We start from the raw sequence: 72,089 nt of genomic DNA on the forward strand, positions 1-72,089 counted from the left end.
AACGAGTTCTCTGGGTCAAACAACTTCTAGAGAAATGCAAATACATGTGCAGAAGAAAATCTATAAAAGATTTCTATTGCAAACTTGTTTATGTAAGAAAACCAACAAGAAAAAAAGAAACAAACTATCTATTAGCAGGGGAATAGATTTAAAAATGTATCATTTAGTCACAGGGTGAAATATTATACATATTTTCAAATGAGTGAACTAAAGATGCACATATCAACCTGTCAGAAAAACATAAGACATATAAGAAAAGGATATTACAAAATTATAGGTAGAGTTGTATAACATTTATGTAAATAAAAAAGCACAATTGAGCTCTATGTATATGTTCTAAATGGATGATTAAAAAGCATCAAGATATGGATGGGAAGGACACATACAATTTGCCTATGACATAGGAAGCAAGAGAATGATTGGGAAAGGTTAACAGAACATTTGTACTTGCACAGATAATTTACTGCTGATTATAAGAAATTATTAATTCAGACAAAATCTGAGGCTGATGATAAAAAAAAAAAAATGTCTGGAGGAAATTGACCAAAAAAAAAAAGTTTATAAAGCATCACACAGCTACCAAGATAACGAGGATGACAGGACAAAGATCTGAGATGAAAAAAATACAGCAGATGGTGGGAACTGACAGAACCAGACCACTCAGAGCCACTCTTGCTCTGGGAGCATTTCCCAAGGAGGAAGAAGTGTAAAGGGGCTGAGTTGCAATTCTGGTAATGCATGAAGCCAGTGAGGCAAAAGTCAGAATCCAGGTCCTGACTCGGTTAGGAGCACTGGTTAACACCTCCCTCAATGAGCTGCACTTGAGAAAGGAGGGTGAACTGGATGAGTTCTGGATAAACGTTCGAGCTACGTGTTATTTATATCATGTTAACTCTAAATTCTTAAAATTAAAAAAGTAGATCCAAATTGCTAGCATAAAAAACATCCAAGCCCTTTACTTTCTCTGGAGGAAGAGATAATCATCATCATGAAGATTGAATTATTTCTAAAAATAATTTTTCAAAAGTAATGTCCCCCCAAACTAAAGTTTCTCTGGGCACATGTGGAGACAAGTCATTGTAAGCAGGGAAAAAAACTAAAGAAAAGACAGTTAAAATAGTTAGTTTATCAGAATTATGAGATAGACTTTAAAAATACTAGACTTCTCTTGTTCAAGGAAATTGGAGTAAATCCTATCAGAAGGCAACAGGAAATAGTACCGTATCTTAAAAAAAAAAAAAAACTAAACAGAAATTTTAGAACTAAATAATAAACAATATAAGAATTCAACAGATGAGATAAATCAGGAGTTAGCAAATGATGACCTGTGGTTAAATGTAGCCAACAATTTGTTTTTGTATGGCACATGAGCCAAGAATGGTGTTTGCATATTAAATGGCTTACAAATTAAATGTTTATGTGGTAATCTACACAATACCCTTGATCTTGCTCCTTGACTAGCAAAGCCTAAAACATTTACTACCTGGCCCCTTAAGACAAAGTTTCCCAGCTCCTGGGAATGAATTATCTCCAGATATATCTCATTAAGTTTGAGCTTAGAATTAAAAAGATATTTTAAGGACAGAAATTTCAAAAGTACTCCAGAGTATGAACTCATCTGGAACAAAGCCAGGAAGACAAAAAGAGAATAAAGAATATAAGTAAGAAACACAAAGGATACCTTGGTGGGGGGGAATGACAAGCAAATAGCAAATATTTAATTGGAATTTCAGAAGGAGAGGCAAAGGAGACTAGGTAATATTTAAAATGATTATGGATAAAAATTTTCCACAGCTTATGAATGAGAGGAATATACAGATTCAAAAACCACAATAAACCCAAATCCAGATAGTTTTTAAAAAGTCATACCTAGACTCAGCATAGTAAAACTCCATTAAAAAACTTTATAAAACCAAAGATAAAAAAGAAGATCTACAAAGCAAGAAGAGAAAAAATTAATAATTTTCCCTTCAAAATAAATGTTAAGGCTTACAATTGACCTTGAAAAGCAAAAAAAGGTGATGGTATAGATTTAATTGTTTCCCCCAAATTTATATGTTGAAGCCTTAACCCTAGTGTAACTATATTTGGAGATGGGGCTGTTAAAGAGATAAATAACGTTAAAAGAGGTTGTAAGAATGGGGCCTTCATATAATAGGTCTGGTGACCTTATAAGAAAAGAAAGAGACACCAGAGAACTGCTTCCCATCTCTGAGCATTCATAGAAGGCCATCTGAAGACGCAGCAAGAAGACAATAGTCCATAACCCAAGAAAAGAGGTCTCACCAGAAACCAGTCATGGTGGTATCTTGACTTTGGACTTCTAGCCTTCAGAACTGTGAGAGAATAAATTTCAGTTGTATAAGCTACATAGTGTATGGTACATTGTCATGACAATCCTAGTAGACTAATCTAGTACCAAAAGGTAGAGAACTGCAGTCAATATATTGAGAAAAAATATTTTCCAGACTAGAATTCTATCATCAGCAAAACTGTTCTTCGAAGACAAACGTAAAAATATAAAAAATGTTTTCACTCAGAGATCCACATTACAGGGGATTTTAAAAAGTGATACAGCAAAGAAAATTAGCTAACCAACAATAATACACTCTCCTCTAAAAAGAAGAGCTGTGAATGAAAAGCACTTCTCAAGTCAGAGTCTATATATTTTCAGTCCCTTTTCATCCATATGGGAAGAAGTTGACTAGACACAAGCAATGTGAAATTTAAACAAATTATTCATACCAAGGTTGTTAAGTGTCTGGAATGGCTCCTGCAATTTCTATTTCCCTTCTTTGGTGACTTCCAAGGATGTGTTTTGAAAATGCAATTACCACAAATTGGAAGGATTCTGGACCCCTGAGTCATCAACTGGAAGGGGCTCAACTTATAACTTGATGTTTGGGGTCTCCCCAAATAATAATGCAATCATGAAGATCTTCATATTTACATGAGCAAAAATCTTAAATTGCATTGTGTTAAACATCGATGTTTGGATTGCTTGCCACACCATTAAATGTACACTAATTAGGTTCTCTATTAAGCAAAAAAGAATCCCAATGTGAGGAAAAGAAGGAAGATTGAAAAATGAGAGCAAAATAAATGAGCAGATTCCAGTGAGAAAGAAAGAAAAGAAACAATACAGATTATTTTAAAAAGACAAACATCAGTTCTTTGAAAATGTTTTAAAAATTTAAAAATTCCTGTAAAGACAAATCAAGAAAAAAAGTTGACAGCAATTATTAATGTTAAGAATGAAGATGTGACTATCACTGTAGATCTAGAGACATTAAAAAGGATAGTAAGAAGTTTATAAATACAGAAATTCCAAAGAATCCACAAATAATTAATAGAACTAATATATGAACTTAGCAAGATTGCAGGATACAAGGTTAATATACAAAAATTAACTTTATATCTATATATGGCAATAAACAATCACAAAATAAAGTTTAAAAATATTTACAGACAAGGGGTGTTAGAGAGGAGAAGGAAGTTGGGGGAAATTGGAAGGGGAGGTGAATCACGAGAGACTATGGACTCTGAAAAACAATCTGAGGGGTTTGAAGTGGCGGGGGGTGGGAGGTTGGGGTAACAGGTGGTGGGTATTATAGAGGGCACAGATTGCATGGAGCACTGGGTGTGGTGAAAAAATAATGAATACTGTTTTTCTGAAAATAAATAAATTGAAAGAATTAAAAAAATATATGTACAGTTAGCACAAAATGCAGCAGGTATTCAGAAAAATATTTAGCAAAGGATGTGCATATTAGCTACAAAATACAGCTTTGAGAAATTAAATCAGACCTACACAATGTGTTTACAGCATGTATTTACAAGGCATTGCTGTGTAAAATTTTAAAAGACATAAAATAAGTGGAGAGCTCGTAGATTAAGAAATTCAAAAATTTTAAGGTGTCCATATTCCCTTGTTTCACCTAGTAAGTCAATGCAGTGTTAATAAAAATTCAATTGGGATAATTTTAGAAACTGACAAGTTTGCTCTAAAATTCCTTTAAGGGGCACCTGGTTGGCTCAGTGGGTTAAGCCTCTGCCTTTGGCTCAGGTCGTGATCTCAGAGTCCTGGGATCAAGCCCCACATCAGGGTCTCTGCTCAGTGGGGAGCCTGCTTCCCCCCCCCGTCTGCCTGCCTCTCTGCCTACTTGTGATCTCTGTCAAATAAATAAATAAAATCTTTTAAAAAAATAATAATAATAAATTAAAATATAAAAATAAAATTCCTTTAAAAGTACAAAGGACCTATAAAATCATGAAATAAAGAAAAAAAGTTAAAACTTTACATTACCCAATTTCAAAAACTAGGATAAAATTAAATAATTAAATGTGATATTGACATAAAGATAGACAAATATACCAATGGAACAGAAAAGAGAGTCTGGAAACAAACATAAACATAGATGTTCGCTTGATTTCTTACCAAGGTCTCAGTTTAATTCAAGAGAGGGTGGTGCTAAAACAATTAGATATCTATATGGAAGAGAATGAGACTTGTACCCTAACTCATATAATAGATGACATTAATTCACAACATACCATGAACCAGAGACCAAGACGTGAAACTAAGTTTTTTAAAAAATTTTATTTTTTTTTACTATTTATTTATTTATTTATTTATTTTATTCCTTAACAATTTTATTTTATTTTTTTTTATTTTTTATTTTTTATAAACATATATTTTTATCCCCAGCGTACAGGTCTGTGAATCACCAGGTTTACACACTTCACAGCACTCACCAAAGCACTTACCCTCCCCAATGTCCATAATCCCACCCCCTTCTCCCAAACCCCCACCCCCCAGCAACCCTCAGTTTGTTTTGTGAGATTAAGAGTCACTTATGGTTTGTCTCCCTCCCAATCCCATCTTGTTTCATTTATTCTTCTCCTACCCACTTAAGCCCCCATGTTGCATCACCACTTCCTCATATCAGGGAGATCATATGATAGTTGTCTTTCTCTGCTTGACTTATTTCGCTAAGCATGATACGCTCTAGTTCCATCCATGTTGTCGCAAATGGCAAGATTTCATTTCTTTTGATGGCTGCATAGTATTCCATTGTGTATATATACCACATCTTCTTGATCCATTCATCTGTTGATGGACATCTAGGTTCTTTCCATAGTTTGGCTATTGTGGACATTGCTGCTATAAACATTCGGGTGCACGTGCCCCTTTGGATCTCAGATACAAACGTAAAAATTTTATTTTTTCAGTGTTCCAAAATTCATTGTTTATGCACCACACCCAGTGCTCCATGCAATACATGTCCTCCATAATACCCACCATTTTAAGCGTCATGAAGAAAAACATAATTAAATATTTCTGTGACTTTTGTCAATAATCCCTTAAGAAAGATACTAACCTTTAAATAATTAGATATCATGAAATTTAGCATTTTCTTCTGAACAAAAATAGTTTTAAAAAAGTAAAAAAGCAAATTACACACATGGAGAAAACAGTAAAATACATAATTCTACATAGAATTGATTTCCATAATATGTGAAGAACACTTTCAGTTCAGTGATAAAAAGATAATCCAATAAAAACACTTTACTAACACACATCACAATGGCTCTTAATTATATGAAAAATATTAATTATTAAGGTAACACAAATTAAAAGCACAATGGAATAATAATTCCCAGAATGACTTTAATAAATAGATAATATCAAGTGTTAGCGAGGATATCAAGCCAGTCAGATTTTCATGCACAGTTAATGAAACTATCACAACCAATACAGTAATTGATTTGACAGTTTCATAAAAAGTTAAATACTCGGGGTGCCTGGGTGGCTCAGTGGGTTAAGCCTCTGCCTTCGGCTCAGGTCTTGATCCCAGGGTGCTGGGATGGAGCCCCGCACTGGGCTCTCTGCTCAGCGGGGAGCCTGCTTCCTCCTCTCTCTCTGCCTGCCTCTCTGCCTACTTGTGATCTCTCTGTCCAATAAATAAATAAAAATCTTAAAAAAAAAAAAGTTAAATACTCAAAAGCCTATGATCCTGAAACTCCTCACTAAGGGAGTCAAAAAAGGAAATAGAAGATAGATCGAAAGTAAATATTCATAGTATAGCACATAGCATAAAATCAATGGGAAAAATATTTATATGATTTTATAAAGGTCTAATATATTAATTGGAGTAACAAAGAGTAGAAAAAATTAGAAAAAAAAATTGGCAAAGATATTGAAAGTGAATTTTCTAAGTCTGTTAAGAGATATTAAACCACAAATTCAAGAAGTACTTTTAACCTACAATGGAATACATAAAAAGAAGCTATATCATGCACATCATGAAAATAGTTTAAAATCACCCAACAAAATAATTTTAATTTTAAACAGGTCAAATGAGGCAAAGAGTTGATTTATAACAGAAGACAAATACATGAGTCTTTAGACTAATAAAATAATTTTCAAGGGGATTCTGTACCTAGCCAAATGTCCTTTCAAAGTATAGCTTTTAAAATAAGTCTCAAAAGGATCAAACAGATTTCAAATAGCTACTTTGCCTTCCAGAACAATGCCTGACATTCTTTCAAAGGAAAGCCAAAAACTGCAGCACTAATAAATGTAAAATTTACAATGTCTGGCATCTAATCAAAAATTGCTAGTTATAAAAGGAGCAAGGAAATTTGGCCTGAAATGAAGGAAAAAAATAGAAATAGGGTCCAGAAATAGCAAATAATGGAGTTTTCAGATAAGAACATTAGAAATGTGATCATAAACATGCTCAATATATGCAAAGATTGAAAGGAAAGCATGAATTTAAAAATGGAGTCTATAAGAGAAGAACTAAATAGAACATCTAAATATTAAGTGCAATTTTTGAAATGCACATTTTACTAGATGAAAATAACACCAGATTAGATACCTCAGAAGAAAAGACAAGTATGCCTAAAAACATAGCAACATAAATTATTTACAATGAAGACGGGGAGGGGGGAAAAGGACTGAAAAATAATTAAACAGGACCTCAGGAGTCTACAGAGACAAAACAGTCTAATGCTGGAACACTTAGAAGAATAAAGGTCACAGAAAATATGCTTGAAGAAAAAGTGCCTAAAAAGTTTCCAAAATGGATAGAAAGCCTAAATCAACAGGTCTAAGAAGCTTCATAAATTCCAACCAGAATAGTTACACACATACAGCACACATCAAGTGCATCATACATCATACATTGTTGAACATTAAATACAAAGAGATGATATTAAGAAAGGCGTAATATGCACAGAGAAATAAAGGAAGAACATAAACATATTTTGTGTCAGAATTATGAAAGCCATAATTTAATGGAATGCCATGTATAAAATGTTAAAAAGGAAAAAAAAATCATTTATCCCAGGAAAATTTCCTTCAAAAACGGTAACATAGATGAGAAAAAGCTTTCCAATGAGAAGGAAACTTGGATGTATGCCCCCCAAATAGAGAAATGGAAATGGTGAATAAGTCCATAAATACATCAGATGTTGGAAGTTCTTTAGAAGGTAATTTATGGTGTGTATGGATTACAATCTACAGCACGGATTAAAACACGTAAAAAGGAATAGCAATAAACATGAAGAATGGAAGGGCAGCATAAGGAAGTATATTGTCATAAGGTTCTTATATTAGACATGAAGAGCTATAATGCTTTTGAGGATAATCTGTGCTAAATTAAAAAGGTACATGTTCTAAACACTACACATACACTGAGACATATAAGTCAACAGTAGTGAAAATATGGAACCCTGAAATAGTTAATTAAAAGAAAGCATGAGGAAAAAAAAAAAATCAGTTGAAAATACACCAGAAACAAAACAAAACAAAACGATCCCACAACAACAACAACAACGACGACAAAAACAACCCAAAAAATAAGAGGTAAAATAATAGATTCCAGCTCAGGTATATTGAGTCTTATGGTCAATATCAACGGTAAAAACCTTCCAATTAAATGGCAGATATTGCCAGACTGGCTAAAATACAGTCAATTATATGCTGTGTATATGCAATTGGCTCTAAAAATAAAGGCTCAGCAAGGCTAAGAGTAAATGGATAGAAAAACTAATATGATCCAAATCCTAACCATAAGAAAATTGGAGTTAATATCAGATATCAGACAAAGTAGCTTACAGAAAAAAAATTATCATCAATAGTGTTATTTCATAATGACCAATGAATGAATGAAGTCATAAAATTCCTAAATGCCCATCTTAAAGCTCAAAAATAGAGTGTTAAGATGCACGTGGGAAAATCATGATAGAACTCATAGAATGAATAGACAAATCCACCATTATAGCTAGACATTCCAATAGTCATCTCTCAGTAACTTAGAGAAGTAGTCAGAAAATCAATAGGTATACAGAAAACTCTGTAGTATCTAACTGATATTTTCAAGGCCTGTCCAACAAGGGGGGATACACATATTTTCCAAATGCATTTGAAGCAATCAACAGATTAGACTGTCTATTAACCTCTAAAGAGTAGTAATTCATTTTAATTAATTTCAAAAACTTGAAATTATAAAGAGGATGTTTCTGACCACAGAAATAAATAAATTAGAAGTAAATTACAAAGAGAAACCTGGAAAAACATGAAATAATTGGAAATTAAAACAGCTATACAATGCTGTTCGATTAAGAAATAACACATTTGAACCAAATGAAAATAAAAGCATAATATATCAAAATTTGCATAAGTCACAATAAATAGTTAAGATTATATGGTATTGGCATAACAATAACACACTAATATTACAGAAGAGAGTCCAGGAATAAACTCACATACATAGTTGTTTGATATTTGAAAAAGGTGCCAAAGTAATTTGGGGTAAGAGATGGACTTTTCAATAAATTCTGCAGCAGCAGCTGGATATATATAAGGAAAAAAATGTGACTTTTATCTTACAGTTTTCACAAGAAATTAATCCCTAAATATTTCAAAGGTAAAATGTAAAAGATAAATCTCTAAAACTTGTAAAAGTACATGTAGGAGGGAAATTTTTGCAACTTTGGAGTAGGCCAAAGATTTTGTAGGTCACAAAAAGCATGACATAAAAAGAAATGTAGTGATAAATCATACTTCATTCAGAAGACACTATTATAAAAATGTTTACCTTACAATAATTTATTAAATTTTACTTTTTTTTTTAGATTTTATGTATTTATTTGACAGACAGAGATCAGAAGTAGGCAGAGAGGCAGGCAGGGGAGTGGGGAAGCAGGCTCTCCGCTGAGCAGAGAGCCCGACCGGGCTTGATTTTAGACCATGACCTGAGCTGAAGGCAGAGGCTTAACCCACTGAGCCACCCAGGTGCCCCAAGTTTTACTTATGTTTTATGTACTTTTCATAGATATTTTATTTCCCCAAACTAAGGTTGAATAAGGGATAATTTCTATTTTACTTCTAAAGTTTATTTAATATTTATCTGAAGCAATACTATAAAAAATCTTATTATAGGTCAATACTATCTCAATGCATTTGTGGTTACATTATCCCTGATTTTTCTGACATTCATGACATTTTCATAATCAAACATATATGAAGATTATGTGATATAATGAATTCCATGTGATATTAGTAAAAAATATATTTAATTGACCATATAATGGTGGGTTTATTTCTGGGCTGTTTTGTCAATTGATCTATGTCTCTGTTTTTGTGTTAGTACCATATTCTTTTGATTTCTACAGCTTTGTAGGGACTGTGATAATTCCAACTTTTTCTTTTTCAAAATTACTTTGGGTATTTGGAGTCTTCTGTGGTTCCATACAAATTTTAGAATTGTTTGTTCCAGTTATGTGAAAAATCCTTGTTGATATTTTGATAGGGATTGCATTAAACCTATAGATTACTTCAGATAGTATAGATATATTTAGCAATAGTATAGATATATTTAGCAATATTTGTTTCTCCAATTCATTTGTGTCATTTTCAGTTTCTTTCATCAATGTTTCATAGTTTTCAGGGTACAGGTCTTTCACCTCCTGGTTAAGTTTATACTTAGGTATTTCATTATTTTTGGTACAATTATAAATGGGATTGTTTTCTTAATTTCTTTTTCTGTTACTTCATTATTCCTGTATAAAAATAAAATGGATTTCTGTACTCTTGTATCCTGCAACCTCACTAAACTCATTTATCAATTCTACAAGTTTTTTTTTGCTGTTTTTCAGGTTTTCTACATATATTATCATGGCATCAGCAAATAGTGGAAGTTTAACTTCTTTCTTACAAATTTGAATGTGTTTTATTTCTTTCTGCTATCTGATGGCTGTTGCTAGGATTTCTGGTACTATACTGAATAAAAGTCTTGTTCTGACATTGGACAAAAAGCTCTCAGTTTTTCCCCATTGAGGATAATGTTAGCTGTGGGTTTCTCATATATGGCCTTTGTTATGTTGCAGTATATTCCTTCCAAACCTACTTTGTTGAGGGCTTTTGTCATGAGTGAATGTTGTACTTTATCAAATGCTTTTTATGCATCTATTGAATGATCATATGGTTTTATCCTTTCTCTTGAATATATGATGTATCATGCTTATTAGATTTGCAAATATTGTCACCCTTGCATCCCAGGAATACATGAAAAGATGCTCAATGTCACGGATCATCAGGGAAATACAAATCAAAACCACAATGAGGTATCACCTCACACCTGTCAGAATGGCTAAAATCCAAAACATAAGAAACAACAAGTGTTGACAAGGATATAGAACAAAAGAAAAGCTTGTGCACTGTTGATAGGAATGTAAACTTCTGGAAAGCAGTACGGAGGTTCCTCAAAAATAAAACTACCATATGATCCAGTAATTCCACTACTTGGTATCTATCCCCCCCCAAAAGAAACACTAATTCAAAATATATATGCACCCATATGTTTACTGTAGCATTATTTACAATAGCCAAATTATGGAAGCAATCTAAGTGTCCACTGATAGATGAATGGATAAGGAAAATGTGGTATATATATATATATATATATATATATATATATATATATATTATTCAGCCCTAGAAAGAATGAAATCTTGCCATTTGCAACAATATAGATGGAGGTAGAGAATATAATGCTAAGTGGAATAAGTCAGTCAAATAAAGACAAATATCATATAAGTTCATTTATATGTGGAATTTAAGAAACAAAACAAAGAAAAAAGGAGATAAACCCCCAAACAGACTTTTAACTAGAGAGAACAAACTGGGGATTCGCAGAGGGGAGGTAGGTGGGTGGATGGGTGAAATAGTGATGGGAATTAAGAGGACACTTAGGATAAAGACTGAGTAATTTATAGAATTATTGAATCATTATATTGTACACCTGAAACTAATATAACACTTTATATTAACTATGAAGAAATTAAAATTTAAAAATTAAAAATCAGAAAGAAATTTTAAAAAAAGAAATACTGTACCTTAAATTATTTTTATCCTAATACCAGACTCATAAAATAAGAGATGTGTATAAAATGTCTAAAAATGAAAACTATCAGTTAAATTTTTATGATGGTAGGAAATTACATGTTTTTTCTTTAAGAAGTATGTTAATTTTTTTACTATAGTTTATATAAGTAGTACATATTGGACACATTCAGAAAAAATAATGAGCATAATTATTATATTTCAGATATATTCAAGGTAGTGACCCATTCTTAAGAAAACCCGCCTTGTGCATTTCAGAAAAGGTCACCTTGAGTTCTAAAGTAATGACCTTTCTTCAGGAATGAGACAGACAAACAAGAAACTCTTTTTAAGACAGAGTTGGGCTAAGGAACCATTCTCACCAGCAGATTTGCATGTTGCTAACAGCCGATTAATTCAATGCTCACTGGTGGCGTAGTGTGGGTGTCATTAAACTATTTTTAATGCTTCATACAGATGGCTTTAAATCAACAGCTTTAAATATACTAGGACTCCTATTTATGTTTGAGTGGCAGGTTGTCACATACTTCTAATACTATTCTCATACTTTTTAATTTGTGTCAATTCATGAAACGCATAGATGAATAAAATCTACCTAAAAATTGTATTAAGATATTCACTAAGGATGGCAAGTTTAAACAAAACATCCACTAAAAACAAAAAACAAAACCAAGAGCTGTAGTGAAACCAAAATAAAGAGCCCATTTATTCAAATTAGAAGACTTTACTATAAAACATGGTTTGGGGTTACAAAATAATACCTAACAACCTGACTAACAATGCAATCACATTTAATGCAATACAAGGTTACTTAGGTACCAACTATTTAGCAGGTACTGTGAATTGTACATTTGGAGAGAGAAAATAAATGGCCCTTCCCTTCGAACACAGCTCTATCCTTGCAGTCTTTGTTGCTTGTGGTGGGTTTCTATTGGAAATACCAAATTTAGATCAAATACCTATGCGACTTTCCTGACATGAAATCCATTTCAGTCTAGTTTAGCTTCAGGAGCACAAGCATCTGAGCTGGAACTCATACAGAAAGGATTCCCAAATCACCTGTTCTTGCTTGAAATTAACAGACTTTTTGAGGAATAACCAGGGGCCAATGTCTGTTATCAAATCCAGTCTGTTGCATTTATGGACAAACCGTGTGACATCTGGGACAATAAGACTCCATAAATAGAAGAATGGGAAGGTAAAATATCAAATCAGAATATTTTGCACTGTTATTAAAAACAAATGGAAAGTTTACATTTCTAGGAGGATGGTGTAGACATATTTTTCTTATTCCTTCCACTAAATACAACTAAAACATAGATAAAGAAGATGCAAAAGATGGAGAGATGGAAGACTGGCTAGAAGCCTCAGAACCTGAAAAACAAAATGGTGATGAGTTTTCTGGTTTTCTTTTTGCCTTATGTATCCCAAAGTTGGGGCCTAAAGAGGCTGAAGAAGCTAGGAACCAGAATATGCCTACAGGTTCAGACCAAAACAAAACAAACAAATAACAACAACAACAAAAAAAAAAACAACAAAAGCCTATTTTCTATGTCCAAAGGGCCCAAACAAATATAGCACAAGATAGAAAACCTTGAAGCATTAACTGTTCTATTCCAGCCAAACAGCAGAGAACTAACTCTGGTCTCTCCCCCATTTATTCCTGAAAGCCTTAATGAGGAGTCTAGACTTCTACCCTTTCGCAACTATAATGAGGTCTACTCACCCTGGTCGCCACCAGAGCTGTATCAGACAAAAATGAGAAGAGAGTACTTTTACCCTGATGGGTGCTAATAAGCCACCAATTCCCAATGAGATGTCAGTGAAGACCACATGGGGAGCCTGGACTTTCGCCATTATACAACAGTCATGAGGGACCCCTAATTTCTCTCTTGGGGTGGTGTCAGAGGAGACCAAATGGGGAGCAAGGGCTTATGCCACCACTCAGCTATAAGACAAAGCCACCTGCCACATCACCTCTATGATTTATTTCAGAAGGAGGCCATGACAAAAATGAAATATTGGGACTTCATCAAGATCAAAGTTTTTGCACAGCAAAGGAAACAGTCAACAAAATCAAAAGACAACTGACAGAATGAGAGAGGATATTCACAAATGACATATCAGATAAAGGGCTAGTATCCAAAATCTATAAAGAACTTATCAAACTCAACACTCAAAGAACAAATAATCCAATCAAGAAATAGACAGAAGACATGAACAGACATTTCTGCAAAGACATCCAAATGGCCAACAGACACATGAAAAAGTGCTCAACATCACTTGCCATCAGGGAAATACAAATCAAAACCACAGTAAGATACCACCTCACACCAGTCAGAATGGCTAAAATTAACAAGTCAGGAAAGGACAGATGTTGGAGAGGATGTGGAGAAAAGGGGAACCCTCCTACACTGTTGGTAGGAATGCAAGCTGGTGCAGCCACTCTGGAAAACAGTATGGAGGTTCCTCAAAAAGTTGAAAGTAGAGCTGCCCTACAACCCAGCAATTGTACTATTGGGTATTTACCCTAAAGATACAAATGTAGTGATCCAAAGGGGCATGTGCACCCAAACACTTATAGCAGCAATGTCCACAACAGTCAAACTATGGAAAGAACCTAGATGTCCATCAACAGATGAATGGATAAAGAAGTATATATATATACATATACATACACACACACACACATACATATACGTACAATGGAATACCATGCAGCCATCAAAAGATATTAAATCTTGCCATTTGCAACAATGTGGATGGAAGTAGAGGTTATTATGCTGAGTGAAATAAGTCAACCAGAGAAAGGCAATTATCATATGATCTCTCTGATATGAAGAATTTGAGAGACAGGGCAGGGCATTGTGGGGGATAGGTAAGGAAAAAATGAAACAAAATGAGATTGGGAGGGAGATAAACCATAAGAGACTCTTAATCTCACAAAACAAACTGAGGGTTGCTGGGGGTTGGGGAGGTAGGGACAGGGTGGCTGGGTTATGGACATTGGGGAGGGTATCTGCTATGGTGAGTGCTGTGAAATGTGTAAGCCTGATGATTCACATACCTGTACCCCTGGGGCAAATAATACATTATATGTTAATAAAAATAAAAAATAAATTAAAAAAAATAAAAAGGAGGAGGTAACAATGGTACCAGTAACAAGTTACCTGTAGCCAAGGAGGTATCAGAGGAGGACTAGTAGGAATCAGTATTCCCACCCCCGCCCAGCTTTAATAAGAATCCCTGCTTGGGTGTTGACTGAGGACAAATGGGGAACACGATCTTTTCTTCACATTCAGCAGTAATGAGGCATAGTACCCCTCTGTTCTCAATGGAAGGCTACTATGAAAAACAGTGTGGAGGTTCCCCCAGGAAATTAAAAATAGAACTGCTGTATGATCCAGGAATCCTACTTCTGGGGGCATATCCAAAGAAAATGAAAACAATGCTGAAAAGATATCTGCACACCTATGTTTATTACAGCATTATTTATAATAGCCAAGATATAAAAATAACCTAAATGTCCATTGGCAGATGAACAGATAAAGAAGATGTGATTAATACATACATTGGAATCATGAATATATATATGCCTCCAATAGAATCTTATTATTGCATGAGAAAAAAGGAAATCCTTCCATTTGTGACAACATGGATGGATCTGGAAGGCATTATGTATACTAAGTGAGAAAAACAAAAAAACATAGGTACTATAGGATGAACATAGCTACTATAATATGTGGGATTGAAAAAGCCCAACTCCTCAAAAGAGTAGAATGTTGGTTACCAAAGCCTGGGCAGGGGGAGGAGCTGGGAAGACATTGCATGTAGAAGATGAATAAGTTCTGGAGAACTAATGTACAGCACAGTGAGTATAGTCACAAAAAAACAAGATGCAGCCCTCAAAAAAAATCTTCTCATTTGCAATGACATGGACGGGTCTAGAGGGTATTATGTTAAGTGAAATAAGTCAATCATCAAGGACACCTCTTACTGAATATCATGTCACCAAACTGCCATCTAATATTTGGTGCACAACACCTGCTTCATTAAATTTGTTGTTGATTTCAATAAAACAATTTTGGTGCAATTTTGGCACAATGATGGGTCAGTAGGCAGATTTCTGCGGGCAAAAGAATCAAAGGGAAAGTGAAAAAAATAAACAACTCTTTTAAAATACTTGGTTCTGAAGGTAAGAGCAAAAATAAAAATCAGAAGGCAAGGGCATATCTAATACTATGTTCTTTCTGCGATTTTGAAATGTGAGAAACCGGAATATGCATCTTCACTAGGAAAAAGAGCCAGAGAGTTGGTGAGAACTTGAAAATCCAGGAGAGAAGATGAAAGGTGGATATGGAAATGAACCATAAGGAAGTAACATAGATGCAGATGTTTGTAGGTGGAGAGGTAGGAGTGCATGCCAGATGGCCTCTATTTTTCACTTAAGTGGGAGGTTAACTGTGCTCGGCTAGGAGTGGAGAGCAAGAATGCAGGCTGGAAGAAAGCCTCAAGTTTGGAATACATGAAAAATAAGAGTAGGAACTGAACTACAAGCATAACCTCAGTTCTCATGGACATTGGTCTCCACTTGAGCCTCACCTTCGCTCACTGATGTATGCTTCTTCACTTTGAAACTAATAACCCCACCCAACCCCAAATGAGGCATGTCTCTTCTGAACCCATTTTCTTCTCACACTAACTAAAGACCAAAAGGGCTTTGTGTAAATGTCTAGAATGATTTTCCAAATCATACGTAATCAACACAGCTTATTCTTGAATTTATATGAACATGTTGTTTTTCTAAGGACACATTTCAGCATTATGTTTTGTTCAAGGACAAAATAAATGGAGGAATCTAGAGATGGATTTGCTCACTTACCTTGGTAAGTGCCCTCTATTGAACACAAAATATCTTATGAATCACAAGACAGCATGATCTATTTTTAGACAAATGCTTTTGTAAATTTCATATGCAATAGGAGAAGAGTATTTTAAATCCTCATTGAACTAAGCTATCTCATTACCTGGCTATACTGACCAATGAACGTTGCCATGGTGATGAGGCAATCAAGTTAGCAGTCCCTACTGTGAGAATTTTCTATTCCAGATATTTTATCAAGTTCCATCTTGCTCATCTCCAAATGCTTTCTAATCAGCAGGGATATAAAGAAAATGATTCTGTGATACAGAAATAGGCATCACAAAGGAAAAACGTTTTGTTTTTATTTTTGTTTTTGTTTTTTAATAAACCTAATGACAAGGTATGCTGACATAATTTACAAAGGAAGATTTTTTTTTTTTAAAGTTCTAATGCTTTAAGCTTCTCGACAACAAATTAAAAGTTTTCAAGCTGTATACCAATTTTGACGTTTTAAAACTTTATGCAGGGATACCTGGGTGGCTCAGTCATTAAGCGTCTGCCTTAGGCTCAGGTCATGATCCCAGGGTCCAGGAATCAGGCCCTGCATCAGGCTCCCGGCTCAGCGGGAAGCCTGCTTCTTCCTCTCCCACTCCCCTTGTTATGTGTTCCCTCTCTCCCTGTCTCTTTCCGACAAATAAATAAATAAAATCTTAAAAAAAAAAAGGTCACCTTAAAAAAAAAAACAACTTTATGCATATTCAGGTAAAAAAATCAGAGCTTAAAGAATCAGATGTTTTATTGTCTGCACAAATGGTCTCCAAGGTAAGTATAACTTGTTTTATCAACTCAATTGTTTCCTCTCCAAATTCATATGTTGAAACCCTCATTCCCAGTGTAATGGCATTTTGGTCATGGGACATGGGGAGATAATTAGGTTGAGATGAGGTCATGAGGGTGGGACCTCCATGATGGGACAGGTGTCCTTTGAAAAAGAGGAAAAGATACTAGATGATGTCTCTGGCCCCCTCCCTTTCTCTTTCTCTGCCCCTCTCTCCCTTCTTCCTGTGAGGACACAAGAAGTCTGCTTACCCTGCAAGCCAGAAATAGGGCCCTTACCAGGGAAGCGAATTAGCTAGCAGTTTAATCTTGGAGCATCCAGCTTCCAGAATTGTGGGAAATAAATTCCTATTGTTTAAGTTACCAAATCCATGGTATTTTGTTACAGCAGCCCAGATGAATAATACAGATTGTTTAAATGAGATTTTTGAGAACCAAATATACCTTACAACATGGTAGAGATCAGGTATTGACAAACACTAAGTAACTTCCATGTTCAGAAATAAAATCTAAGAGCAAGAGTTCAGAGCAGTTTCAATTTTATCTCAAAAAGGGAGTATAGAACTATAAAGCTGTGTTTGAAACTATAAAAATTTTTAAAATTTTATCACTTCTATATGTTTGCATTGTTATTTTCTTAGTCTAAGTGGAAATAAAAATTTTCAAATCCTAAGGCATAAAATTGTGTTTAGGAACAGAAAGAAGAGGAAGAGCCAAAAAAAAAACTGTATCTTTCTGCTTTTGAAACTTGCATTATGGGGGGAAAATGGAATAGAATGCTTATGACAGGATTTAATAAAAGTTGGAAATAAAAATGGCAATGGACTAACCATGCCTATAAGTGTCTTCTAAATCTCTCATTAAAATGGGGAGGGTATGTGATTTGAAAATTAAAAAAAAAAAAAAAAAAAAAAAAAAAATTCCTGTGAAGGCAGGTCAAGATGGCGGAGAAGTAGCAAGCTGAGACTGCTTCAGCTAGCCGGAGATCAGCTAGATAGCTTATCTAAAGATTGCAAACACCTGAAAATCCATCGGCAGATCGAAGAGAAGAAGAACAGCAATTCTGGAAACAGAAAATCAGCCACTTTCTGAAAGGTAGGACCAGCGGAGAAGTGAATCCAAAGCGACGGGAAGATAGACCCCGGGGGGAGGGGCCGGCTCCCGGCAAGCAGCGGAGCAACCGCGCACAAAATCAGGACTTTTAAAAGTCTGTTCCGCTGAGGGACATCGCTCCAGAGGCTAAACCGGGGCGAAGCCCACGCGGGGTCAGCGTGGCCTCAGGTCCCGCAGGGTCACAGAAGGATCGGGGGTGTCTGAGTGTCGCAGAGCTTGCGGGTATTGGAACGGGAAAGCCGGCTACAGAGACAGAGCCGACAGTAAGCTCACAGCTCGGTGTTACCTTGAAACGGTCGCAGGCTCGGTGAGCTCGGAGCGCGGCCGGAGGTCAGGCAGACGGGAGTAACTGGGCGCTGTTCTCTGAGGGCGCACTGAGGAGTGGGGCCCTGGGCTCTTGGCTCCTCCGGGCCGGAGACCAGGAGGCCGCCATTTGTATTCCCGTCCTCTGGAACTCTACGGAAAGCGCTCAGGGAACAAAAGCTCCTGAAAGCAAACCCGAGCAGATTATTCACCCCGGCCCCGGGTAAGGGCGGTGTAATTCCGCCTGGGGCAAAGACACTTGAGAATCACTACAACAGGCCCCTCCCCCAGAAGAACAACAAGAAATCCAGCCGAGACCAAGTTCACCTACCAAGGAGTGCGGTTTCAATACCAAGGAGAGCAGCAGAATTCCAGAGGAGGAGAAAGCCAAGCACGGAACTCATGGCTTTTTTCCTGTGATTTTTTTTAGTCTTGCAGTTAATTTAATTTTTTCTTTTTCATTTTTTTTTTTTTTTCTCGCCTTCGGGTAAAAATTTTTTTTTTTTAACTGTTACCTTTTTCTTTTTTAACGATTTTTTACTAGTTTATCTAATATATATATATATTTTTTTTTTACATTTTTCTTAGGTGTTTTCTTTTTTTAAAATTCTTTTCTTTTTTTTTTTTTTTTTTTTTTTTTTTCTTTTCTTTTTTCTCTCTTCCTTTTTGAACCTCTTTTTATCCCCTTTCTCCCCACTCACGATTTTGGATCTCTTCTAATTTGGTTAAAGCATATTTTCCTGGGGTTGTTGCCACCCTTTTAGTATTTTACTTGCCCCTTCATTTACTCTTATCTGGACAAAATGACAAGACGGAAAAATTCAACACAAAAAAAAGAACAAGAGGCAGTACCGAAGGCTAGGGACCTAATCAATACAGACATCGGTAATATGTCAGATCTAGAGTTCAGAATGACAATTCTCAAGGTTCTAGCCGGGCTCGAAAAAGGCATGGAAGATATTAGAGAAACCCTCTCGAGAGATATAAAAGCCCTTTCTGGAGAAATAAAAGAACTAAAATCTAACCAAGTTGAAATCAAAAAAGCTATTAATGAGGTGCAATCAAAAATGGAGGCTCTCACTGCTAGGATAAATGAGGCAGAAGACAGAATTAGTGATATAGAAGACCAAATGACAGAGAATAAAGAAGCTGATCAAAAGAGGGACAAACAGCTACTGGACCACGAGGGGAGAATTCGAGAGATAAGTGACACCATAAGACGAAACAACATTAGAATAATTGGGATTCCAGAAGAAGAAGAAAGTGAGAGGGGAGCAGAAGGTATACTGGAGAGAATTATTGGGGAGAATTTCCCCAATATGGCAAAGGGAACGAGCATCAAAATTCAGGAGGTTCAGAGAATGCCCCTCAAAATCAATAAGAATAGGCCCACACCTCGTCACCTAATAGTAAAATTTACAAGTCTCAATGACAAAGAGAAAATCCTGAAAGCAGCCCGGGAAAAGAAGTCTGTAACATACAATGGTAAAAATATTAGATTGGCAGCTGACTTATCCACAGAGACCTGGCAGGCCAGAAAGAGCTGGCATGATATTTTCAGAGCACTAAACGAGAAAAACATGCAGCCAAGAATACTATATCCAGCTAGGCTATCATTGAAAATAGAAGGAGAGATTAAAAGCTTCCAGGACAAACAACAACTGAAAGAATTTGCAAATACCAAACCAGCTCTACAGGAAATCTTGAAAGGGGTCCTCTAAGCAAAGAGAGAGCCTACAAGTGGTAGATCAGAAAGGAACAGAGACCATATACAGTAACAGTCACCTTACAGGCAATACAATGGCACTAAATTCATATCTCTCAATAGTTACCCTGAATGTGAATGGGCTAAATGCCCCTGTCAAAAGACACAGGGTATCAGAATGGATAAAAAAAACAAAACCCATCTATATGTTGCCTCCAAGAAACACATTTTAAGCCCGAAGACACCTCCAGATTTAAAGTGAGGGGGTGGAAAAGAATTTACCATGCTAATGGACATCAGAAGAAAGCAGGAGTGGCAATCCTTATATCAGATCAATTAGATTTTAAGCCAAAGACTATAATAAGAGATGAGGAAGGACACTATATCATACTCAAAGGGTCTGTCCAACAAGAAGATTTAACAATTTTAAATATCTATGCCCCCAATGTGGGAGCAGCCAACTATATAAACCAATTAATAACAAAATCAAAGAAACACATCAACAATAATACAATGATAGTAGGGGACTTTAACACTCCCCTCACTGAAATGGACAGGTCATCCAAGCAAAAGATCAGCAAGGATATAAAGGCCTTAAATGACACACTGGACCAGATGGACATCACAGATATATTCAGAATATTTCATCCCAAAGCAACAGAATACACATTCTTCTCTAGTGCACATGGAACATTCTCCAGAATAGATCACATCCTCGGTCCTAAATCAGGACTCAACCGGTATCAAAAGATTGGGATCATTCCCTGCATATTTTCAGACCACAATGCTCTAAAGCTAGAACTCAACCACAAAAGGAAGTTTGGAAAGAACCCAAATACATGGAGCCTAAACAGTATCCTTCTAAAGAATGAATGGGTCAACCGGGAAATTAAAGAAGAATTGAAAAAAATCATGGAAACAAATGATAATGAAAATACAACGGTTCAAAATCTGTGGGACACAACAAAGGCAGTCCTGAGAGGAAAATATATAGCGCTACAAGCCTTTCTCAAGAAACAAGAAAGGTCTCAGGTACACAACCTAACCCTACACCTAAAGGAGCTGGAGAAAGAACAAGAAAGAAACCCTAAGCCCAGCAGGAGAAGAGAAATCATAAAGATCAGAGCAGAAATCAATGAAATAGAAACCAAAAAAACCAATAGAACAAATCAACGAAACTAGGAGCTGGTTCTTTGATAGAATTAATAAAATTGATAAACCCCTGCCCCGACTTATCAAAAAGAAAAGAGAAAGGACCCAAATAAATAAAATCATGAATGAAAGAGGAGAGATAACAACTAACACCAAAGAAATACAAACTATTATAAGAACATACTATGAGCAACTCTACGGCAATAAATTTGACAATCTGGAAGAAATGGATGCATTCCTAGAAACATATAAACTACCACAACTGAGCCAGGAAGAAATAGAAAGCCTGAACAGACCCATAACCAGTAAGGAGATTGAAACAGTCATTAAAAATCTCCAAACAAACAAAAGCCCAGGGCCAGACGGCTTCCCTGGGGAATTCTACCAAACATTTAAAGAAGAACTAATTCCTATTCTCCTGAAACTGTTCCAAAAAATAGAAATGGAAGGAAAACTACCAAACTCATTTTATGAGGCCAGCATCACCTTGATCCCAAAACCAGACAAGGATCCCACCAAAAAAGAGAGCTATAGACCGATATCCTTGATGAACACAGATGCGAAAATACTCAACAAAATACTAGCCAATAGGATTCAACAGTACATTAAAAAGATTATTCACCACGACCAAGTGGGATTTATTCCAGGGCTGCAAGGTTGGTTCAACATCCGCAAATCAGTCAATGTGATACAACACATCAATAAAAGAAAGAACAAGAACCATATGATACTCTCAATAGATGCTGAAAAAGCATTTGACAAAGTACAACATCCCTTCCTGATCAAAACTCTTCAAAGTGTAGGGATAGAGGGCACATACCTCAATATCATCAAAGCCATCTATGAAAAACCCACCGCAAATATCATTCTCAATGGAGAAAAACTGAAAGCTTTTCCGCTAAGGTCAGGAACACGGCAGGGATGTCCATTATCACCACTGCTATTCAACATTGTACTAGAGGTCCTAGCCTCAGCAATCAGACAACAAAAGGAAATTAAAGGCATCCAAATCGGCAAAGAAGAAGTCAAATTATCACTCTTCGCAGATGATATGATACTATATGTGGAAAACCCAAAAGAATGCACTCCAAAACTGCTAGAACTTATACAGGAATTCAGTAAAGTGTCAGGATATAAAATCAATGCACAGAAATCAGTTGCATTTCTCTACACCAACAGCAAGACAGAAGAAAGAGATATTAAGGAGTCAATCCCATTTACAATTGCATCCAAAACCATAAGATACCTAGGAATAAACCTAACCAAAGAGACACAGAATCTATACTCAGAAAACTATAAAGTACTCATGAAAGAAATTGAGGAAGACACAAAGAAATGGAAAAATGTTCCATGCTCCTGGATTGGAAGAATAAATATTGTGAAAATGTCTATGCTACCTAAAGCAATCTACACATTTAATGCAATTCCTATCAAAGTACCATCCATCTTTTTCAAAGAAATGGAACAAATAATTCTAAAATTTATATGGAACCAGAAAAGACCTCGAATAGCCAAAGGGATATTGAAAAAGAAAGCCAACGTTGGTGGCATCACAATTCCGGACTTCAAGCTCTATTACAAAGCTGTCATCATCAAGACAACATGGTACTGGCACAAAAACAGACACATAGATCAATGGAACAGAATAGAGAGCCCAGAAATAGACCCTCAAATCTATGGTCAACTAATCTTCGACAAAGCAGGAAAGAATGTCCAATGGAAAAAAGACAGCCTTTTCAATAAATGGTGCTGGGAAAATTGGACAGCCACATGCAGAAAAATGAAATTGGACCATTTCCTTACACCACACACAAAAATAGACTCAAAATGGATGAAGGACCTCAATGTACGAAAGGAATCCATCAAAATCCTTGAGAACACGGGCAGCAACCTCTTCGACCTCTGCCGCAGCAACATCCTCCTAGGAACAACGCAAAAGGCAAGGGAAGCAAGGGAAAAAATGAACTACTGGGATTTCATCAAGATCAAAAGCTTTTGCACAGCAAAGGAAACAGTTAACAAAATCAAAAGACAACTGACAGAATGGGAGAAGATATTTGCAAACGACATATCAGATAAAGGACTAGTGTCCAGAATCTATAAAGAACTTAGCAAACTCAACACCCAAAGAACAAATAATCCAATCAAGAAATGGGCAGAAGACATGAACAGACATTTCTGCAAAGAAGACATCCAGATGGCCAACAGACACATGAAAAAGTGCTCCATATCACTCGGCATCAGGGAAATACAAATCAAAACCACAATGAGATATCACCTCACACCAGTCAGAATGGCTAAAATCAACAAGTCAGGAAATGACAGATGCTGGCGAGGATGCGGAGAAAGGGGAACCCTCCTACACTGTTGGTGGGAATGCAAGCTGGTGCAGCCACTCTGGAAAACAGCATGGAGGTTCCTCAAAATGTTGAAAATAGAACTGCCCTATGACCCAGCAATTGCACTATTGGGTATTTACCCTAAAGATACAAATGTAGTGATCCAAAGGGACACATGCACCCGAATGTTTATAGCAGCAATGTCCACAATAGCCAAACTATGGAAAGAACCTAGATGTCCATCAACAGATGAATGGATCAAGAAGATGTGGTATATATACACAATGGAATACTATGCAGCCATCAAAAGAAATGAAATCTTGCCATTTGCAACAACATGGATGGAACTAGAGCGTATCATGCTTAGCGAAATAAGTCAAGCAGAGAAAGACAACTATCATATGATCTCCCTGATATGAGGAAGTGGTGATGCAACATGGAGGCTTAAGTGGGTAGAAGAATAAATGAAACAAGATGGGATTGGGAGGGAGACAAACCATAAGTGACTCTTAATCTCACAAAACAAACTGAGGGTTGCCGGGGGGAGGGGGGTTGGGAGAAGGGGGTGGGATTATGGACATTGGGGAGGGTATGTGATTTGGTGAGTGCTGTGAAGTGTGTAAACCTGGTGATTCACAGACCTGTACCCCTGGGGATAAAAATATATGTTTATAAAAATAAAAAAATTAAAACCTAAAAAAAAAAAAAAAAAAAAAAAAAAAAAAAATTCCTGTGAAGGCATACTAAAATATAAAACAAAGATGAACAATCACACTGTAAACCCAAGGACATAGGACAAAATGTCCGAATCTGGAGTTCATTTATAGGAACTGAATTCTGTGTTCTACAAAGGTAAGTATCAGCTCTGTTTTATTTTACTCATGTATGCCCAGAATCTAGCATAGCCCTTGACTCTCATCAGGTTCTCCATAAACCTTTGTCATCATCATTGTTAACAAGACAGTTACTGGGAATTGATTAAGAAGAACCTTTTGAACCACATAGCATATGCTTTCCCCTTAGAAAGACAGCAATATTGGCAGCTTCTAAAGAAATAGACACACATGATTCCCCACCTCAACATAAATTCAATGACACAGGGATTATCCTGACCAGAGGAAAACACACTACATAAGTGCTATCATCTAAGCCATTCAGAACAAGAACAACCTATGTCCTTTTAACAACTGTTCTTATATCTATCTGGTTCCATAACTCCCAGGACTTCCCAGCACAGTAGCAAGGGAGATGTGTAAGGTAGTGTGCTGCAATGTGGTGAATACAGACACAGACACCTAGGGAAGTTTGAGAGAACAAACTTTAGGAGCAATTAATTCTGAGTTATTTAGACTTGATAAAAAAGAAGATGATAAACAACATTTGCTTCTTCAGCTTATCCCTAGAATTGAACTGTCAGAGGAAAGTGGTTCAATTGGACTTAATTCCAACACATCCACACACACACACAAACAATACCCACTGACATGGCAAACCAGAATGGAGTGGGATGCTTATTTGTATAACCTCTACCTATAGATCTGACTGGGAAAAGGTGGTAGCATCTGAGTGAACAATAAACACTGAACCTAGGGTCACTCCATGCATGCTTCCTGGAAGCCAACATCAGAACACCAAACTATGAATTAAACAGAACACTGGCCAAAGCAATGTAAACAGGGCTTGTGGAATGCTAGTTTGAAACTTGGAAAGGATCTCAGGGAAAACATGATTGGAAAAAACTCTTCTAAAAGGAGAAGAAAAAAATATATATATGTGTATATTTATCACCAATGACTTTGCATTTTCTTCTTCTTCCATGCACTAAACAGAGTTATTTCAGTAATAATTAAAATTATAACCTTTAATATAAAATTAAACCTTCCTCAAAATATTATTTTAACAAAAATATGCAATATAAATGTGCAAAACAGTGGTTCATCAGTCATTGATGAAACACCTTATCACTGCCTAATTAGCAATGCTATTATTCTGTGGGAATTCTGACAACTTTTTATAACTTTGGACAATTCTTTAAGTTTGTTTTGCTCATTTCAACAAAACACCTTTAGTGAAATGGAACAAACAAAAGTGGAGCTTTCAGTAAGAAACTGAACATGGTGGCAGTATTTGTATCACTTACATATTTTACTAACTACTGGCCACAGCCCTGACAGGTATATAGTTACCCCCACAGCCCAACTGATTTCCCATTTCCTTTCTCTATAACAGTAACTGTGTCATGTTCTTCCTCTCCCTTCATTTCCTGTCTCACCAGCCAAACAGAAAGCCCTTTTATAGTCTAGATTAGGAAATATTGATATAATGCATGTAAAGAAGAACAGAATGTTAACCAACTGATAAATTCTTCATTCTCTGATCTTTTCTACTTGAGCTCCATTTTTCCCCCTTCAACTCATAACTCCTCCGAAATTATTATACTATAAACTCTTTTCAACTTTTTTTTTTCCTTCTTTCCTCTATCTTCCCATAAATCTCTGCTACCTTGGTTTTCTATTAGACTTGTTAGTGTTTTTATTTGGATGGCCATATTAATACATGAAGTAACTTTTTCCAAAAATTTATGTAAAAAGAAGAAAATTCACTAGATTTTCCTAGGATATGTGATAAGATTGTCCTAGTTTTTTATTTTTCTTCCTCTACCCTGGCAAAGTTTCAGAAATATCCCAATAAAACTTGAGAGAAATAGCTATAGTAGGAAGTTCCATTTTTTAACTTTTTATTCTTCCTTCCTTCTATATTCAACAATCTACTAGGTTGAGTACCTCTTACAACAACAGATACTAATATTGCAGTAAATAAACTTTTGAAAATATCTCTGGAATTAGTTTTATGAGACAAAATTTGGCCTAAGTGTTCCTTTAGAATCACCATAGTTAGAAATATTTCTGATTTGGGGAAATAGACGCCCAGCCAATCTCATGATTTAAAGTAATAAATTTGTGGCAAGAGCCAACAAATACCTATTTATCCCACTTGTCATAAATGTGTTCTGTGGACAATTAAGCATGCCAAACTTTTTGCAGACTTATAGGGATAGAAGATGTGACTTTAAGGTATGTGAATCCATAGAGGAATTCTTTATGAGACTGCCTTCTGCATTAGAAAAATGCAAACAAATCTTGCTTATGACCCAATAAAATCTGTAGAGCCATATTTCTGACTTGCAGTAAAATCTTTAATTCTCAAACTTTCTGTCTTTCTCTGCATACCCTTCTTCCACTCTTTATATTAGCAAACTTTCCACTGTATCAGAAGGCTGACTTGTGCCAGGCACAACTTTTTCAAGACTGTCTTCCTGCTGATTTGTCTCCCCTGACCAAGTTCAGTTGGCTTTATAAAACGCTTTCTGCATATTTTGAACTTGATCGATTTCCCTGAGACATGAGCTCACATTAGCAATGCATCTTTCCAGATGCTGAAGCACATGCTTTCTCTTTCTGGATCCCTGTGAGGCATGAACTCTGGTGACCCTGCCTGGCAACTGGAGTTTCTGTAGCAATATATCACTAGTTTTCTTCAAATCATGGCAGTGTGCAAACGCTCAAGCATTTGCCTACCAGAGAAAATGAAGAAATGTCCGTAGACCCATCTACACGCTATGATATCACTCACCAATGATGCTTTCTCTATGAGGTCAGAAAGAATAATCTACATCCCAGACTGCGCCTCAGTTGTCCCAGAACCACACGTGATCATGGCAATTTTCTTTGATCAACTACAGCAGATTTTATCATTAGGGTCTCCACTGTTGATTAAACTTGATACATTCTAATATTAGCAACTTGGCATTTCTCAACAAATGGTTGATGGAAAGAACATGATTTTTTTTCTTGAGCATATATTATACATCTGGCACAATATAAAAGCCATATACTTACATCAATATATGAACATCAATGACCTTTGGGGAAAAATATGACAGCTTTCTTACAAATGAAAAAAACAAGTTTCCACAGGGCTGATAACTAACTCATGACTACACCACCCTTCACTTTGAATAAAGTTTCATTTAGTTTTTACCATTTTTAAGGCTCTATCCTCCCTTTCCAAAAACCACTGGGGACTTTAGAATCCCTTTTAACAGATTTTATTTCTACCTCAGCCCCTACCATCATCTGAGAAATTCACTAATTGTGTCACAGTGCAGGTGCCCCACTTTCAAATTTCAAACTGTTTCACATTTTGTCCTTAACCTCCCATCCCCCTCATTCTCTTTTCCTTCACTTGGAAGCATGTGCTCATAATTCTGTTGAGCCTTCCATCACCTCAAGTCTCCTGCTGTCTCCTAGTCTTCCCAGATCTAGAATGGCCTCACTTTTTTCAGCTGTCTCTCGCTGGAACTGCCCCTTCTTGAGCCCTGTCATCTTCTCTACACAACTCTACTTATGCTTCCCCTGTCACAGATGCCATAAATTGATCCTGTTTAACCTACATGCCCACTTTCTGAGATATAGAGACTTCACTGGACAGCTAAGTACCAATTACAATGACAAAATCCATGGTTTTTAAGTCTTTTGAAACTTAGATTATTGTGGTATAAATTTTTGGTAAATTTATCTTCTCTTTTTTAATACGTATTTCCAACTAGTTTTTAAATATGTTCATGTTTCTCCCTTTTAAAAAATACCATAAAAATATCAAAAATACAATTCACTGTAGTCCCTCCTATTTCTCTCCTCTGTTTTACATCCCAACTTCTTGACTAGTCATCTACACACAATGTATCATTTGTATTCTGGATTTCACTCCCATTAAACAGCTCCCGATAGTGATAGTTGCCTAGGTGGCTAAGTGGATTAAGCCTCTGCCTTCACCTCAGGTCATGATCTCAATTGAGTCCCACACAGGGCTCTCTGCTGGGCAGGGAGCCTGCTTTCCCTCTCTCTCTCTTCTTACTTGTGATCTCTCTCTCTCTCTCTCTCTCAAATAAATAAAAATCATTCAAAATTTTTTTAAAAATTAAAAACAAAACCAGCTCCTGATAAAGCCACTTATTTCCAAATCCAGCAGGCATTTTCCGTCTTCATCTCACTTGACTTGTCGGGAAAATTTTGCACTACCAACCATTCTTTTTAGTAATCCTTTGGACATCGCTCTACTGAGCTTCTTCCTATCTGACAAGATTTTCCTTCTCTGCCCATTGTTAGGCTCATTCTATTCCTCATACCCATTAAATATTAGAGTTCCTCAAAACAAGGCCATCTTCTAACTCTACTTTCTCCTAGCAAGCTCATCAATGACCAGATCTTAATTTCTACTGTTATACACTTGACTGATAAATGAAACCTCTATGCCAGAACTATCTGTTAGAACATTTTGCAATATTAGAAATAGTCTATAATTTGTATCATCTAATATGGTAGCCTTATGGCATACAACTTTCAGTTTCTTGTATTCCTCTTAAGAGAAGCACATTAGCATGTGTCCAGTACCCTGGAGGATCAGGTCTCTTAGCTTGCTTCTTGTTGCTCTAGCATCTTAGGCATCCTAAAGTATCTTAACATTTTTATTCTGCAATATCACATCCAGTTTTCCTCCTACCACAAGACTTTGAATACTTCTTCAGGGAAACTTTCCTTGACTTTCATTATTATATCAATTCTCTCAATTATCTTCTGGAAATTTGTGTTAATTTCTGTGATTCTTGGATTAATATTTAACTAACATGAGAGGAAGGGCTTTTGTTTTGTTTTAACTGTTTTATACACCATTTTATTTCTAGTGCCTACTAAAGTTACTGATATATAACAGGTATTCACTAAATATATGCTGAATGAATATATGAATAAACCTTTCCTTAAGTTCTAGACTCTCTAGATATCTCAAACTTCTCCGAAAATATCCTGAACCGTATGTCGTAAAGGCAACTGAAAATGATTTCAGTGTTTTCTTTCACTCCTACACACACACACACACACACACACACACACACACTCCTATTATGAGAGCATGGTGGACCCCATCATTCACCTGAAAGTTTACTTGAAATCTAATTTTACTGGGGCATCTGGGTGGCTCAGTCAATTGAGTGTCTGCTTCAGCTAGGGTCATGATTTCAGGGTCCTGAGATCGAGCCCTAGGTTAGGTTCTGTGCTCAGTGGCGTTGGTTTGTCCATCTACCTTTCCCCCCATTCGTGCTCTCTTGCTCTCTCAAATAAACAAGTAAATAAATAAAATCTTTAAACCTGCTTTTACTTTCTCTTTTGCTCTCTACAGAGAAAATTACAAGTCAGTATTGAGAATTTTTAAATAAAAAAGTGGAAAAATATAACTTGTCTATGGTTTAGAAGACCTCAGATAAGAATAATGCTGTATAATTTTTCCCAAGTCAAATCATAGATTCAACACAATTTCGCTACCCCCAATAATAGTATTTCGGTATTATGTATGGAACTGCATTGAATCTATGGATGAATTTGGGGGGGCAAGTATACAGTATTATTTATAGTACTGGGTCCCCTAAATCCTGTAGATAGTACGTATTGTTGGGGGAAATTTTTGACAAGCTGATATCCAAATTAAAATTGGAATACAAAAGCCAAAAAATATTCAGAAAAAAAATCTTGGAGAAGAACAAGTTTATAAGTATTACAACAGTACTTAAGTAATTAAAATATAAGGTCCTAGCAATTAAGATAATATAGTATTAGCACACGGATAGGCAAATCATTCAATGGAAGATAATAGATCATTCAGAAATATATCTACATACACACAGTCCCCCGATTTGTGACAAAGATGTCATTGCAGAGCAGTGGGAAAGCATGGCCTTTCCAATATATCATGCTGGGTAGATGGCTACGCATATTAAAAATCTATGGCCCTATCCACACAAATCAATTCAAGGTAGACTATACATCTAAATGTAAAAGTTGAAACAATAATTTTTGGAAGAAAATATAAGACAAGAGCTTCATAACCTTGGGGATAGGGAAAGATAATATAAATGAAGCACAAAAAACAATAACCTTAGATGTAATAATTGATTAACTTGTCTACATTAAAATTCTGCTTATGAGAACATACCAGCAAAGGGTGGAGAAGCAGCCCACAAATGGGAGAGAATATTGCAATGTTGTAACTGACCAAAGGATCCTATACAGAAAAAAACAGAAAGAAATAAGAAAAAAAGCGACACACAGTAGAAAAATGGGCTAGACCCTTAAATAAGCCTTTCAGTAAAGATGATATTCAACTGGTGAATAAACATATAAAAAGAGTTCAACTTCATTAGTTACCATTAAATGCAAGTTGAAAGCACAATAAGATATCAGTACACTGCTCAGAATGGCTAGAATGAAAAAGATTGAGCACATGGAGTTCTGGGGACCATGTAGTAACCAATTCCAAAGCGTGGAAGCATATATTGAAAATATTTGAGCAATATTAATTGCATATATGACAGAATATACAAACTCTATGACCCAACAGTTCTATTTATTGTTATGTATCTTATAAAACTGCACACATACTTATACCAAAATGCATATATAAGAATATTCATACCGGCATTTTTTTATAAGAGCTCCAAAATGAAAATTGCCAAATACGTGTATCAACAGTAAAATGGGTATTGTGGGATATTTATACAGTAGGAGAAACTATAAGGTCACTCTCTATAACAATGCATAACAAAATGCTTGAATTTGTCAAACATAATTTTGAGTCAAAGAGGTCAGACACGAAAGAGTACAAACATTGTGTGATTAACTTCATATAAGCACAGAAACAGTTAAGAAGTTGAATTGATAGATAATGGCCAGTAGTAGTCATGAAAATGCTGCTAGGGATCTGGAATCTTCTATTTCTTGGTCTCAGTGTTATTTACAGGAGACTGTGATCACTTTGTGAAAATTTGTTAAGTTTACACTTACCATTTGCATGCTGTTCACTATATACATATTACTAAAACAGAAGTTATCAAAAGAAAAGATCAATCCTATTTCTCTCAACTTTATCACATAAGTGTCAATTAAGTCCACACTTTTTATCCGTCATTCCTTAGTTCAGTCCCTCATCATACCCTACTTTCAAAATGGCAGTAGTTTTCCAACTGGTCTTGCTCCACCCAAAGCTATCCCCATGCAGTTATCTATGAAAATCCTCTAATGGGCAAATATGACCACCTCTTGTGGTCTATTTAAAATGCTTTAATGTCTACCTATTTGCAAATCTGGTATTCAAGCATTCTCCCAGCAAATCTTCCATTTCTATTTGCCTCCAGCTACATCTTAGTCCAGAGCTCACTCTCTTGGTTATATCCTCAGTGTACACTAAGAATGAACAAACACTACTTTATAGGGTTCAGTAGATAATAATAGCCCGGTTGGTGTCTGAAATCTGGTCTGCATGGTTCCATAATCCATGTGTTTACATGCCCAGTATTGCATATATGGGGAACAACTTGCTTATTACAGAATCAATGTTCTTTAGTTTAATGACATCTAGTTTAGAAGAGCTAAATTTTAAAAAAAGAAGGGAAAACATAAAGAATCAAACCTATTACAATTTATTTTTACAGTTTTCCCCAGCTGTTCTTCCATCTCACAGTGTACTTAAAATAGAAGAAACTCTGACACTGTCATTTATCCTAAAGGAAATGACAACTAAAAAAAACTTATCAGGGCAGGAGAATAACATAATCATATTACATTTTTCAAAAACAAGAGTTAGCAGTAGTGAAGTAAATTAGAAGGGGCAAGACCAAAAGTAGAAAGAACAAGTGGAATCTATTTAACACAGATAAAAGCCCCTGACAGCTTGAAGATAAATTAAATTAGAAATAAATTATATAATATTTCAAAGATCATGAAATTTCCATTCTTAGAGGTGATGAGAATAGTAATAGATCTAAAGGATATTAAACAATCACTTCCTTAAAAAATGTAGGTTAGAGTAGATGATCTTTTAAGCTATATCATTGAAATGCAAGACTATAAAAAATCCTCCAGAATCTCACAATCAGGAATTTTTCACACCCATGAATGGTGCTTGAAAATATTATTCCTAGATGTTTTGCAAGTGACTACTAATTTAAAATATTCAGAAATTGGGGAGTTACAGTATAAAGGAAATGATGGAGAATCTTAAAATGGGAGAAATCAATAACCATAATATGAAACTATTAGTACAGTGAATATAGTTGATTGAAATATGCAATAATGATTTATTATCAATAATAATAAATGAGGTTTAAAATCCCATCTTATTAAAAATTGGGCCCAAGGGGGAGAAGGAAATAGCATGCTCTCCTGCTTGTGATAATGTATATTATATACTTTTATAAATAGATATTGTTCTTTCTTAGAGTGATAAGGAAATGAAATTTAAAACAAGTTTGTTTTTTAAAGGTAATCATACTTAGTATAATTATTATGTATATGACTCAAGTCACTGAAGAAAATGAAAAGCATAAAGAACTTGTTTGATATAGATTAGTCTAGGTAAGAGGAAGAATAAAGCCTAAAATTAGAAAGTATATGGAGGGCAAAAGTAAAATGAAAAATACATTATCACAATCATTGTAAAAAGATTAAATTTCTCTTGTATTGGTAAAAGAACCTAAACAATTCTATGATATTCACAAGATACACAACATAATGGAATGAAATAGAAAAACTAAACATAAAAAGATGAACAGTTATATATCAGGCAATTACAAATGAAAAGAAAGCTCTCCGGGCAATATCAGTATTATAGACATCAAGGCAGAAACATCCAATGGGAAAATGAGTATGCTTTATATGAATAAAAAAGGAATTACTGAATACATATAACTGGCAATTATGAATATTTATCTTTCAAATAATTTATATTAAAATATTTAAAGCAAAAATGAAGAACTACAAGACAGATTTGATAAAATTATAGCCACGGTGAAGGAGTTGAGCATATCTCAATCAATACAGAGAATAGGAAATAATTAATAGAAATAGATGACTTTGTCTACGGCCATACCACCCTGAACGCGCCCGATCTCGTCTGATCTCGGAAGCTAAGCAGGGTCGGGCCTGGTTAGTACTTGGATGGGAGAAATAGATGACTTTAATAAAATAAGACAATGAAAACTTACACCTATAGTGTTTACTATGTGTCAGGCACCTGCTATATTTATTATATGTATTATTACAGTAATTGGTTCATTTACTGTTCATAACAACCCTCTAGATACTATTATATCCTCATTTACAGATGAGTGAATTAATGCAAGCAAGATTCAGTAGCTAGACTAATGTTACTCAGTTGGGACTGGTTGAGTCAAATGTTAAACACAAGGAACCTATCTCCAGAGGTTTAGCCCTTACCACTTTACTATAGTTCCTCAATTAGTAAGTCAAACTGAAGAGGCATAAATAGGTTTTGGGTATAGATACAGATTGTACACATTCTTTTAAGAGTCTGTAATCCATTTTTACACATAATCAACAAATTTCAAACCATAAACAAAATGTAAACTTTTGCCTCAAAGTAACAAGCATAAAATACAACAAAACTAAAAACATAAAATAGAATAAATATATGCTTTGATAAACAAGTTTGGGGGCAAAAATGAAATTCATACTGATATTACAGACATTTAATAATAAGAAACCTGGGGCGCCTGGGTGGCTCAGTGGATTAAGCCGCTGCCTTCGGCTCGGGTCATGATCTCAGGGTCCTGGGATCGAGTCCCGCATCGGGCTCTCTGCTCAGCGGGAAGCCTGCTTCCCTCTCTCTCTCTCTCTCTGGCTGCCTCTCTGTCTACTTGTGATTTCTCTCTGTCAAATAAATAAATCTTAAAAAAATAAATAAATAATAATAAGAAACCTATAGAACTTTGGGGATCAAAGATGTACACAGAGAAAAATGAACATACTTAAATGAATATATTATTGGATAAAAGAGAATGTCAAGAAAGAAAAACAAATAATGTAAGTGTAGGAAAAGAAAACAAATCTGAAGAAGGCTGAAAGAGTAATGATCTAGAAAATACAGGATACTATCAAGTAAATTTGAAGAATGTACATAATGCTATAAATGCATGATCCTTGTTTTGTTTTTACAAGCAAATGATATATAGAGATTATTAAGTAGGTCAAAAATACGTCAAAAGCACTGTGGTGATACTGTTAGTAGAATTACCAGAAATCATCATTTTTAAGCTTTAAAATATATTTTACATGTTCTATAACAAACATTATCATTCCATTTGTATATAGAATAACTACTACTCACACAAACTGTGATTGGCACTGAGACATACAACAAAGAACAAAAAGTCAACAAAATCTAGACTTCAAAGAAAAAAATTTTAAAAACTAATAAACTTTTAAAAAAAATACACATGTAACAGTATGGATCACTCAGAAAAGCATTGTTAGACAAAAGAGGCAGAAATTAAGCTATGATTCTTTTTATCCAAAAATATACTAAAATGATTTTCAGTGCTAAGTTCAGAATATGGCTTCCTAAAGGAAGGGAGAGTGGTAGGAAAGATAATCAACAAAAAAGAGAAACAGGAAAACTTTCTGGGTTGATGGAAATGTTTTACCACTTGTTTGGAAGAGAATTACCAGGGAGTACATAATTTTTTGGCAGAACACTTAATGTCTATTTTCCCAATCCTTGAATCTGAGTTGGCCTTGTTACTTGCTTTGGCCAGTAAAATAATGTGGAAGTAACACTGTGCCACTCCTGAGCCTATTCTTCAAGAGGCATTGCTTGCGACTTTTTCTCAGAACTGTGTTGCTGCCCAGATTAGTCTTTTGGACAGGAAAAGATCATTTAAAAAAAAGCCTAGTTTTCTCAACCTTATAAATAATGGCCTTCCTATACTAGATTGCCCTCAATCAATGCCTAGCCTACCATGGATACCTGATTCTTGCTGAGGCCAGAACCATATAGCTAATAGACTAGTGTAGACTAATAACCATGTAGACTAATACACTAGTGAGCAATAATAAATGTTTGCTTTAAGTCACTTAATTCTAGATTAGCTTGTTATGCAGCAATAGCTAGCTGATACACAGGAAAACAAAAGCTGTCTTCCAGTTTTGTTGTGAGGAAAAAGTGACTGGACAGACTTAAAGGAGCACTTAAGGAAGAAATGAAAACTACTATAAAATACAACAATCTGGTCAGACAAGTATATCTTTTACAACTTTTTCTGGGCAACAGAGGTACTAAGAAAAAGAATCATAAAATATTAGAACTGCATTTGAGATCTATTCAGATGCTATTTAGAGATGAGACATGGACTTTATGTTCTATGTAGTATCTCATTGAGTAGGAATCATTACCTGAGTGCTGAGCCATGAATGATTGTATACGTGATTCAGGAGGAAAGATGACTTACTAATGCCTCTATTAGGCATAGAACACACCACTGGTTTCTATTTCTTGTTTTGTCCATTATCCTCATTTTGTGAAGACAAACTGAGATCTTGAGAGGGAAAATGTCTTAAAAAGTCATTAGTGGATCACCTGGGTGGCTCAGTCATTTAAGTGTCTGCCTTTGGCTCAGGTCATGATCTCAGAGTCCTGGGATCAAGTCCCACATTGGGCTCCTCGCTCAGTGGGGAAGCTGCTTCTCCCTCTGCCTGCAGCTCCCCCTGCTTGTGCCTGAGCGCTCTTTCTCTCTCTCTCCCCGCCTCTGATAAATAAATAAAATCTTAAAGAAAGGATAAGCAGAAATATGGAAGAGCCACTCCCCTCTTTTCCTTCCTCAAGTAGATTGCATTGATACTATGTACTGTTTCTGAATACTATTAACCTACAATTTACTATGATAAATACATATGTTTAAAAGAGGGAGTACCCATTCTTATCTCTGATAATTTCATTTGAAGAGGATGCTGGGTCACCACTATTCCCAGCTGTAGTTCAAGCCAAGTTTTTACCCCATAAATAGTAGAGTCCAAGGCAAGCAGTAGGGAGAGCAACTTGTGGAAAACCGTTGACTCTCGGGTAGGAAGAAAGCAAGGAGAGTTCCGTGGGAAAATTCAGTCAGGAAAAAAAATCAAGCTGATTAGAGGAGAAACATTTGGAGGGAGATGTCAATTGTACATACAACCTTTGTGGTATCCTCAAGAGATATGCAACAGAAATTGGCCTAGTTTGGCCAAAAGACTGATACTCAGGCTCTAGAATTATAGTAGTTGACATTGTATATTATTGTATTCAAAAAATTGGATCCAGGACATATCATCTCATTTACTTTGAATATGAACAACTTTCCACATCAGGGGTGACCAGAGAAAATACTGCCAGAGCTCACTGAAGGGCTCTTCATATCAGAAAACAACACGATGTCCTATGGGACTTCAAGTCTGGGCAGAATGAACTCTGGAGTTAAACATTTGACCATATTATTCTTAGCTGTCCATTTTAATCATGGGTGAGAAAGATCAGGCCTTTTGGCCCTATTATATAGTCTCACATGGGGATACCTCATTCATCAAAGTTATAGATTTCAGATATGAATGTATCAAAGGGAATTTGTAGGCAGAACTATTAACATATTGTGTCTAGTGGATCTGCCAATAGGTGACAGATGTGTCCAGTGTCTAGGCCTGGCACCTACTCATTCTTGCTTGGGCCCTAACAGATGTCATGCACTTCTCCAAAATGATGTGATGGAAACACTATCAATTTGGGACCAAACAGACTTGGGTTTAATTCTGACTCTGACCAAACAGTGTGACTTTGCTCAAGTGTATTAATCTCTTAGAATTTCAGTTATCCTCATTTTTACAATGTGAAACATACTTCATAGGTTTGCTTTAAATGTCAACCTTACAATTAAGAAAGTAATGTATATGTATAAGAAGAGTGTCTAACCTATGACATGTGCTCAGCAATGTCACTGCCCTTCCACCTAGAAGGCAAGGATCATGCTTCCTCCATCTGTCCTCACTGATCAACAGAATGAAAGATAATAAGTTATAACAAAAAATTTTTTTAAGATTTTATTTATTTATTTATTTATTTATAACAAAAATTTTATCCCTGGGGCACCTGGGTGGCTCAGTGGGTTAAAGCCTCTGCCTTTGGCTCAGGTCATGATGTCAGGGTCCTGGGATTAAAGCCCCACATTGGGCTCTCTGCTCGGCAGAAAGCCTGCTTCCTCCTCTCTCTCTGCCTGCCTCTCTGCCTACTTATGATCTCTGTCTGTCAAATAAACAAATAAAATCTTTAAAAAAATAAATAAAATAAAAATAAAATAATTAAAAAATATTTTATCCCTATTTCCAACTTGGTACATGAACATAGGAGACCTTTAACTTTCATCTTCCTGAATCTCTTAATTATAAAATCAGTTGGATGGAGTTTCACCTTAAACTCTGACCAAGCCCCTGGTCCTCAAACATGCTGTCTGAATCCAGGGTATTTGTTGACATCGAATACTAAAGTTGTCAACTTATGAGAACACTATATATATGTTGGGTATAAATCAGAAATCATCTTAGAGTTTCCAGGGAAGACAAGCAACAGCAGAAAGAGATGATTTACAAAAATAAAGGGAATGAAATTTTTTCCATTAGCAATCTTCTCTGTGCTTTGAAAAAACAAACAGGATTCACCCTGTCATTCAGTCTCACACTGTGACAGTCTCATTTATCAAAGTTATGGATTTTAGATATGAAGACATCAAAGAGAATTTGCAGGCTCCCCAGTAGAAGCCAATGGTATATTATGTAGTCATGTGTATATTATGGTAGAATACCCCAGTCGACGGCTGCAGGAAAAGCAGCAGAGCTAAAGAGCAGCTGGCTAACACCCTGCCAAGACCTGGACCCTCTGAAAGCTGGCATCTTTCCATCCTTCCCTCCTATCTTCCTCTGACTCCTGGCCTTACCCTCTTCTAATAGTAGCCTGGAGTGTAGCTGCTTCTTTCTAGAACCATAGACCTTTGACATCTCTTTATTAATCTTCCATTGTTATAATATTTTCAGAGAGAAGCAAGGGTGATTGTAAGTACAGAAATCAGGCTAGATTTAAGACTCATTGACTCCTCTTAATCCTATAACTTTTGGGGTCACAGTGAGTAAATCAGCTCACTTACCTGACCTGGAGCAAATCAATTCCCTTTTCTGAACCTCGGTTTCCCCAAATGTAAAGAAAAGGAGAAGACTAGGTGAACTCTTTAGTGTTGAACCAATTCTAAGGCTTTTTCTGATTCATTGTCATCTCCTTTCACTGCTCCACACTCTTCAAATGGAACCAATTCATTTATCTACTAGAGCAGCCACAGCTTCTGGCCATGGACAAACAGCTGGGGGCAGGCATAGAAAGTCAGCTCTAAGACGACTTCTCCCTGTTATTGGCTAGTCAATCCCGTAGGAAGAACTTCCAGCTACCACGCTTTCAGAATCCAGATACTCTTCCCTTTGGTACTTCAGTACCTCCCGTGGGTAACTTCAATCTCTACTCTGAAACTCTGAGTTTTGTTCCCACTTCCATTGTCACATAGGGGGTCTGCAAATCTTTTTGCCCCGTGCTCTTTGCTTTAGTTTGTCCTTAAAAACTATGGGAGGGGGTGCCTGGCTTGGTTAGTCCAAAGAGCATGAGACTCTAGATACTGGGGTTGTGAATTCGAGCCCCTCGTTGGGTGTAGAGATTACTTAAAATAAAAACTGTTGTAAAAGCTCTGAGTCTACGTTTTAGAAACAGCTGCTCTGAGTCAAGGTCATTTCTGTTCCACGGCAGTGATTTAGCTCAGACTAACTTTTCTCCCCACAATAATGGGCTTGCTGCAGTCACCCTGTGGGACTGATGTCTGGCAGGGGTAAGTAAGTGAGCAGAACAAGGAAAGGATATGGAACAAGCCAGCAGCCCCTGGATGACAGGTCTCCCCAAGAGAGCCTCCCCCAGCTGGAGCCAGCCAAGCCTAGCCTTTCTGCTGACAGATGCTCCTGCTTTCAGCCAGGTGTCTCCCGACACGTTATTTGAAAAGGCCTGCAAGGTAGCTCTGTGGCCTCATTTCTCTGAGGATCTCCAGGGAAGCCAGCTTTCATGGTGACTATATAATTTACACCTATCTCCCTTGCTTAAAGGCTCTCACGGTCTCCCTACCACCTAGAGAATAATATGTAGAGTTTTTTTGACATAACCTGCAAAGCTAGCTTTCTCATCTGTAAAATGGGGAAAATAATATCGTACTCATAGGGTTGTTCTGGAAATTACATAATCTACACTATGCCTAGGTTATTGCATAGTCAATGGGGGAACCCAAAAATGAGCAGCTTTCTTCCCTTTCCTACTTCTTGATCTGGTCCTCATCTGTTTTACAGACACATTGGTTTCTACTTACATCCCTCAGTTTGGACAACCTAGTTGAATTCTTTAGACATTTTTCAAATTCTGGTTCTTTCAACTCACAACCTCTCTTGAAACTGATGTTGACATTTTTTTTTTTTTTGGTCGGGGGAACCCTCTTATACCCCAGCATTTTAGTGAAACCGTCCTTCACACTCTCTCTCTCAAAGAACGCACACTCTCTCTACCCCTTCCGGACCACTGCTGCCCTGATACAGTTCCACCACAGTGCTTAGAATTGCATCATTAATGGAAATAACTATCATTATTTTAAGTGTCTATTATTTACTAGAAACTCTATTATTCACTTTATAAACATTATCGTTACTCCTCAAAATAATCCTACAAGTGTGGATATACAGCCTGTATTTTGGACAAGAACGTGAAGTTTAAAGGAGACTGGGTTGTCATAATATACAGCCTGGTTGCATATTTGTCTTCTAGACTAGATTGTATTTAAATAATTGCGTAAGAGAGCTGGTGCTCAATGAATGACTACTCACCAAAAATAGGAATGTCTGAGAAAAGACTCATCTTTGGCCCTTGATTAATCACTTTTCTTGTCCACAACATGGTCTTTCTTCTCTTTTCCTTTAAAAACATTTTTTCTTTAATCCTGTTTTGTTTTAATACATACCATCAAAGAATTACAGAGGAACTTGGTAGATCAAGCAAAATGTTTTTTGTTTTGTTTTGTTTTGTTTTACAGATGTGAAAAAGCCTTGGAGATGATGGGCAAATAGCCTCAGAGACATTCAAACCCTTCCTGGGGTCAAAAGTGAAGTAGTGAGGGGGTGGAATTCCAATGACATGCACTTTGCTTTCAAGCAGGGGTTCTCTGCACAGCACTGGTCAGCAGGTTTGCAGAAATGATTTCTTTTCAAATCTATAAAAATTTGAGCACAACTAGAAAGGCTTCACAACCTGTGCAGATGGCTTGAGAGCTGATCTAAGTTAGCTTGCCCATTTAGAGTCAGGCTCTTTGGTAAATATGTTGGCATCATCCCCCAAATTAGAGGTGAATAGAAATTATATGTCTGAAGGTGCCCACGTGGCTCAGTACATTAAGCGACTTGCTTTGGCTCAGGTCATGATCCTGGAGTCCCAGGATCGAATCTCGTATCAGGCTCCCTGCTCATTGAGGAGTCCGTTTCTCCCTTTGACGCTCTGCCCTCTCGTGCTCTCTCTTTCTCCCTCTCTTAAATAAATAAAATAAAATCTTAAAAAAAATAAATTACATGTCTGTTCTTCCCACAAGCCCAACTGAGTGGTAGGCAATGAAATCAAGTTTTAGACAAAATACTGTCACCCGAAGGACATTTCCTAGCTAAGCAGGAATAGAATCATATTACCAATTCTTTAAACTTGTTGAGGTCCTGACTTTCTGTTCAGCAGAGGCTTGACATCAAGCCCTTGTCTGAAAGACTCACCCCAAGGCAAATGCGACAAATATGTTGATAGCATGATCAACTATTATTCTTATAATGACCAGTGACAGGATATCCTGTCAATTGGAAAACATCAAACAGAATTCTAGTTCTAGTGTAGAGTTGAATTACATCAGAGTGGATGTAAGCACGCAAATTATTATACACAAACAGCCAAGTACATATATTAAACACTATAAGTTTTCCCTAATAAAGTATTTTTTCTAATTTATAATTGGCAACCCCCATGAACATATTCTGATACCAATATTTGAAACACACAACTCCAGAGTGCCAACCTTTGTGTGTAAAGGTAACTCACCATACCTGGGACCTGAATTCCTTATTAGAAACCTTTGGGTGTTAACCAATTATTCTAGCCTATAAGTTAAATTGACTTACATAAACATGTGTTACCTTGTCTACAGACAAATAAATTGTAGACAATATAACACTACCACCTTTGTGATTCTGCTGAAAACCTCATACTACTCTGTTGGAACCTTCAGTGCACGAAGCAGTTGTTCTAGGCAATATGTCTTTCTCTACTAGCAGAAATTTTAGTTATTTCTATCCTCCTAAGCACCCATCTGGCACAATGACCGGCATAAAATGAACATGCAGTAAATGCATATGATCTTTGAATGAATGACTGAAGTAATGAATAATACAATGAATAAGTTAGAATAAGGAGCTTTAGGAATGACTGCCTATAGAGTCAACGCAGGCTGCTATAACCAAATACCATAGACTGGGTGACTTAAACAACAGACATTTATTTCTCACAGTACCAGAAACTGGAAGTTCAAGACCATGGTGCCAGCAGGTTCAATTCTGGTGAAAATCCTTTTTCTGGCTTGCAGAGGGTTGCTAGCTCTCCATCCTCACGTGGCAAAGAGCTGGAAAGAGAGCTCTGGTCTCTCTTCCTCCCATAGGGACACTAATCCCATCATGGAAGCCCCACTTTCATGATCTCATTTAAGCCTAATTAACTTCCAAAAGTCCTACCTCCAAATACCATCACATCAGGGGATAGAGCTTCAATATCTGAATTTGGGGGATGGTGGGGGGCAGGGGACACAAACATTCAGTCCATAAAAGCACTCTAGTCTGCTTCCCCTGTTGTGATCATTCTGAACAAAACAGTAAAAATGGTAGGAAAGTTACTCATCTTAGAAACAGCCAATGAGGGACGCCTGGGTGGCTCAGTGGGTTAAGCTGCTGCCTTCGGCTCAGGTCATGATCCCGGTGTCCTGGGATGGAGTCCGGCATCAGGCTCCTTGCTCAGCAGGGAGCCTGACTCTCTCTCTGCCTCTGCCTGCCTCTCTGCCTGCTTGTGTGCTTTCTCTCTCTCTCTTTCTGACAAATTAATAAATAAAATCTTTAAAAAAATTAAAAAGAAAGAAAGAAAGAAAAGAAAAAGAAACAACCAATGACACAGAAGTGGATGAGAAAAACTAGAGTTCTGTATTAAGTTAAATTCTACTTGTATCTGATTTTCTCATCCATCAGAGGGGGCAATATGCTCCTTGGTGAGCCAGTGTTTTAAGGTAGGCTGACCTTACCTCAGAAGGCAGAATCTCCATGGTCAGCTGTTCCAAAAGCAGCTTTGTTTCCTTCCCACCCTGTTTCCTTTACTTCAAGAGTCTTAATTCTAATGTTACCCAGATAGAATCTGGCCTTCAAAGTTTACTGCATATCCTGAAATGAAGGGTTCTCATCATCTAATTTGCATTCTAATAGGCACAAAATTGATTGACAAAACCTTGGTGTTGCTTAACAGGACAAATGAATCATTTGCTTCCCAAATTACTGGGAGCTTTGAGGTCAGGCAGCCTGGGTAACCATAGAGCCTCTCCCTCAAAGACAGAGGAATGCAGACAAACAGCCCTGGCTTTGGGAGCCTTCTCCATTCTGAGTGGTCATTGTCATCATCCTATTACAGTCCTCAGGGGGTCAGGGTATTAGCATGCCCAAAGCAGCATATGGTGCACATCTTATTAACTTAACCATGGGACAACCGCAAGCTGTCTTCAAGATAATTTGGGCCCCTGTGAATAGTCAACTCTTCTGAGCCCCCGTTCAGCTCTGGAAGGGATGATGCCTGTACATCTCCTTTGCCAACAGACTCCAAAAAAATCTTACCAGTGTTTGTAATATCCACAAAAATCCCTCTGTAAATAATACCCAGGCCACACTGAGCAGATTGAAGGCATGAAGCTCAGTTCCGCCTGACAGCTTTTCCCCCAAGTTGTTATTTTTGCAGTTTGGAAGGGAAGAAAGACCCCTAGACAGAAGATTCACAACAGTCTTAGACTTTTTTATGGCTGCTTTATGGAAGGTCGTTTTTTATATTTTTGAAGGCCAAAGTAAATTCAGCTTCTCTATCTAGAAGCCTCTTTCTATGTTGGTCAGAAACAAGTTTTTTGGTTGTTGTTTTTTGTTTTAAGAATAATTAAAAGTAGACCTTACTTTATGAAAACACACATGTAAATTGGTCTCTGTTCAGGCAAGAATCTCCCTTCTCAAACTCAATCCCTGTCTCTTCAAGACTTCTACCCCTGAATACCAAGGTTTTCAAGGGATTCTTTAGCAAACTGTCCTGTCCTGGGAAACATCTCATCTGGAAAATGAGAACTATATTAGAGACGTTTCTTTAAAATGGAATAAGAGACTTCTCTAAACCTTCAGAAGATGGATTTGTGACTGATTCCTCAAGGTAAGAAGGAAGATCAATAGGGACATTTCAGTACCCACAGGTAGAGGAGAAATGGAGACAGGGGGAAAAAAAAAACTAATATTTATCACTTACTTATAGAAATAAACAATGACACCCCCCCCCCGCTGCCACCCAAGTGAGAAGAAGGACAAGCTATTTATTCAGAGCTTGTTAAACCAAAAGAATTAGCCAACATCTCTTGCGTCCAGTAAAGATTCAAAAGTAGGCAGGGGAGTGGGAAAGCTTTAATGTGGGAGAAAGGGAAGGTTTCAGGTATGCCGTGATTGAAAACTGTTGGTCTGGAAGCCGGAGGTGGCTAACTAGAGGTAGATAGATCCTATGTGATTGGATTGGGACGCTTATTTGGCCTTCTCTGATTGGTTCTGTGTCAGAAGCAGAGGGGAGTCACTGAGCAAGCATTGGCCCTTCTGATCAGATTGCTACAAAGGCCATGTCTTGACTTCCTGAACTGCCTGCTGAAGAACTTATGAGTCAGAGTTCAATTACCCTGTACTTTGCCTGTCATGTCATACCCAGTCACATTTTCTATCTGTTCATATAATCTCTCAAATGGCAGGTACCATCATTTCTTCTAATCTTTACAAAACTCCCATTTAAAAAAAAAAAAAAAGAGGCATTGTTTTTCTGTCTCCCCAAATAAGAAACTGAGGCAAGTTGTTCAAGGTTGAAGAGTGAGTAAGTGGCAAGTCTACATCTTGGATGTTGGGAAGACTGATCCAGAAACCCACATTCTTTCTGCAATTCTATGCGGCATCATTGGCTGGGGATGTACACTCCTGGAGGTCACTGTTGGGAGCTTCTGCAGAGATCAGGGTAGGATGGAACTGATTCTTCTGTTTCTATGATATTAGGTCCAGCCTGGCTTCAATATGACCTTTGCTTTCATCAGCTAATAACTAGAGACCGTACTCCAAAGTTTACACTAGCATATCTGTTTCTAAATTAATAGGGATCTCTAGCCAAGTAGCTGATGCCTACTGTTGAGGTCATTATCTCTAGTAACATAGCCCACTGAAGCTTTTTTTTTTTTTTTTAAATTGAGCTTTTATAATCTGAATCATGCTTTAGGTTGCATTATGAGGGAAAAAATCTTGAAAAATGGTGCCCCCTACTCCAGATAAAAGGAACTTAAAGTGAAGTCCATGGCTTTCTAAATGTATACCTGGGGGACTAAAAGATATACTTAAAAGATAGGCAAAATATTGTGCTTCTAAATATGTGTGCATTTTTCTCCCTGGGTAAAGAGCTGTACTTTTATAACATTTTGACAATGTTTATTGACCTCCAGAAACACAAGTCCTATCATCTGTAATTTAAACAAACAAAAGCATTGCACAATCTATGGTGATGTGCAGTCAGGATTGAGAACTGCTCTAAAAAGAGAAGAATTTTGTTTTAAATATGGTTAACTTTGCCATGTCTCTGCCATCTTTGTTCATATTTTAAAAACTATAAGTGTGTTCACCTCCAAGATGCCCATAGGAAAGCACCAACCATCACTGCTCTAAGCACTGCTGACCCAGAAGCAGCTTCTTTCTGCCTCCTGTTTGCATTTCTTTTCCCAGATATCTAAAATGTTGATTGGTATTATGAGTTTCTGGTAATATTTTGTTTGAAATAGGCTATAGTGCAAATAAAAGTTTTGGAAAATTATTAAACAAAATGAACTTTAATGACTCTTTTAACTTTAAAAAAATGTCAAATTTTATAGGTAACTTTTCTTTATTTTCTGTCACCCATGGAAGAACCAGATAAAAGGCCTTCCCAGAAAAGAATATGCATGACATGCCCATCCCTCCTCTCTCCTCCTAATGGTTTCCACAGCTAAGCTACTCCCATGATGAGGAAGGGGAAGTTGAGGGTTAGATTCTGCCCCTGGATCCTTTTGAATTAACAACTGTCATACCACTGTGGTCCTCGTGGACAGAACCAGGCTTAAAATTAGGGAAGAGCAAATTTGTTCTTTTAGGAATTTACCTCCTTTTCCCGCATACTCCCAATACCAGAACCAGAATCTGCCCTCCCTCCATGTAGATTGTCAGTTGGATGTGATAACCTCCTGGGAGGTGTGAGGGGACCGTGTACCCCCTCCCCCAAATCCCATCACTTCACACATTGTTTCAATAGCTGCCCCTTGACCTATACTACAAATACTTCATCTTAAGTTTTCCTTTATGATTTTATCTTGATGTTTTGAAGCTAGATTATATGACCATTAAATACTGGTGTTCCTCAGGACTCTGCCCTGGATGATCCCTGGGTCCTTATCCCTTCTTCCTCTTTTAAACATATTTATCAAGATATAGTTTAAATGCCACACAATTTTCCCTTTTAAATTATATAATTAGAAGGTTTTCAGTGTACTCACAAATATATGCAACCATCATATCACCACACTCAATTTTAGAAGATTTTCATCACCTCAAAAAGAAAACAGCTATTAACCCCCCATCTGCAGCCCCAGACCTGAGCAACTTACTAATATACTCAATATATCTACAGATTTCCCTATTCTGGACATTTATATGAATAGAATCATATAGTAAGTGCTCTTCTGTGATTTATTGCTTTCACGTAACATGTTTTCAAACATGTTCTCAATTCCAATTGAGGAATTGGGACATGGCATGAAGCCTGAGTGCAAACTCCAAACTCAGTGCTTTCTTCCTAATCTTGTGCTACTTTCCAAAATAAAGACTTACGTTACCTTTTAAAAGTCTATGTAGTTGTCAGAATATACCAATATGAAACATCTTGAGAAGATTATGGATCATTTTTTTTAGATATTCCTTGAGAGAATAACAAAGCATCTTCATACAAAAAGCTCATCCTCACCTACCTTGTAGGCAGAGTGCTGCTATAGTCCTCCTGGCTTGTCTAATGACGAAAACACCGGCAAGTCATACCAGAAGAAAAGAGAGCCCAGAAAATGGCTCCTAAGGGTGGAAACAAGGACAAGCTCTTAAACCCTTTTTAAATTAAATCAGTTAACTGTATAATGGTTATACGAATACAGTTATGAGGCATATAAGGACAGAGCATAGTTCCTCACACATAATAGAGCTCTACAAATGAGAGCTCCCTTTTCCCTTCTTTTACAACACCAGGGGCTGCCATCACTGATAAAAGATCACATGATGCGAAAAGAGGCATTGCCCTGACTTGCTAGCCTTTCGACCAACTCCTGAAGATGTTGAGAAGCTCTGCTAAGAAGCCTCACTTGTAACCTCAAGATTAAAGCCCAGTTCAACAAAAAGGAGCGTTTTCCTCTCTGATTGGAAAGACATTGTTGCTCAGGAGTCGTTAGGTCACCCCAGTGTCCCAAGCCTAAGTCTGGTTTATATCCTAGCAATGAGTAGGGTTTTTAAGTCTTGCTATGTCGGGTTTTGAGGCTGGAAGTTCAAGAACCAACTCATCCAGGGCTCAACTCTGTTCAGAGCTAGGACCTCTTCAGGTGGGAATGCGTCCAGGCTCTCCATACTGTTGACTCTGCAAATACTTTGTGCTTGCATGTACTACCTGTAGTCTGGCATGAACATTCTAAACCAATGCTCCTCAAATATTAGGTACACAGGATTCATCTACAGATATTGTTAACAAGCAGATTCTGATTCAGACTGAGTCTGCATTTTTAACAAACTCCACAGATCACAATTTTTAATATTTTATTTATTGATTTGACCCAGAGAGAGCGAGAGAGTGAGAGCAAGAGAGCACAACCTGGGGGGGAGGGGGTTGCAGAGGGAGAGGGAGAAGCAGGCTCCCCACTGAGCAGGGAAACTGACTATGCAGCGCTGGATTCCAGGACCCCGGGATTATGACCTGGAGCTGCAGGTAGATGCTTAACCAACTGAGGCAACAAAGCACCTGAGTACTAAATTTCTAATCCACTGGTTCTCAAATTTTAATAAGCATTAGAATCACTTAAAGCCTTGTTAAGCTCTGGCTCTACCTCTGGAGTATATGATTCAGTAAGCTTAGAGTATAGCCCCAAATTTGGCATTTCAAGTAAGTTCCCAGGTAATTCTGATTCTGTATTTTGAGAAATACAAGTCTAAGATGTACAGAAAAGTGCCATGGTGATGCAGAAGCTCATATTCATGTAATTCACCTAAACGGATAGGCCTAGACTTGTGCATTGTTCTGGCTTCCTCTGACCACGTGCTTTCAGTCCCACACTTGTATCATCTTTGTCTTCTACTTTAATGTCCCAATTTCCTGACTACTGCAGCTTCTGACTGAAAGCTTCATTTCCCTGCCCCAAGTCAACAAAGTGGGAAGACTACATAGAACATGGATACTGGATGGTGTGGTCCACTGGAAGGCTGTCTTTGCAGACTAGCTACTATATCCTTCCTCTATCCCAACAAACTACACCTGACAATGTAATTCATCAGAGACACTTCTTAGAGAAAGCATGAGACCACTGTTCTAAAGGAACAGTGGAGAGAATTCCTAGAAGAGGGAACAGAAAGCTATCTACCCACCAAGGGTTCTGTCCCATGTCCCATCACTATCATTATGGCCTCATTTTTCCATTCTTTCTCCACTGTGTCAGTGATCCCTAAGGAAGATGGAGTGGGAAAACTCATGTCCATTTCTTGAATTGAAGCAAAAGTTTTTCTCTCACTTTAACCTTATCCATCCTCTGATCTAGAAGGGCCCCTCCTAAGTCCAGTCTGTAGCTCAACTCAGAAACAGTCAGGGACACGTCACTGCAGCACCAGATATCTGCTGGCAACTATTAAGAGAAGTGACAGACATTCCCTCCCTAGGCTTTTGATGTGGAATCACTCTTTCCTGTCAAATCTGTCTGTCCGCACTTGACCTTTCAGTGAAAAGCATGTAGCTGTTAACAAGCATCTTCTGGATAAGAAGCAATAAATCCACTCCCACTGCTCCAGCTTCCTTCCATACTGGGGGTGCTCTACTCTGGATACCTCGGGATACCATACTGGGTTCCATTCTAGGCATAGTGGGGGACAGGCTGTCTTCACACTTCATGTACAAATCCAACTGGAGGCGGAGTTCTCCATATGAGAAGCATTTCAAAGTGTCATATTCAGCTCTCTACTGCCTCTTAATGATATTAATTAATCTGTTCCCTGAAGAGCCAAATGGAGTTGGTAATTATAGAAAAGAAAGTGATAAAGATCAACTATTTATTTTCCCAACAAACATTCTCAGCTGACCGATTAAATCTTTACTAGGATCGCAGACTCTCAGCATGATCACCTCAATTTTGAAAGGATTATAGGTTAATAAAGTATACATTAGTAATTTCTATGAATTATTCACATTTTATAATAAAAGGGCAACTGCCTGTATCTCACCTTTTATGTGCCAGGCAACAGTTTTAGTGCCTGATGTATAATAATTAATTTAATTCTCACAACTACTAAATAAATTTGGCATTGCTATTAGTTCCGTTTTACAAAGAGATTAAGTATTCTACCAGGATCTATTGAAGGTAGATAGATGGAGGTAGAATTCAAAATCAAGCTCTCTGATAACTTACTTTCTGCTTTTTAAATTTCCTAAATCACTTGTATATGATCTACCTGCTTTGGAAGACAGGGAATATTCTTACATTTTGCAGGCCAGGAAGGTGAGATTGGGAGAGTTTATGTGATATCTCTGAGTTTTGTGCAGGGCATTTCTGGAATTAATCCAAATCCTCTCTTTAAGAACTATTTTAAAGTAGTCCAGAACTTTTAAATACATGTTCTCTCATCTTCCCAGTACAGAAGTCATGAGACAGTAGACCCAACCAAGGTATAGAGATTGTGAAAGCCATACACAGTCCCATGTACAATTAGAGCTAGAGGAACTCAGGGAAAAAAAAAAAAAAAGCCTGATTTTTACCTAATAGCTACAAAGTTTTGATCACCCAGGTGGTTGGATAAATAGATCAGTGAGAGTTCTTTCCCCATCTGGACACAACATGCCCCGGGTCCCTGGGTTTCTAGCCACTCATTCACAATGTGATTCCACACACAGTTTTGGAATTCCCCACCTCACCAATATATTCTACTGGGAGAAACCAGCCAAAGGCAATGGGGTGAGTCTGGCCTCCCTGCTTCCCTTCCTGCCCCAACACTCTGCCTACCTGCCCTCACCTCCAAACAGCTCACTGACGACCCTTAAACATAGTAGGCAGCTCTCTTGCAGGACTAGAAAAGCCAGTGGGAGCCAGCAGGGTCTCGTCTCTGAGCCAGCCTGAGTGGACATTGCAGCCAGAGTCAGACCTCATGGCACAAAGGGCCCACTCTTCATAGCACTAGCTGCTGATAACCTACCAGATAATTTACTGACTGATTATGTTTATTGTTTATATTCTCCTCTCAGGCTAGAATGTAGCTCCCCAAAGGCAGGGACTTTTTCTTAATTGATGCTACTACTTAGAAGAGTCCTCATGCCAACCCAGAGGCTAAATAAATATAGGAAATTGAGGACCAGATGAAGTACCTTCTGAATATTACCTGTATCTTCCATAAGCATTTCCTATTATTACAAACAAAACTGATTGCATTGTCACTAAAAGTACTCATGTCCATTTATCCAAACTGGATTGAAGAATGGGCCTGGTATTATTGTAGTCATACAATTACCTCCCACACATTTTATGTCCTCACCAGCCCCACTGCCCGCTCCTTTGTTTGAATCACTGCAATGTTTCCCACTGGCTTCCTTGCCTCTATTCTGGTAGCCATTTGATGCTAACCCCCATCTGGTACCCATTTGATGCTAACCCACGTCCAGTCCCCATTTGATGCTAACCCCCATCACGATGCCCGTCCCTGTAGGGAACGTCCTACAACCTACATATAATCTTGTTGCCGTTTGGCTTATAATCCTTTCATGATACTCCACACTTTGGGGTAATGGATACCTCCCCCATCTTGGTATATAGCTTTGTTTATCCTCTGCCCCTGTCTTCCCTGGAACTGTATTCTTCAGCTGTATCTCTCCAGCCACACCTGACCACCGGCCTGGTGTGCCACTGGCTCACGATTGCTCTTCATCCTCTGACTTGCCACACACTTTTTCCTTGACCTAGAAATAGTCCTTGTCCACCCAGCTGCTTCCTCTTCTTTAAGGCATATTCAAGTTTTATCTTCTCAGGCTCAGTTTTATGTCTTTCTCACCTGCTCCCATAAACCTATCGTGTATGCCTGCGGTTACAATTTGGGGTTATTCATCTGTCTTCTACTGTATTGTAAATTCTTCAGGGGTAAGAGATGTGCTTCAACTTGACGTCACTAGAACCTAGCTCAGGGTCAGGGGTAGAGTCTTCACTGAAGAAATGTTTAATAAAATAATTTGGAAGGAGAAGAGAGAAGTGCTTGTGCTTATCTCCCCCACCCCACCCTGTCTTCAGATGATTTTCATGAGTCATGAAACAGCTTAGAAAAGATTGCACTTTCAGCAGTTAGGTCCAGTGGAGATGGAGCATAACTCTAGGGTCAGCTATAACTGGGTGAAACTGTAACTCTTGCAATTTGATATTTTAGTGGTTGGGACTAGAGCCAGACAGTCCCCCCTCACCCACCCAGCTAGGCCTTATCCAGGTATTTTCTGACATTTTGAGAAAAATGATAACAACTTCTAAGTAACACATAATATCCGAAACATAAATTTTTCTATCCTTATAAAGCATGTATGAGCCTTTTCTTCTTTTGTCCCTCCAGGCCCAAGAGTCTAGATGTCAAACTCATCCTCTCTGGCTAAGGTGGGAATGTGTGGGCACTGACCTAAGTTTAATTAAATAAAAAGGCACCTAAAAAGGTATTTAAAAATTTTTGCAAAGACTAACATTGTGAATTATGGTTTCCTAATCCACATCAGGAATGGTGTAGCCTAGAGTGGGCTCAGAATGGTGAGACAGAAACAATGGCAGGGAGGAGAGAGGCAAGGGTGACCACCTCTTTAATCACTCCTCAGGACTCCTCTGGACTTCTCCTGCATTGTCATCCCTGTACTTGAAAACAGACTGATGAAGTCAGCATGTATAAAGTGTGGAGACTTCCACATCCTAGTCACCGGGCCTGGGGAACTTTGCACAGTTCAGTCTGGCTCAACACATCACCATTCGGACAAGTCCATTCTTTCTGCAGTTAGGTCAAAGAACAAAAGACATGTGAACAGAGGACAAATTAATAAGAACAATGCTTTATGTACTCATAATTAGGGATAGATAAGAGCCCACTGAGGCAAATGGGAAAGGGGCAGCTATAGGGAGGCATGGGTGTCCTCTACCTCTGGTCCAGAGCTTGGATCTGTCAGGCCAACAGTCAAAGCCAAGGATGGCTTGGTTGATGATACACACAGCTCTTTCCCACTCTACCCAATGGAATTTCCCAAGTCCAGTGTATTGAGCTGGCTGGCCTCATAGGAGGCCAATGCGTGTACACACACACACACACACACCCTGAGGTGTTGGATTAGGAAGACAAAGAGGTTAGGTTTGTTTGACACAGCCAAAAGGTATTGAGCCTCCAATACCTGCTGGATCCACCAGCAGATCAAGGTCCACTCACAGGGTATTGTGGTCACAGTCCTACAGGAAACCTTTCTTGCTTAGTTGCTGAGATCCTAGATCTTAGTCAGAGGAAAATGAATGGCTTGGAGGCCTAATGGCTTTCTCCAGTGAAGCCTTGGGCAGGTGATGAGGGTGGCCTGGAAGCAAGACAGCTGTTTGCTGTGCTCACACCTACAGTGCATTTGCTCTCACCAAAGGTGGCGGGAAAACGTCCTTCCACGCACAGGTATTTTCTCGGTAGCACTGGCTCCCCCAGAGTCAAATGGGGTACCCTGAATGAGTGGATCCCTGGTGTTCTCACAGAAAGTAAGACAGGAAGTGTCTCTCTGACTGAAACAGATGTGCGATGACCATAAGCTCCCCATGTCTCCTGAATACTGGTGGGGATGGTAGTAGCTCCAGACACAGATAGGATACCGGCCCCTCCTACTGCCTCAGCTGTTCTCTGGACCCATGGGCCCAGGGGCTCCAAGGGAGGCAGAAATACAGGGGGCCTCCAATCCTCGGTATGAAGCTATCAGTTCCCATTGCGAGCACTCTGGAGAGGTGGGCTGTAGGTACACTGACTGAAGGCGGGACCAGATGTAGCTCCAAGTACAAGCATGATGCTGTCCCCTCATACTGCAGTGCCTGAGCTCGGATCAGGCGGGCCCCAGGTGCTCTGCCTAGAGACAGGAGCAAGAGTGGCTCTATGCATAGGTGTGGGGTTGGTGCCAGGCCTTCTGTCGCAGCACATGCGCAGTGGTCAGACTCCCCATGTGTTCCTTAAAAAAAAAGGCAGGAAGAAAAGTACCTCTGAACACTAATATGGTGTTGGCCCCTCTGCTTAGGGATGTGCTCAGACCAGAAGGGCCTCCAGTGATCTGACCACAGGGAAAAACTGTCTCCTGGAACAGGATTCTTCTCAGTGGTGCTGTCTCCTCCAGTAGTAGCAGGTGTGCTGTGGCTGGTCATGGAGAGATGAGAAGGGGGCCTCAAGCACTCTGTGGGCAGGAAGGAAAGTATGTCCCAAGACCTGTTTGTTTTTCATATAGCTGGCCTTTCTACCTGCAACCAAGACAGGAGTCTGGTGCTCAGGTGAAGCCTTCCCCAACTCCTGGGGTGTTCACAAAAGGCCAGCTAGGCACTGACAGGGATGCCAGCAATCAGACAGAGGGAGGTCAAACTGACAGAAACCCATAGGGATGGGCTGCCAGTGGGTGGCTGGGCTGCACGAGAGGTGAAGTCTGGAGCTTGTGCTGGGGCTGAAAAGATTCCAAAGGGGAAAGAGCTGTCCCTGTTGGTGGCTTCAGGCCGTAGCCCACCAGGAGACAGACATGTGGCCTCAATGATTTCTCCTGGGTCAAAGGAAAGGTGGAAGTTTGCACTTGGGTCACTGACTGACAGTGCAGCCATCTGGTGAAGTCCAGAGGTGAAGCAGTGCTGCTGCTGGGCGGAATGTTCTCAGAACAACAGAGTGCCATAGAGTATGGAAAGAAGCTCTTGCTGGAGCTCAGGAAGATGGAGAAAAGACAGCCAGGGAAGGGGGTGTGGCATCCATATCAATTTCATCAGAGTCGAAGGCTGGCTTGGAACCTGACTGCACAGAGCGCTGGCAACTAGAGCCAAGGTGGCTGCGGAAGCAGTGACGGAGATGCCGCTATGTCCCAGGGCGCTGAGGAGAGCGGCTCCCAGCTGCTGCTCTTCAACTGCCCCCAAAGAGAGGAAGTGGAGTGATTCCTGGGCCAAAAGGGAGGTTGAAAGTTGGGGCGAGGCCACTGACCATAAATGCAGGCTGGCTGGGCATATCGGCTTCTCACTGCCATGCACCTGGACAAGCAGGAGGGAGCTCCCCTCTGAGTCTGGGGGAGACCTGAAGATGAAAGCCTGGGATGGGGAAGGGGTGGCCAGTTTGACTACACACCAGTCCAAAGCAGTCAGCCTGGTTAAGTCAGAAGTGTGGGCTGCAGCAGCTGAAGTGGCTGGGAAAGTGTTGGGCTTGACGGGGAAGACGGGGACTGGTGGAAGATCGGAGGAGGGTTCTATAAGAACAAAGGAGGAGAATCCAAACAGACAGGTGTAGATGACTCCATTTAGCAAAGGGAAAGCCTGGAGGAGAGGGGCTAGGTGCTAGGAGGTGAGAGGGTCCAGAAGTAGACTATGCTACTATGCTGTAGCTTTGACTGAGGGAGTGGAATGCAAAGGGCCTCCATGCTCATTTCTAAGTAAAATCCCCAAACAGGGTCTTGAACCTGATAAGAGAAAGAGATTCTACAGCAAGAGCAAAAAGAAGAGGTGTAAGGAGTTGTACATCTCATTTCACAATCAATATCTGGTGTGGGGGAAGGTATAGGGAAGCAAAGAGGACTGCGGGCCTGGCAGGCTGGTCAGTCAAGTCAATGACTAAGATTATGGTTGTGACCAGCTTCTGGAAAGGAAGAGGTAAGGGCTGGGAGTTGGCAGACTCCTGCACAGGATTGGGAGAAAGAAGAGGCTGACTAAGGAGCACTGCAATCTCAAGGGGCCTTAGTTGGCTCTTCTAAGACCTTGTGGTTCCACTGGAGCTCGGCTTTCTTCTCAAGCCTAGGATTCCACCATGGGCAAGGAGGGAAAGGAAGCTAATTCACCTTGACCTTATGAAGTAGCACTGGTGGGCATCAGTGAAACTGGCATTTTCCATGTTGTGGGTGGGGAATTCGCTCTAGACAGAGTCTCTGAAAACTTCTCTCCCTGTGTCTTCTTTCCCGGGCTTTATCCAGCACTTTCTGTCCACACAGCAGGGAGCTGGATGTGGCTGAGTAGAGAGCCCCGTTGCACCTGGATCACTCCTGCACACGCACAGGACAGTTCTGGCTGGGCTGTAAGGATCTAGCAATGGCAAGGGCTAAGAGACACCTGGGATTTCTTATCTCAGTTATCTATGGGAGCTTGAACTGAGGATTCCCTTCAGAGGCCCGAGGCTGCCTGAAAGGCAGTGAAGACTCCGGAGAGCTCCAGGAGCCTAGATGTAGATGGTAGATTTTCACTGCTGTGGGGTTGAGGGGTGAGGAGGAGTGACGGCTGTCCTACTTCTCTGGTTGTCTTCCTCTTTCATGATGCCTTTCTGGCACTTTCCTAGAGTCCTGTCTCAGTCACCTACAGTCCAGGAATGGGGGTGGTGACAACCTCACAGAGAAGTCAGGCAGCTCACAAGGCAGAGAGAGAGAGTCCATCTGTGCTCTTGCTGGAGGACTCTACCATTCCCAAGTGGCCAAACATCTCATCGTTGCCAACTGACAGCACCGGCGGCTTAGAAGAGCCCTCCTGGTGAAGGAACCCCCATAGAGGGGCTCCGGGTCATCGGAGGGCACGTCGCCTCTCAGGGGCGGAGTCAGAGGGGTAAAGACAGCCATCTTGGTAGAAGGGCTTGTGAACACGGCCGAGGAGAGGCTCGGGGGCAGCAGGTGACTCCAGCCACACAGCGATACACCGCGAGTGGGTGAATGAGTGGCCGACATCCGGGCAGAGGACGCTGGCTGCGGGCCGGCCCCTGAAAGTCAGTTTGTGCGTTACTCGGTCTTTGGATGCAGTACAAAGCACACCAAGGCCTCCTAGCTGCCGCCTCCCGAAGCCAAGCCCGCGCTCATCTGTCGCACGCTGGTGACTCTTCCTTGGACACGTGACCCGGAAAGAGCGCGAAGAAAATGCGCCAAAGGACAAGGGCAAAGCCGGCGGCCTAACCCCCACTGGACTCTCCAGAGCTTCCAGCTTCCGGCTTTAGCAGGTGTTTGGCACCAGACGGGCCTTGCACCATGAGGGGCAAGGCCAAGATCGCTGATACCCAAGTGGACAGGGCTGGCACCTCCGGGTCTTCAGGCTCCTTGGTGACTGTCCCCGCATGTCTATACACAAGATATGCCTTTCCCACAGGGGTCACAGAAGGGTGGACACCTCAAAACCGGGGTACGCAAACAACTCAGAACTCACCGGGGGTCTGGATGCTTAGACGGGCGGAGCAGGAGAGGCAGTGTCTGGAAGGGGTGGTGGGAGGTGCCAGGATGGCGGCTGCAGGCAAGAGCTAAGGTGGGAAGCGGGGGTGGTCAAGCAGCATGGGTTAATGAGAACCTCAGCCTTTTCCCTTTTGAAGCCACCTGGGCTGTCACGGATCCTCATGTTAAGATAATAGGAAAGGTTTTATCTTAATTAGGTTGGGGGGAACTTCAGTGTATACTTTTGTCAAAACCTACAAAACCGTACTTCAAATAGGTGCCTTTATTTTATGTAAATTTTGCCTTAAAAAGTTTATTTGAAAACCATTTGATGTATACAAAGCATCATTTCAAAGTCATTGTTTTATGGGTAAATATTGTTACACAGATGAAATTGACAAAAATGATGGCAAAGAAGGCTAGCATTTGTTCATAACTATTATAAGCATTTATAATACACTTCAGAAGATCCAGTCAAGAAAGATAATGTTAATGCAGTGGAAGGGCAGGCAATGGGAAGGCAAGACATGTGAAGGTGGGGAGGGAGGCAGAAGGGGAAGCAAAGCAATTCGAGGAGGAAAACAAAGCATCAGCAAGCTGGTGCAGAAAAGGCTTGGTGACATATGCACAGAGGTAGCAAGCCCTTCTTATAGTGTCCATCCCAGCATCCACTGATGAGAACACCATGGGCCATGGGTTCCCAACTCCTGAGACACATGCCTAGATGTGGGGCCCTAACTCAAGCTGTTTCAGTCAGACCTTCTCTCACTGGATCAAGCCAGTCAGCACAAGGAGAGAATAGCTCAGCCCTTAAAGAGAATCATATATGAGTGGGGCCATCCTGGTTCCCATCAGCTAACAAATCATGGGACACCAGTTTACCTAAGTAATCCTACTTGTTTTTACCAATTCTGGTGGGAGGGCTTGAGACACTGATTTTTCCAGATTGATAATCTGCTGACAAGAAACCAAAATCAGTATTCTCCAGAAGATTTTTAAAGGACCTAGGATCACACAGCATATTCATACTGTCCCAGATATAATCCAAAATTACCACAGAAAGAACAAGAAAACCTACCACTCAGCAGGTGCAAACTCTGAAATGACACAATTGTTGGAATTATCAAAAACTGTAAAAAAGCTACCATAACCATTTCTTAGATGTCAGGGTGACCACTTTTGAATTCAATGGAGAGATAAAACTTTTCAACTATACAAAAAGAGCCAAATATGAGAAGCATAATATATAATAAATTTTAAAATTCTGGATGGTGGCTCGATAACAAAATGGAGGTACAAAAAGAAGAAGAAGAAGGTGGAGAAGAGTCAGTGAACTTGAAGATAGATTAATAGAAATTACTCAAACTAAACAGAGGAAAAAGGACAAGGAAAAAACTAACAGATTTAGAGACCTATAGAAAAATATAAAAAAGGTTAATATTCAAGCCATCGGGGTGCCAGAATGAGAGGGAAAAGAGGGGGTTACAAATCAGGGAAGGTGGAAAGCTAAAATTAATCCTGTCTTGTCATATTAGAAATGGAAATAAAAATTTAGAAATTTAATATAGATGACTCCTATGTACGGAAATAGAGAGGTGTCTTTGTGTATGGGTTTGTGTATTTACCATTTCTGTCCACTAAAGAGGGCTTAGCAAGAAGGACATCCTAATATTAATGAGTATAGCTGGCACCCAGTTTTTAGTTCCACCATATAAGGACCCTACAATCCTTAGAAAAAACTGCTGACTTCAGACTGGGCTGGAAATTTGAAGATGATTAGGAACTAACCTGTCCCAGAAAGTGAGGAAATGCTCAAAGAACAGTGGGAGCCAGAACAAAAGGGCTCACACTGGCCAAATCAGGGAGAATTTCAGCATCAGAGTAACAGTTACAGATTCTTACTCATCAAATAGCCTAAGACTCTAGGAGTCTGTGGTGATACAAACAAATAGACACAGAATATCAGAAATAAGTTAAATAGAAGGGAGACCTATTGCTTTCACTAGAATGTCAACTAATAAATGTAGAAGAAATTATGAAATTAGGAAATCATCATTTCATAATAATAATATAATTAATTTACCAAGGCATGAATCATGAATAAATTTTAAAATTTGTGGGTGAAAGTGTGATTAGAATTAGAATATTTACATAGTTTTCAAAGTTTAGTAATGACAGTTGGAAAAAATATAGTAATCTTCCAGTGGGAAATCTGGCAGATATACACACTAATCAGGTATCTAAGTTATGATCAGTAATAGGACAAGTCGACAGCATATTCTCACTGGTATGACATACTGAAAAGTATAGTTTCAACAATACCACTATGATGTTCCTGCCAGAAATGTGTAATTTTAACCACGTCATGACAGAATAACAAAATGAAAATGAAAGATGTTCCACAAAATAAATGGCTTGAATTTCTAAAAATGCCAATTTCATGAAAATCAAGGAAAAACTAAAAACCTGTTCTAGATTAAATGAATCTAAAGGGAATGTCAACTAAAGCAATGGGTGCTTCTAGAGTGGCTCTAGGAACAGAAAAAAAATTGTTTTAATCTTCCCCCACCTTTGTCTATAACGTGTATTATTAGGACAGTTGGTGAGATTTGAGTAAGAGCAATAGTAAACTATAATAATATCCACCAAGGTGAACCTTGTAAACTTCCAATTGCAGTGTGAATGACCTTGCTTTATAGGAAAGACACTGAAGTATTTAAGGAAAAGGGACATCATATCAATAATATGTCATCAAATACCAACTAGAAAATGTACCATAGAAAAATATACCACTTATAGCTGCAACAAACTCTAAGATATCAATGAATAAATGTATATGTGTTATAAAATGTCACAACAGGAAAGAATATCTGAATAAATACACTAGCATAGATAGGAAAAATCAATATTCTAAAATTTCAATTCTTCACAAAGTTATCTCTAACACCAGTAGGATTCCAGTGAACATGTCAATGACATTGTTTGTAGTTAGACAAGCTTATTCTAAAATCAATGTGTACCAATAAGGAGAAAAAATAGATAAAAAGAAGGGAACAAAATGGAATCTTCCTTCACAATTATTAGCATGGTAATTAAGACAGTCGGGTGTTAATACACCAAACAAACAAACAAAAAACAGATTGTATTAATCTGTTAGAGCTACCATAAAAAATACCATAGATTGGATGGCTTACCCAACAGATTTGCTTTTCTCACAGTTTGGGAGTTAGGAGTCCCGGATCAGGGTGCCAACCAATTCTTGGTGAGAGCTTTCTTCCTGGCTTGGAGATAACTGCCTACTTATTTACCTTTACATGGCCTTTGCTGTCACACACATGAAAGGCGGATGGAGGAGAACAAGAGTTCTGGTATCTCTTCCTCTTTTTCTGAGGACACAAATTCTTTTGGGTTAGGGTTCACGTTTATGATCACACTTTTCTTTTTTCCCCAATATGCTTATAGTCTTAACAGAGAGTTAGGACTTCAATATATGAATTCGTTGGGGGGAACACAACTCGGTCCACAACATAGACCAATGCAGTAAAACGGCCCCAAAACAGACACACAATATATGAGAACTTGGTTCATGATGACAAAGACTCTGACCAGAATTTACCCAGACTGCTTTAAGCCCTCTTCATTATGCCTCATTGTTGAACTGCTGAGAAGTTTTAGCAAAGAATCTTTCTAAGCCACTTTATCAAGCATCCCCTCACCCTTGATAGTCAATCAAACTTCTGTTCCTCCACCATTAATATCTAACCAAATTCTTCTTTCCTTAATACCTAACCTACTTGTTCTTTTTTTTTTTTTGAAGAAGTCTCTAAGCCCAACATGTGACTCAAACTCATGACCCCGAGATCAAGATTCACATTCTCCATGGACTGAGCCAGCAAGGCACCTCCGACCAAGTTGTTCTTAGAAATATTACATTCTCTCCTACTCTATGTCCCCTGTCAATAAATTTCTACTACTTCCTGATGTATTCTGAGTTGAGTTCAGTCTCTCTCCCCTACAGAAATAGTTTATTCCTTATTTTACTCAATAAAATCTGTCTTGCTGTTTTTAAGAAATGTCAGAATAATTTTCAGATATAAATGGAAACTTAAATCTTAGGGTAAATGGGATACTGAAAAAGTGTGGGGGAGACAACTAGTATTACGCATTCACACCACAAATGATGATGATGATGGTGATGATAAAACAGTATATTAAAACCCTCTTTTATGATCATAAATTAAAATATATGTTAACCTTTATAACATAGGTTAAAAATAACTTTCAAATGAAGTAATTGCATGAAAAATAGAAACTTTAATATTGTAAATTCAGTATTAAAACTTAGTTGAGCAGAGAGCACAAGTTTCAGTATGAGAAGCCATGAAGGGCTATAATACTATTGAGAATGTAAACCCTTGGATTAACCATTAGCCTTTGTGTAGATAAGAAGATCAGTGATAATTTACATACCAGTTACCATAAAATACAAATTGTTGTTATAAAATTTAGTTTCTGCCTAAGCCTATTTCCTTTTTTTAAAAAAATGTGCTTATTTAAGAGAAAGAGATAGCAAGAGAGAGCACAAGCGGGGAGGAGAGGGAGAAGCAGGCTCCTCATTGAGCTGGGAGCCCAATATGGGGCTTGATCCCAGGACCATGAGATCATGAGCTGAGCTGAAGGAAGACACTTAAATGACTGAGCCACCCAGGCACCCCTAAGCCTATCTATTAAAAGAGGCAAAGTACTTTCCTAATATCATAAAATTTGTTTTCAAAATGCCAAGGATTATTGACTTCTGATTTAAAAATTATGAATATTTACAATAATAAACTTGTGTCAAGATGTTTGTTATAGAAAAATGTGTGTGTGTCTCCCTAGAATTATAAATTATTTTCCATGGCAGCCTACTGTTACACATTTTTTGATGATAAGTTGGCTGATTATATACTCACTTATGTTGATAAGAGCATTTCAACCAGTATAAAAAATACTCTGGGTGCTTATAAAATTAGAAGAGTATATAAAGGCATTTCTCCTTTAAAATACCATTTTACAAGTAAATTCTAAAACATTAACTCCAAAATACAATGCAAAAACTTGATTTTTCATGACAACCAAAAATAAAAATACCGTTTGAATGAGGAACATTTTATATCTAACACGAAAGAAAGACAGAGAGGGAGGAGAAAGATGGTAGAGGAGTAGGAGACCTACTTAAATGAGGAATATTTTATATACAACAAGAAAGAAAGACAGAGAGGGAGGAGCAAGATGGTGGAGGAGTAGGAGACCTAAATATCATCAGGCTCCATGAGTTCAGCTAGATAGTTATCAAACCATTCTTTACAGTTACAAACTCAACAGGAGAGAGAAGAGCAGTGCAGCAATTCCAGGAACAGAAAACTGACCACTTTCTAGAAGGTAGGACATGTGGAGAAGTGAATCTGAGACAACACTCAGGAAGATACACAAAGGAAGCAGGGGCCAGTTCCCAGCAAGTGATAGAGCAGTGAAGAACAAAATTGGAACTTTTAGAAGTCTGCTCCCCTGAGGGACATTGCTCCAGAGACTAAGCAGGGGGTGGAGCCTTCACGGGGAGAGTGTGGTCTCAGATAAAAGGTCACAAAAAGACCAGGGTTGTCTGAGGGTGACAGAGCTCCCAGGTATTGGAGCAGGAAAACTGATTGCAGACATGGAGTTGAGGAGGGGGCTCTCAGGTCAGGGTTACCTTAAACTGTGATTCACAGCACAGTTGGGCTACTGCTCTTTGGGCAGGGTCCTAAAGAGCAAGAGATCTTAGGAGACTCACCTTCCTCCTCCAGGAGGAGTAGTGCAGGAGTGCACTCCAGGAATCAGCTGGGTTTGGAGACAAAAATGGAGCCATGCACCAGAGATAGAAATGCCCAGTCACAGGCCAGATGAACTCAGAGTGTGGTCAGAGATGAGGGAGAGAGGAGGGATTGTCAGCTATTCTCTGAGAGCCCATTGAGGAGTGGGGTCCTGAGCTCCTGGCTCCTATGGGCCCACAGATTGGGAGGCCACCATTTCCATTCCCAGCCTCCAAAGCTGTATGGAAAGCATTTAGGGAACAAAAGATCCCAAGACCAAAACCAAGCAGATTACTTAGCCTGGCCTCTGGCAAGGGTGGTGCCATTCTGCCTCAGGCAAAGACATTTGAGAATCACTGCACCAGGTCCCCTCCCCAAGCAGATCAGCAATAATATCCCAGCAAGACCAAGTTCACTGATCAATGAGAACTGCAGAACTCAAGAGCTAGGGGAAAGTAACAAAGAATTCATGGCTTTTTTCCCATGAACCTTTCATCTTCAAAAGTTAAATTTTTTTAATTTTATTTTTTTCTTATTCTATTTTTAAAAATTTTTTTCTTTCCTATTTTAATGTTTTTAACTATAGTATCTTTTTAAAAATCTTTCCTAATTTTCATTGTTGTAGTCATATTTTCTCCCTCCATTGTATTTAACCTTATTTTTTGTATACATATAGGTTTTTTGTTTGTTTGTTTTAAATTTTGGGATATAATTTCTTCTAATAGATCACAATATACCCTAAATCTAGTGCATGGTCTTGTTCTAGTCTCCAGCCTGATCACACTTTTTCCTTTTTTTTTCTTTTTTTAACCAACTTATTAATTCCTTCTTTAGAATCTTTTTAAATTTTCATCTTCGTAGTCATATTACATCACTTTATCATATTTACCCTTATTCTGTGTGTGTGTGTGTGTGTGTGTGTGTGTGTGTGTGTGTATTTTTCTTCCTTTAACATTTTAGGAGGTAGTTTCTTCTAACAGACCAAAAGACACAAAAAATAAAGTGGGTGACTCTGTTCTATTTACCAGTCTAATATACATATATATACTTTTCCTTTTTTCCTTCTTTCTTCTCTCTCTGGTTTTGGGCCTCTTCTGATTAGGTTAGGTGTTTGTTTTTTTTGTTTGTTTGTTTTTTTGTTTTGTTTTGTTTTTTTCTTCCCCTAGGTCCACTGCTGCCCTTTCCGTATTTTGTTATCTCATTCATCTATTCTAATCTGGATTAAATGACAAGGAAAAACAAAACAAAACACCACTACAGAAAAAAAAAAAAAAAAAGAAAGAAAGAAAGAATGAAAAGAAAGAACAAGAGGCAGTTCTGATGGCTAGGGACCTAATGAATACAGACCTTAGTAATATGCCCAAACTAGAGTTCAGAATTGAAATTATCAAGGTACTAGCTGAGCTCAAAAAAAGCATGGAAGATATAAAAGAATCCTTTACTGGATAAATAAAACCCCTTTCTGGAGAAATAAAAGAGCTAACATCTAACAAGTTGAAATTAAAAAAAAAAAAAACTATTAATGAAGTGCAATAAAAAATGGAGGCTCTTACTGCTAGGATAAATGAGGCAGAAGAGATAATTAGTGATACAGAAGACCAAATGATGGAGAACAAAGAAACTGAGCAAAAGAGAGACAAACAACAAGTGGACCATGAAGAGAGAATTCAAGAGATAACTGACATCACAAGAGGAAACAGTATTTCAATAATTGCGATCCAGAAGAAGAAAGGAAGAGGATACTGGATCAAATTATAGCAGAGAATTTCCTTAATTTGGCAAAGGGAACAAGCATCAAAATCCAGGAGGCAATGACAAACCCCCCTAAAAATCAATAAAAATAGGTCCATACTCCATCATCTAGTAGTAAAACTTACAAATCTCAGTGACAAGGAGAAAATTCTGAAAGCAGCTCAGGACAAGAGGTCTGTAATATACAATGGTATAAATATTAGAGTGGCAGAAGACCTATCCACAGAAACCTGGCAGGCCTGAAAGGACTGGTCTAATATATTCAGAGCACTAAACGAGAAAAAGATGCAGCCAAGAATACTATATCCAGCTAGGTTGTCACTGAAAATAGAAGGAGAGATAAAAAGCTTCCAGGACAAACAAAAACTAGAAGAATTTGCAAACACCAAACCAGCCCTATAGGAAATATTTAAAGGGGTCCTCTAAACAAAGAGAAAACCTAAAAGTAACAGACCAGAAAGGAACAGAGACAATATACAGTAACAAGTCATCTTACAGGCAATACAATGGTAATAAATTAATATCTTTCAATAGTTACCCTGAATGTAAATGTGCTAAATGCCCCTATCAAAAAACACAGGGTATCAGAATGGATTAAAAAAAAAAAAAAAAGACTGATCAATGTGCTATGTGAAAGAAACTCATTTTAGACCCAAAGTCACCTCCAGATTTAAAGTGAGAGTATAGAAAATAATTTACCATGCTAATGGGCATCAAAAGAAAGCTGGGGTGGCAATCCTTATATCAGATAAATTGGATTTTAAACCAAGAATATAATAAGAGATGAGGAAGGACACTATCATACTTAAAGGGTCTGTCTAACAAGAATATCTAACAATTATAAATATCTATGCCTCTAACATGGGAGCAGCCAATTATATAAACCAATTAATAACAAAATCAAAGAAACACATCGACAATAATACAATAATAGTAGGGGACTTTAACACCCCCCCTCAATGAAATGGACAGATGAGCTAAGCAAAGGATCAACATGGAAATAAAGACTTTAAATTACACACTGGACCAGATGGACATCACAAACACATTCAGAACATTCAATCCCAAAACAACAGAATACACATTCTTGTCTAGTGAACATGGGACACTTTCCAGAATAGATCATATCCTGGTCACAAATCAGGTCTCAACTGGTACCAAAAGATTGGGATTATTCCCTGCATAATTCAGACCACAATGCTCTGAAGCTTGAACTCAATCACAAGAGCAAAGTTGGAAAGAACTCAAATACATGGAGGCTAAAGAGCATCCTACTAAGGAATGAATGGGTCAACCAGGAAATCAAAGAAGAATTAAAAAATTCATAGAAACAAATGAAAATGAAAACACAACTGTTCAAAATCATTGGGACACAGAAAAGACAGATTTGAGAGGAAAGTATATAGTTATACAAGCCTTTCTCAAGAAACAAAAAGGGTCTTAAGTATACAATCTAATCCTACACCCAAACAAGCTGGAGAAAGAACAGCAAAGAGAGCCTAAACCCAACAGGAGAAGAGAAATTATAAAGATCAGAGCAGAAATCAATGAAATAGAAACCAAAAGAACAACAGAACAAAGCAATGAAATTAGGAGTTGGTTCTTTGAAAGAGTTAATAAGATTGATAAACCCTTGCCCAGACTTATCTAAAAGAAAAAAGAAAGGACCCAAATGAATAAAATCATGAATGAAAGAGGAGAGGTCACAATCAGAAGAACATTTTGTGAGCAACTATACACCAGAAATTTGACAATCTGAGAGAAACAGATGCATTCTTAGAGACATCTGAACTACCAAAACTGAAGCAGGAAGAAATAGAAAACCTGAATACACCCATAACCACTAAGGAGATTGAAGCAGTCATCAAAAAAAATCTCCCATAAAACAAGATCCCAGGCCCACACAGCTTCCTAGGGGAATTTTACCAAACATTTAATGAAGAATTAATACCTATTTTCCTGAAACTGTTCCAAATAATAGAAATGGAAGGAAAACTTTCCAAACTCATTTTATGAGGCCAGCATTACCTCGATCCCAAAACCAGACAAACACCCCCACCAAAAAGGAGAATTACAGACCAATATCCTTGATGAACACAGGTGTAAAAATTCTCACCAAATTACAAGCCAATGGGATCCAACAGTACATTAAAATGATTATTCACCATGCCCAAGTGGGACTTTCCCCTGGGCTGCAAGATTCAACATCTGCAAATAAATCAACGTGATACAATACATTAATAAAAGAACGCACAAGAACCATAGGATACTCTCAATAGATTCTGAAAAAGCATTTGACAAAGTACAGCATCCTTTCTTGATCTAAACTCTTCAAAGTGTAGGCATAGAGGGTACATACCTCAATATCATCAAAGCCATCTATGAAAAACCCACCACAAATATCATTCTCAATGGGGAAAATTGGAGAGCTCTTTCCCTAGGGTCAGGAACATGCATGGCTGTCCACTATCACCACTGCTATTCAGCATAGCACTAGAAGTCCTAGCCTCAGCAATCAGAAAACAAAAGAAATTAATGGCATCCATATTGGCAAAGAGGAGGTCAAACTCACTCTTTGCAGATGATATAATAATTTATGTAGAAAACCCAAAAAATTCCACTCCAAAACTGCTAGAGCTCAGACAGGAATTCAGTAAAGTGTCAGGATATAAAACCAATACACAGAAATCAGTTGCATTTCAATTCACCAAAAGCAAGACAGAAGAAAGAGAAATTAAGGAGTCAATCCCATTTACAATTGCACCCAAAACCATAAGATACTTAGGAATAAACCTAACCAAAGAGGCAAAGAAACTGTACTCAGAAAACTATTAAGTACTCATGAAAGAAACTGAGGAAGACACAAAGAAATGGAAAAATGTTCCATGCTCATGGACTGGAAGAACAAATATTGTGAAAATGTCTATGCTACCTAAAGCAATCTACACATTTAATGTAATTCCTATCAAAATACCATCCATTTTTTCAAAGAAATGGAACAAATAATCCTAAAATTTATATGGAACCAGAAAAGACCCTAAATAGCCAGAGGAATGTTGAAAACGAAAGCCAAAGTTGGTGGCATCACAATTACAGACTTTTGGCTCTATTACAAAGCTGCCATCATCAAGATAGTATAGTGCTGGCACTATACACACATAGATCAATGAAACAGAATAGAGAGCCTAGAAATAGACCCTCAACTCTATGGTCAACTAATCTTTGACAAAGCAGGAAAAAATGCCCAGTGGAAAAAAGACAGTCTCTTCAACAAATGTTGTTGGCATAATTGGATAGCCACATGCAGAAGAATTAAGCTGGATCATTTCCTTACACCACACACAATAATAGACACAAAATGGATGAAAGACCTCAATGTGAGACAGGAATCAATCAAAATCCTTGAGGAGAACATGGGCAGCAACCTCTTAGACCTCAGCTGCAGCAACTTCTTCCTTGGAACATTGCCAAAGGCAAAGGAAAACAAGAGCAAAAATGAACTATTGGGACTTCATCAAGATCAAAAGCTTTTGCAACAGCAAAGGAAATAGTCAACAAAACCAAAAGATAGCTGACAGAATGGGAGAAGATATTTGCAAATGACATATCAGATAAGGGCTAGTATCCAAAATCTATAAAGAACTTCTCAAATTCAACACCCAAAGAACAAATATTCCAATCAAGAAATGGGCAGAGGACATGAACAGACATTTCTGCAAAGAAGACATCCAAATGGCCAACAGACACATGAAAAAGTGCTCCATATCACTCGGCCTCAGGGAAATACAAATCAAAACCAAAGTGAGATACCACCTTATACCAGTCAGAATGGCTAAAATTAACAAGTCAGGAAATGACAGATGTTGGTGAGGATGTAGAGAAAGTGGAGACCTCCTACACTGTTGGTAGGAATGCAAGGTGGTACAGCCACTCTGGAAAACAGTATGGAGGCTCCTCAAAAAATTGAAAATAGAGCTACCCTATGACCTAGCAACCGCACTACCGGGTATTTACCCTGAAGATACAAACATAGTGATCCAAGGGGGCACATGAACCTGAATATTTATAGCAGCAATGTCCACAATAGCCATACTATGGAAAGATCCTACATATCAATCAAAAGATGAATGGATAAAGAAGATGTGGTGTGTACACATAAATACACACACACACACACACACACTCCATGGAATACTATGCAGCCATCAAAGAAACCTGAAATCTTGCCATTTGCTACAATGTGGATGAAACTAGAAGGTATTATGCTAAGCTAAATAAATCAATCAAAGAAAGACAATTATATGATCTCTCTGATATGAGGAATCTGAGAGGCAGGGTGGAGGTTCATAGGGAATAGAGAGGGAAAAATGAAACAAGGTGGGATCGGGAGGGAGACAAACCATAAGAGACTCTTAATCTCATGAAACAAACTGAAGGTTGCTGGGGGGTGGAGTGGTACAGGTAGGGTGGCTGGGTTATGACACTGGGGAGGGTAAGTGCTATGGTGAGTGCTGTGAAATGGGTAAGCCTGATGATTCACAGACCTGTACCCCTGGGGCAAATAATAGATTACATGTTAATTAAAAAGGAAAGAAAGACATACACACATATACATCCCTGAAGAAAACTGTTGACCAAACAAAAAACTTCTGTTTAACAAAGGCACCATAAACAAACAAACAAAAATGATAGGAAATATATTTGGAGAAGGTATTTACAACATACATAACGTTATAACAAAGCCACAAAGAGCTCCTAAATTAAAAAAAGAAAAGAAAAAGAGCTCTTAAATTTCAATGTAACAAGACATACTTCCTATAGATTTTTTTTTTCATATCCTTTGAAGAAGCTGGACATATGAAATTAAAAGCAGTTCACAAAGGAGAAAACGGAATCACCAAAAACTCAAAAGAAAAATCTCATTCATGATGGGAAGAACCAGAGTGAAAAATATCCAGCATGTCTACTAAAGTTGGCTAGGCTTTTAAACAAGAAGACAGTCTCCCTTTCTACAAGTGGAAATATACAATATGTATGTATGTTTATATTACCAAATATACATTTGGTATATAGACAAGTCAAAAGTTTGACTGCGTCAGGGTGCCTGGGTGCCTCAGTCAGTCAAATCAGTCAAACATCTGACTCTTGGTTTTGGCTCAGGTCATGATCTCAGGGTCCGGGCTTGAGCCCAGCATCAGGCTCTGCGCTCAGTGCAGAGTCTGCTTTTCCTCTCCCTCTGCTCCTCCCTTCACTATCTCCCATAAACAAAATCTTAAAACAAACAAACAAAAAACAAAAACAAAAACAAACAAACAAAAAAAACAAAGCAAAACTTGGCTATGTCTTCATGGTAACACTTCAATCCTACAACTGGTATATACTCTTGAGAAATTCTTGTGTATGAATACAGACATGTCAAGGAAGTTTGTTATAACAGGGTAACAACAAAAAAATTCAACAGCAATTAAATGTCCATAAATAAAATAAATCGTGGACTATTTATATGTTGAAATACCATAACATTAACAAATGAAAGAAATTAAATGAATGGACTTGATTTTTATACAGCAGTATAGAAAGACATTTAAAACCTAATGTTAAGCAAAAAAATGCAGGTTGCCTAAAAAATAATAATTTCTGGGACATTTAAAAATAGAAATACAGAAAGCAATTTATATATTAACTCTTCCCAAACACAGCATAAAATTGTACAGCATATGTGCTGATTAATTTTATGTGTCAACTTGGCTAGACTATGATATCTAGCCAGATGTATATATCTATATAAAGAGGGAGAGGGAGAAGGGGGGAGAAAGGCAGGGTAGGAGAGGGGAAAGGCAGAGTAGGAGGGAGAGGAAGAGAGAAACAGAACTCTGATTAATAGAGTATTCAAGTCTCAAACATTCATAGGAAATACATGAAGCCAACTTCAGGTTGGTGGGTTCATCTAATGAGTGAGAGAAACAAAGGTCTGCAGGCAAGAATTAAAACTTTAGCTTTACCTATGATGTTTTATTAAAATACATATCATATATAATTTCATGTAAGTATGCAGATTTATATTTCAAACAAAAATGGCAAAATGTTAACATTAATTCCAGGAGGGAGGAACTAAACATGATTTCCATTATTCCCTCTACTTTTTTATACCTTGAAGAACAAAATAAACAAGAGTACATGAGAGCAGTTTTATCCCAGTCACTATAATGGTGCTGTTTTGTATGGTGTTGATTCACATGGCCTGGGTGAAGGCTGCCTCAGTGAGATGTCCCTCATGCTTCCCTGCACCTGTGCTTTCATTTTATTTCATACAGCAACATTAAGTCTTTTAACACATTTAGTCTCTACTACTGAGGGAAGCATGCCTTTGATTGAGGGTGGGGGGGGATTTTGATAACTAAAATTGAATTGCAATTTAATTTTATTTTGCAATTTAACAATTGCAAATCAATAACTCTAATTCATTCTTCAATCTCTACCATCTACATTTAAATGTGAATCAGTCTTCTAAGCTAAAAAAATTAGAAGTTGTTCAAGATTAAAAACACATTAGTCTTTTTTAAAGATTTTATTTATTTATATACTTGAGAGAGAGTGAGTGGGGGCAGAACACAGGGACAAGCAGATTCCATGCTGAGCATGGAGCCTGACATGGGGCTCGATCTCAGGACCCTGAAATCATGACCTGAGCCGAAATCAAGACCCTTAATTGACTGAGCCACCCAAATGTGCCCCCAAAATAATAGTTTTTGATTCAACAATGCTAAGGGTGAAGCAGAGGCTAAGCTATTTCCCTTCCCTCCTACTCTCCTACAGGTTCAGAGCTGGAGTTGCAAACAGGTTTCCTCCACCCCCTGAGCACATATATAGAGGGTGTCTAGAAGAGCTTGTTTCCCACATTAAATGAGTATTAATATAAAAATGGGACACAAACCCAGTAAGTCTGGGAATTATTAAGATAAACAAAACTAAATGGATCCTCTCTATGGCAAGATTTCACAGAGCATCTTGCATACTGATATTCCTGATAAAATTTCTCAAGAAGGATACAATATGTAATGTGGCATCTTTTACCCACATCATCTTACTTCATAAAAGGTCTCATGGGACTAGTCTCCAATACAGTGTTATGGGAAATGCCAACATAAAGACCATCAGTATCTTTGGGAACTGAAGCACTGTAAAACACATTAGCCTCTCTCTCTATGAAGGAAGTCTTTTTAAATGTGGGCAATTTCCCCTTGTTTCTTGTAGGGGAAAGAAGTCTGGTCTACCTGACATAATGGCAGCAGCTGGGCACTGTTCCCTACCTGACAAGCTGTCAAGAATTTGCGGACACTATTAAGTCACCTTCACTCTCTTCCTATCTTGGCTAAGTGATTCAGTGGACTTCCTCAGAGGAAAATGAGCCAAAGTTAAGTAGAATATACTGGAAATTCCTGCCTTGCAGAAAAACATGTGTGACAGGCATTTTTAGAAGCAAGCTTTTTTCTTTCTGACAACAAACATACTTGCTCATATTTGTGGAACCAGTGACCTGTATCCTGCTCCACAACAAAAATACATATATACATACACATGCAGGCATGCACGCACACACCCCTCCTCACCCCACCACAACATACAATAAAGTTATGAGCTTCCAAAGAGTTATCTGTTTTGGGAAAAACAGCAACTCGCCATTTATTCCCCTGAGCAGCTGATTTTCATGTTTTAATAGCATTACAGAAAATCCATTCCTTGCTCTCTTTAATACAAGGGCATCTGACGAGTTCATCAGTCCTGTCTTCATTTGATGCCAGTCAGCATT

This window comes from Mustela putorius, unplaced genomic scaffold (genome assembly GCF_011764305.1).
Source record: "Mustela putorius furo isolate JIRA1106 unplaced genomic scaffold, ASM1176430v1.1 tig00000698_pilon_pilon_pilon, whole genome shotgun sequence".
NCBI lineage: Eukaryota > Metazoa > Chordata > Mammalia > Carnivora > Mustelidae > Mustela > Mustela putorius.